The 57,306-nt window shown below is 42.1% G+C and overlaps 3 protein-coding genes across 4 annotated transcripts; 2 read left to right on the forward strand and 1 right to left on the reverse strand.

Moving 5' to 3' along the window:
• Positions 1–4,862: 4,862 nt before the first annotated feature.
• Positions 4,863–10,144, forward strand: LOC111978994 (putative uncharacterized protein DDB_G0290521). 2 transcript variants are annotated; one of them, XM_024009257.2, is made up of 5 exons: positions 4,863–5,212; positions 5,824–6,153; positions 7,327–7,641; positions 7,756–7,913; positions 8,035–10,144. In XM_024009257.2, the coding sequence occupies exons 1-5, from the start codon at positions 5,146–5,148 to the stop codon at positions 8,101–8,103; spliced, it is 939 nt and encodes a 312-aa protein (XP_023865025.1). In that variant the 5' UTR covers positions 4,863–5,145; the 3' UTR covers positions 8,104–10,144. The 2 variants fall into 2 exon arrangements, with proteins under 2 accessions (XP_023865025.1, XP_023865026.1); XM_024009258.2 differs by having other exon boundaries at positions 4,865–5,212; positions 8,053–10,144.
• Positions 10,145–10,529: 385 nt separating this feature from the next.
• On the reverse strand, positions 10,530–12,927 carry LOC111979654 (glutathione S-transferase 3, mitochondrial). Its single transcript, XM_024010270.2, has 5 exons — positions 12,811–12,927; positions 12,546–12,619; positions 11,966–12,023; positions 11,143–11,215; positions 10,530–11,042 (listed from the first exon to the last, which is right to left on the reverse strand). The coding sequence occupies exons 1-5, from the start codon at positions 12,925–12,927 to the stop codon at positions 10,879–10,881; spliced, it is 486 nt and encodes a 161-aa protein (XP_023866038.1). The 3' UTR covers positions 10,530–10,878.
• A 5,760-nt stretch (positions 12,928–18,687) lies between these two features.
• On the forward strand, positions 18,688–29,114 carry LOC111979592 (leucine-rich repeat-containing protein 52). Its single transcript, XM_024010187.2, has 2 exons — positions 18,688–19,708; positions 26,368–29,114. The coding sequence occupies exons 1-2, from the start codon at positions 19,060–19,062 to the stop codon at positions 26,712–26,714; spliced, it is 996 nt and encodes a 331-aa protein (XP_023865955.1). The 5' UTR covers positions 18,688–19,059; the 3' UTR covers positions 26,715–29,114.
• The last annotated feature ends 28,192 nt before the right edge of the window (positions 29,115–57,306 follow it).

The raw sequence follows: 57,306 nt of genomic DNA on the forward strand, positions 1-57,306 counted from the left end.
AACAGGGTTGAAGAGACAAATATGGCTTCCATATAAATTGGTTTTGTTTACTCTCATATTCACTCCAAGATTTACTATAAACATTGTATTTCATAGATATAACTATGAAAATGAGGACAATAGATATCTATTTGAATTAAACTGAGTTTAACTAGCCCAACTCCAGTAAAAAACGAAAACATAGCAGACAATAACATTGAATAGGTCATCAGAACAGGTCATCTTATGGCACATTTTCACTGCAGGACCATGAAGGGCCGTGAATATCACGGTTCCTATTTCATTTCCATTTGCCCATGGCCCGCTTGATTATTTGGAACCAAGCGGGATATTCAGCCTCATTTGATATTTGGTACTGACCTCGAACCAAGTAAGCCGGTGGGTGGGGTCACAAATGGTCGTACTCAATGATTGGTCTCGCAGAATGATGTCACAGTGTCGCGTATGTTGTGAATACTCATGCATGAGTCACTGACGCTATTTTTATAAGAGAGGGTAAATCTCACTACGAACGGCACAGCTACACTAACGGTAAACTCTGTGCTTTTGTGTGTGCGGACATGGAGACACTCAGGGGAACCATGGAGCATGTCTCACAGGTAGATAGATACTTTGGGTGGGTGTGTGCATGCCTCTTGCTTCATGCCGTTCTTCCTGAAAGGCTGGCCCACACCCCTTTCAAGATCTTTACGTGGCGGGATGTCACAGACTGTGGGGGTGGAATGGTTTCAAGGACATCAATAAACGAGTACCAGTGAATGTCATCACGAGCAGGGCAGAAGAATCTGTTTGATCCAACGCGATCCATCCACTTTACATGGACATGCTTTTCATCTGTGTTCAGGATGATGCCTGGACATATAGTAGATCTTCATCGTATCTCAGCATACACCACTTCCCAAGCACCCCTTAACCACTTCCCACTGGATTTCCTTCACTGGCTGTAGTTGTGGCTTTCCTTCACTGGCTGGCTGTGGCCCAGCAGTTGGCACCTTGCTGAAACTGAAATGCTGTGTGTTGAATCACTTGCAGTCGAGTAGCTTCTGTGTTGAGCAGCTGACATCACGATACTGTATATCAGATGGAATATCCACATATATAAAGATTTCCATTGCAATTTACTTCAGACTGAGATGTGAAGATCTAAGCAGAAATGTTGATTAACAGGAATGGAATGCTCTCTCCAGTGACGTCACTAATAGGCTTATACACTGGACTACTGTATATATTCTTGACATGGACAACATTACAGTCAACATATGCATGTGGTTAGAAGAATGAAGTAAAACATGTATAATTTCAATAATTGGATAACTTGACAAACAAAGTGAGTTAACTCGGCAAATAGCACTGCTGGATGATTTAAAAAGTAACAGTCAATCGATCAATAATATAATAATACTCAACAGCAAAAAATATATATCTTTAATTAGCCTATCAGAATAGAAAGGTTCAGACGTTTTTTGAAACATCACAGCACAGTGTAAAAATATATAGCAAATAGAAATCAAAACTGGATGGTGTTCAGAGGTAGATGGGAAGGGTTGTGTGGAGATGAAGGATGGGACTAAAAACAAACATAAGATAATTATTGTAAAATATACTGTGTCCATAAAATGTATATAGTATGTATAAGCTGGAAGTAGAAGCCTAAGTGTTGTAGTCCATTAGTTCACTCCAATTAGGGGAGGGATGGTAGGGTTAGGGGAAATAATGAAGGAAAATAATTTAAATATACAGAGCATTCAGAAAGTATTCAGACCCCTTGACTTTTTACACATTTTGTTATGTTACAGCCTTATTCTAAAATTGATTAAATAGTTTTTCCCCCTCATGAATCTACAAACAATACCCCATAATGACAAAGCAAAAACTGGTTATTAGACATTTTTGTAAATGTATTAAAAATAAAAAACTGATATCACATTTACATAAGCATTTCGCTACACTCGCGATAACATCTGCTAACCATGTGTATGTGACCAATAACATCTGATTTGATTTGTCTTCAAACCCTTTACTCAGTACTTTGTTGAAGCACCTTTGGCAGCAATTACAGCCTAGAGTCTTCTTGGGTATGATGCTACAAGCTTGGCACACCTGTATTCGGGGAGTTTCTCCCATTCTTCTATGCAGATCCTCTCAAGCTCTGTCAGGTTGGATGGGGAGCGTCGATGCACAGCTATTTTTAGGTCTCCCCAGAGATGTTCGATCGGGTTCAAGTCCGGGCTCTGGCTGGGCCACTCAAGGACATTCAGAGATGCTGCAACCATCATGCTTCACTGTAGGGATGGTGCCAGGTGTCCTCCAGACGTGACACTTGGCATTCAGGCCAAAGAGTTCAATCTTGGTTTCATCAGACCAGATAATCTTGTTTCTCATGGTCTGAGAGTCTTTAGTTGCCTTTTGGCAAACTCCAAGCAGGATGTCATGTGCCTTTTACTGAGGAATGGCTTCCGTCTGGCCACTGTACCATAAAGGCCTGATTGGTGGAGTGATGCAGAGATGGTTGTCCTTCTGGAAGGTTCTCCCATCTCCACAGAGGAACTTTGAAGCTTGACCATCGGGTTCTTGGTCACCTCCCTGACCAAGGCCCTTCTTCCCCGATTGCTCAGTTTGGCCGGGCGGCCAGCTCTAGGTTAGAGTCTTGGTGGTTCCAAACTTATTCTATTTAAGAATGATGGAGGCCACTGTGTTCTTGGGGAACTTCAATGCTGCAGAATTTTTTCGGGTACCGTTCCCCAGATCTGTGCCTCGACACAATTCTGTCTCGGAGCTCTACAGACAATTCCTTCGACCTCATAGCTTGGTTTTTGCTCTGACATGCACTGTCAGCTGTGGGACCTCCAAATCATGTCCAATCAATTGAATTTACCACTGCTGGACTCCAATCAAGTCGTAAAAACATCTCAAGGATGATCAATGGAAACAAGGATAAACCAGAGCTCATTTTGAGTCTCATATCAAAGGGTCTGAATACTTATGTAAATACGGTATTTTTGTTTTCATTTTTGCAAAGGGTCTGCATACTTATGTAAATAAGGTATTTTTGTTTTTATTTTTAATACATTTGCAGAAATGTCTAAACCTGTTTTCACTTTGTCAGTATAGGGTCATGTGTGTGTAGATTGAGGACTTTTAAAAAAAATCCCATTTTAGAATAAGGCTGTAACGTAACAAAATGTGGAAAAATTCAAGGTGTCTGAATACTTTCTGAATGCACTGTATATTTACAAAAAAAATATGTGGGATTGGAAATTACGCAGACAATTACATTGATGGAAGCCACCATCCATCTGCAATATAAAAGCTGATATACCCCCCCAAATATAAAATATATAAATAAATAAAACTAAGTGACAAACTCAACCCTGTCAGTCTCACAACCCTGTTATGATCAAACAACGAACAGGGTTGAGTGTGACAGGTTTAGTTTTTTGGCTCAATATGTCCACTGCTCCTCATGTGGTGAAGAACAGGAGACCACATGGCATGCATACAATGAAAAAATTGCACATATTTTTGCAATAAAAAATATAGCTTCCTTCCTTCTATACCCCATTGAACTAGTTTACTGCATACGAACTGCCCATTGCCTGTGAAAATTTTATTCAAACAGGCTATTCTGTATTTGTTAAAGGTCAAAATTCCATTGTAATTAGTCTGTACATTTTCCAACTGTAAACCAATAGGCTTTCATTTGTGTAATTAGGCTATTTGGTAAATAATATCATTGTCACATAGCATATAACCACAATGTTGCTGAGATATTTATAAAGCCTGGGAGAGACACAAATATTTGTTCTACAGCTGCACAGACTGAGATGAACAAGTTGCTTTCAGACTGAATGAGAGCTGTGTTTTGGTACTGCATCAAACCACTTCTCTGTTGTGCACTGTATGAGTTTGACAACTTACCCTCTCAACGTTCTCCACGGTGGCCCACAGTGGGCTTTAAAAAGTCTCCCTCTATCAGTCAATGCTGTTGATGACACAGAGGTGGCCCCTGCCAATAGGCTAGCCTACTCAAATCAAATCAAATCAAGTTTATTTTATATAGCCCTTCGTACATCAGCTAATATCTCGAAGTGCTGTACAGAAACCCAGCCTAAAACCCCAAACAGCAAGCAATGCAGGTGTAGAAGCACGGTGGCTAGGAAAAACTCCCTAGAAAGGCCAAAACCTAGGAAGAAACCTAGAGAGGAACCAGGCTATGAGGGGTGGCCAGTCCTCTTCTGGCTGTGCCGGGTGTACTTCTGGCTGTACTCCAGGTCAAGGTCAAAAGTGAGTTGTCGGGAAAGGTTTTCAGCATTCATTGTCCTGTTGTGATTTACACGTGCTAACCATGGTACTGACCACAAACCAACAGGTCCAGCAGCGCATGACAGGATCATGTTGAAACACTGACCTCTGTTGGTAGATTAGGCGAACGTTAAATGTTTAAGAGGAAATGCTGGTCTATCCAACAGTCTATCACAGGGGGCTGCTGAGAGGAGGACGGCTCATAATAACAGCCGTAAAGGAGCAAATGGAATGGCATCAAACACCTGTTTGATGTGTTTGATACCATTCCACTAATTCCGCTCCAGGCATTACCACAAGCCCATCAACCCCAACTAAAGTGCCACCAACCTTCTGTGTCAGGTCTATATCATTTTCTTACAAGCGTTTAAACATAGTGAATCTTTACAACAGATCTATAACTCTACCTGTGTAGGGCCTATCAGTATTTCTGATTAAGGAATGCCCAGAAATGAGTGTTTTACCCCGCGTGCACGGAGCAGAGGGCACGCGGTGCAGCAGTGACAGCTGGGGGGTGGCACGCCCCCTCAACGTTAAGGGGGGCCACGGGCATGGCGGTGAGACGGTGACACATTCAGAACACACTGTGAGCTTTGAGTTCCATCGACAGACGTCGTCCTGACGGAGCTGGGCAAAACATTTGAGACTGACATTGCGCGACGCGCTTCACATATCAACCACACCCCTTCTCTCCAATGCCAGACCCCTGTATGTATTTTTAGCAGTGATGTTCACTGTCAACTAATCTAACGGAAAGAACAGAAAAGAACACGCTCCAGCAAAGAAGAAGATAACTGGCGTTAAGGCCGTTGAACGTTTAGTCCACGGAAAGCATCAAGTGAAATGAATATTGAAAATAATCTACTGCTTTGCGCGTTGGTGATCTTTACCAGTTCATCGGAGATAAAGGGTAGGCCTAGGTGTCAACAGTGTGTCTGATGTGTTTAGAGTAGACAGCCCGCTGAGCAGAGCAATATTTTGTGCTCCACATTCAGTCTACCTTGTCATCGCAGTATGTTCTGATGACAGTAGGACAATCTGTCATCAGATGATCTGACAATCTAATGTAGGTTACATTTAGATGTAGCCTAATGTTACCTATTTTATTTGGCAGTGTTTATTGATTGGTTATACACTAGGACTGCATGTCAGTGCGGGTTATTATCAGTTTATTATAGTGAAGGAAGTTTCTATTGACATAATGGGCCTGTAGGAATACTCTTAGAATTTCTCAAACATATAATCAAGCATTATGTGTAGAACATAATGTGTGACCAGAGGTCACTCATCCCAAATTGTGTTGTTGACATTAATTACAGAACAACTTTCACTTCTGTTCATCAGCTGCATGTGTCACACAGTTACCCTGGAAACACATGCTGTAGGCCTAATGATATGATTTTCCTACTTATTTCCCAGTCATGTTTTTGTAATGTCTATTAGCTTCTTCATCTATTCACAACAAAATGAAACACCAGAACATTCTATTCCTACAGTGACATCATCATTCTTTTCTTGCAGGTCAGAGCATTTCTTTGCCCCATGTTGTCACCCCAGGCGCCCTCCAGCATGAGGGCGTGTCCACTGCATCCCCAGTCCTCCCATTGGTCAATGAAGATGAGGAGGAGCCAGAGCCAAGTCCTGCCAAACAGACCTCTCCAGACCAAGCGAATGGAGCCCCAACCAAACCAGCTTTTATTGACGGCGACAGGCTGCTTCAATCAGAGTCTGTTACAGATGCTGGTGACTGGGATGACATGGCTGTGACCAATCAGATGACCACGTCTCTGCCTGCACCTGCATACACAGTCAACACCGTTACCGCCACCCAAGACAACGCCACTCTCGCAGGTACAGTAACCCAAAGGATATTTGACTTCTATCAGAGACATTAAGCCTACCTATATTCCCCATGGTTACCCAGAGGTAGCTGGTACCAGTGGACTGTGTACAGTCTGAAAATAGAGAGCCCCAGTCTGCTAAAGCTGCTTGTTTGCAAACACAGAAGCTTGCCTCAGGCTCCAACCCACCGCCAGGCAGCATACCAGTGGTATAGAAAGTTGAGGGGTGTAGAGTGGGATGTGGCAACGTGATGTAGGAACTATCGCTTTACTGGACGGACAAATATAACTCTCTCTGTCGATGCTGAGCGTGTCTTCTGTGTCTGACACCTCTTCTGCCTGACACTGAAAAAACACACAATGTTACATAACAGCATCCACATTTCAGTCTCGCTCTATCCCACTCTCTCTCTCTTGCTCACATACTTGCTTTCTTTGTCTAATTCCTCTCCTTTTGATTTCAAATAATAAGTCGAGCCTCATTTAGGAGAATCAGGAATGATGGTACATGAAAAAAGGCTTGGCATTGCAGAACCTTTCTCTGTATCTTCCTTAGAGATGCTGTATGTGTACACTATGTAATACAGTTTATATACATAGTGTACAAAACATTAAGAACAGCTTCCTAATATTGGGTTCCGACCCACCTGCTTTGGCCATCAAAACAGCCTCAATTCGTAGAGGCATGTACTCTACAAGATGTCGAAAGCGTTCCACAGGGATGCTGGCCCTTGTTGACTCCAATGCTTCACACAGTTTTGTCAAGTTGGCTGGATGTCATTTTGGTGGTAGACCATTCTTGATACACACCGGAAACTGTTGAGCGTGAAAAACCCAGCAACGTTGCAGTTCTTGACACAAACCGGTGCACCCGGCACCTACTACCATTTCCCGTTCAAAGGTACTTAAATCTTTTGTCTTGCCCATTCAACCTCTGAATGGCACACATACACAATCCATATCACAATTCTCTCAAGGCTTACAAATCCTCCTTAACCTGTCTCCTCTTCCTTCATCTACACCGATTGACGTGGATTTAACAAGTGTCATCAATAAGTGATCTTAGCTTTCACCTGTATTCACCTGGTCAGTCTATGTCTTGCAAAGAGCAGGTGCTCTTCATGTTTAGTACACTCAACGTATAATACTGTTGTAATTCTATTTCTCTGGGACTTTCTCTCAGACAGTTCCTCCTCCTCGTCCCCTGTAAAGAGCACCTCCCCTGCAGGACTGCCCTCCACCCTAGGGGACACAACCTACCCTGTCCCTGCTGGAGGCCACCTCACCACCTCTACTCCTCCTGTTTTAGATACCACCCCACCTCCATCCCATCTTTTAACACCAATCCAGTCCTCTGTCCAACCCAGCACCCCAGCACTGACCCCTGCCCCAACCCAAACCCTCACCACGGAGCACCCCAAGACCTCCGCCCCAGTACATGTCCCTGCCGGCCCGCCTCACCAGGAGGTTCCATCAGAGCTCACCGTTGGAGATGAGGGTAAGGTGATAATTGACCAATTAACCGATCAACTAATTCACTGATTATCCAGATAGCAAATGACACAACAAATTAGCCAATGAATCAATCAAAGCATTTGACATTTTGTTTCAGACAAAGGGCCACACATCCACTCTTCTCTGGATCCTTTGCTGGCTAGCCTGGTCTCTATATTTATCATCACCACAGCCATAGTCTCTGTTGTCCTCTTCCTCAAATTCCGCCAACGGACCGACCATCCTGACTTCCACCGGCTGCAGGATCTGCCCATGGTGAGCATCCTCTACTGGACATGTTAGAGTCAGGTCTTCTATGGCATGTCATTTGATGTGGGATATATGATTTCGATGAATTTGAAGTGATATAGTGTTTTTCAACATTAACTCGTCCTAGTCTTGTCTTCCTGTCCAGGATGACTTGATGGAAGGCACACCACTTTCCAGATACACTTACACCTACTGATGACGGAAACCTCTCATCATCAACAGTCAACTTTACTTCTAGCCCAGCTACACAGCACACCCAATCGGCCACCGTTTAGGATCCTGGCAAAGCTTTTGACTGGACTGGAGGCCCTCGGCCAGCGCCCATGTTGTCTCACTATGATTCCCCCTGCTGAGCAGTTTCCAATTTGATTGTATTATGTTAACAATTAGAAGGCATTCAATACCCAATCAGGGGTTGCAGTATTAGGACATCAGAGGCTCAGTTTCGACATTAGGCCAATACCATCATTATTCCCTTTGAAGCTTTCAGACGTTTCATCTGCACAGAGGTCTGTTTTGTTCTTTGTAATGTACCCCCCCTCCCCTCCTTATACAGGTCATACACAGCACAGACCACTTTATTGTGTATTAGAAACCGTCACAGTGCCCTCTAGGGGATATCAGTGGAAGTGGAGTTCCCAAATGAGTTGGTAATGTATGAAGAAAATACAATGCCACATTTGATGTTGTTGCCAAGGACCATGATAGAGGGAAAATAGACAGGGAGTGAAAGATGCTTACTGTAGAGGGACCTTAGGTGATTTAAATGTTCACCAGTCTCCATGTTATGGGACTATTCTAATCCATGAACTGGCAAAACATTTTTTTAAATTTATCTAGGCAAGTCAGTTAAGAACAAATTCTTATTTACAATGACAGCCTAGGGTTAACTGCCTTGTTCAGGGGCAGAACGACAGATTTTTACCTTGTCAGAAAAGGAATTAGCTCCAGCAACCTTTCGGTTACTGGCCCAACGCTCTAACCACTAGGCTACCTGCCGCCCCATGAGTGAAGTATTCTTTCAAACCAGAATGCCTAGTGGGTTGTCTTAACAAGGGATTGAGTTTCTTGAAAAACACCCATCCTTGGTCTTACTTGCATGAGAGCCGGTAAAGATTCTGTAATTGTAACCCCAAAAAGGCAGGGTAGTCTAGTGGTTAGAGCGTTGGACTAGTAACCGAAAGGTTACAAGATTGAGGTAAAATCATCATTGAAAATAAGAATTTGTTCTTAACTGACTTGCCTAGTTAAATAAAGGTAAAATAAAAAAACATTTAACCAATGTACAGAAAGAAGTACATTTTTTAGGGGGTAGTGACAGAAAGGGGGTCCCCTCCAATAAGGGTGACTTGATTAAAAATCATATCTAGGCCTCCTGGGTGGGGCAGCGGTTTAATGCACTGCATCACAGTGCTAGAGGCATCACTACAGACCTGGGTTCGATCCCAGGCTGGATCTCAACCAGCTGTAATCAGGAGTCCCATAGGGCAGTGCACAATTGGCCCAGCGTTGTCTGGGTTGGGGGAGGGTTTGGCCAGGGGGGGCTTTACTTGGCTCCTTGTAGCAGGCTGGTCGCCTGCCGGTAGACTTCATCATCAGTTGAATGGTGTTTCCTCTGACACGTTGGTGTGGCTGGCTTTTGAGTAAAGCAGGCAGGTGTTAAGAAGCGCGGTTTGGCAGGTCATGTTTCGGAGGACGCATGACTCGACCTTCTCCCGAAATTGGGGTAAAAATATCTAAAGATAAAACATATCTACAAGGTTTGATCCAATTTCAAGACTTTACTTTGAGGTGAAATGTTGGGTTCACCAACAGTGCTCACACAATGGTGCTTTCACGTGAAAGTGATTGGTTAAGGAACTTTGTGAAACACAAATTATGAAAAATGTTAGTATTATCAAAATGTGAATGCAAAATGTACACTTACATATTTATTAACTATTCAGTTGATAGTTATGTCTCACAAAATGATCCTTTAGATTTGTAAATTGGAAATACTAAAATGCAGAAACAGAGCAATGTATGTCTCAGAACTATGAGGTTTTAAATGACATCTAGATTGAAAATGACATGTTTTGTCTTGCACTGCAACAAATCATATTTACAGTGTTTAAGTGTTTCACTTGTGATTTACCTGTAAGCGCCTAAAGTGATATAGGATGATATACAGTTGCAGAGTTAACTGTAAGAAATATGTTTTAAGGACTTTGTTTGATAATAAAACTGAAACCCTTGTAGCTGTGTGCTTTCGACTCTTCAGCAGATGAGTGATTCACAAGTTCAGAGAGTTATTGTATTGTTACTTAGTACAGTCCCCAGCCTTAATCCAAAGCTATTCAACAAATCAAGGACAGAAATTGCCTAATGGCTAAGGTAATAAAAGTGTGTTTTTTGTGCCTGCATGTAGACTTAGAGGTGGTGTGTGAACTTTGGACAACTTTGTAGCTCAAAACAATGAGGACAAACACATCCCTCACACACATTATTAACCTCTTGGCAACCTTTTTCTAATACACCTACACACATCTCACACACGCCCATAGATACCAGCATTAAAACACACATTTCACACATGGCCATGGATACCAGCATTAAAGTCCACGATAGAACCAAATAAAAATATTTAATATTTCCCATGGTCATTTTATTCATTATTATTTCATTAAGGATACAGTTTTGGCAAATATATGTATTAAAACATCACGCTCACAAAGAATAGGTTAATCAGCGTGGTGAAGCATGTGCCGCCTCTGTCGTTTGTTGCAGAAGGTTCTCTGGGCATGTCAGTGTTCAGTAGTGGGTCAGGGAGGAGTTGAGGTGGTGTAGTTATGGAATGAGGCACAAACAGCAGTGGTTGTCTGTTTCCACGTTTACTGAACTCTGTCTTTCTACATATGCCATACACATGTATGGATGCCCACAAGGGACATTCTACTACTATTAGATTGGGGTCAGATGGGGTTGCAGTACCTTACTGGGTAGCAGGAAGGGGAGCTGAGAACCTCATCCCCGGTCTCATCCCAGACCACACCCAGTCACCACAGCCCAACAGGGTTCTGCCAAAGTTGGCTACGATCAGCATCATGCCCAGCAGAGCAATGTTCCCGAACGCCCCGTGCATCCTTTTCTTAGGATCTGGAAGTATAACATAGAACAAAACCCTTGAGTAATGGCTGCCATATTGTTTTGTTTTAATCAACTATTGTATTATAAGCATATCTATCAGTTGTCTTACCTCCAGTGGAGTATCCGTATGCGTAGATCTCCCTGCTTATAACCCATGTCATTCCAAGACCACTGACTAGGCGCTGTAACACACAAGGCTCCCTGTTAGTATACTACAGAAGACTCTTAATGCCTTAAAACCCCCTCAAGTCGATGTCCGCGCCCCCGAGGAAATCTAGTTAGTATAATAATAAAAATCTCAATCAAAATGTGTCTGTTTAAGCATGGGCTGTATCTCAATCCAGCGCATTCGCCAATGGTGGTCTTCCACATCTGTGGTGGAAGGTAGCCGAGCTACAGCGGTGTTTGTTTGTCAGTCCATGAAACATCCCAAAAATCGGTCTTCTCACAAAAACATCTGTAGCGCCCCGAGGTTTGGCTAAAAAAAGTGTTAAATATAGGTGAAAACATTTTTACATCATTTTCTAATCTTTCTTATATCGCTCAGATATAGGACAGACACTTTAAAACTAACTTCTTTTTGATTACTTTTTTACTACTTGTTTTTACATGTATGAATTTGTATTCAATGTGTTTCTATGGGCTAATAGCAGTAAGGCCAAATTCAATGTTTCATCAAATGATCGTATTTTATGTTCTATTTTATACCTAAAGGGGTCCTAAAATTCCAAATCAAATAGCTAAATGACCCTTGGTATGACCATCGGAAAACCCCACTTTAGAGTCTTAAGGATTAATGAATGGGAATCAAATTTTGCAGAGACACAGATGAATGTGCTTCCGAATATACTTTGACTAATCAGCTGTACAGTCTGGCATGCACGGTATGTGAATCTAACATAGAGTAAATTAATAAATGGAAGTCAAATTACAGGACTATGCAGGCCACCGATGGTGAGACAGAAGAGGAAGGCAGGGTAGATCTCCAGGCTGTAAAGAAATAATAACTATTAGTGGACCTAATATCACAACAAGAAATGTTAACTTTGTGTGTGAAAACATCTCGTGTTCTCTCTGCTGACTCTGTCAGCTACTTACTACATGTACATACTGTAATGAAACAGCAGGGAGCAGGTCTCGAACCCGAGGTCCGGCGCGCTACCGACTGTGCCGCAAAAGCATGCTCGTGCGGCAGTCGATTTCCTCGCTTAGGTCGTTACACTACTCCCTCCTTTCAAAGAGCACGTCCTCGCGCTAGCTTGCAACTCTACGTCTTACAGGAACGCGCTCACCGGCCAAGCACACGCACTGTCGTGGATGCAAGTTCCGATCACTTCTGATGTAATGAATGAAATGTAATGAAACAGGCAGGGAAACAGGCAGGGAGCAGGTCTCGAACCCTCGACCTTATAGCCCGAGATCCGGCGCGCTATCGACTGTGCCGCAAAAGCAGAGTCGATTTCCGCGCTTATAAACCCGGGGTCGTTACAATACTATAGTATTACTACATACGTGTGCTGATGGGCCCGCTGGATGCAATTGAAGATATTTCCGGTTTCTGGGTCATCGCTGTACATCTGAGGGTACTGTCCAACAGAGAAGAGAAGATTAGGTAAACCATCCAGAGAGGTTTTCTTAGCAAACACACAGTAGGCCTACTAGTGAGGTTAGGATAACTGGGTCCTTCTTTAAGGCTGTAACTTGAGCCCAAATTGTTTCCTGGTCAGAGGAAGTCACATGGTAAGCCGTATCCATTTAGCTGTCCTGGGCCACTCACTTTGATCATGTACTTCTTGCGGGCTTTGCCAACTTTCACGGCGAGGTGGCCGATCATGACTATGCTGGCAACCCCAGTGAGAACGACAAACCCATATTCTTTAGACAGCACAACCATCCTGGCACTGATCTGCAAGAGGAAAATACATAGGTGAGTTGGTCTATCCCACTTTCACTGTAGATAAGATACTGGTTGAAAGTTCAATCCAATCAGGTAACAGATTAGTTAGTAGGCCCTATGTTTTAAAGGACATTACATGAAAGCTATTACACTGCCATGGAGCATAGGCTTCTATGCAAATATGAAATGTACTTATTCTGTATATTTGTAGCCTAATTTACGGCGTAACTAGGCTACTAAAAACCCTTTACCCATACCAAAGTTTTACCCCTTGATTCAACCTGGACGCAGGGGTAGACATAGTAAACATACATTCATAAAACAGATTAACCACCCAACTTTTTGCCTTAAGTAACTATACCAAACATAACATATCATACTATTTAAGAGTCCCAGATTTACGTTTACTATGTTACGTAGTATATGAGACCAGGCTGCTTGATTCGAAATATCGTCGATGTATGTGTAGTACATAAAAGTTACCAGGGAAAACATTAAATGCGCATATCGACGCATTTTCAACCGGGTAAATGCAGTTAAACTCGGTGCGCTAAAATCTCCCAAAATAAGGTCAAGCCAATGGAGAACTAGGAGTGCAGCATAATATCCAGCAACAACACATCATTTTGAATACTACTTAGCATTATATCCAGCAACAACACATCATTTTGAATACTACTTGTTAAATAAATTGTATTTACCTGTAAATGATGATCTGAATAATGCTCGCAAGTATTATTCCTGTCAGTAATCCTGTCTCGTCTGCTCCTGCATAGATGAGTCACATATTAACACACAGGAGAGGCGTGGCGCTTTCACTTAGTGGGGTAGAGTTCATGGACCATACCATAATATAGGTGGGGGAGTGTGAAACTTCCTAATGAGTTTAAACAGGGCTATATTTCAATCACAACCATAGAGATCCTATTAAAATACTAGAGAGGCTGGCATAAACCMTCAACGTTCCAGAATAGTATGAAAAGGGCAGCCTTTGTGGTAAGGGAGAAATCCAAATCAGTCTAAATGTTAGTAGAGGCATAGGTGATGAATTTACTGCTTTTAAGTAAGGAATGTGATATATCAGAAATTGTGTAATAGAATTTTAACCTACAACATCGYCATATAATTATGAATACAGTTTATATATGTTTTATTCACAAGTTCTGTATAAATATGCAGTACCAGTCAAAAGTTTGGACACACCTACTCATTCAAGGTTTTTATTTATTTTATTTTTTACTATTTTCTACATTGTACAATAATAGTGGACATCAAAACTATGAAATAACACATATGGAATCATGTAGTAACCAAACAAGTGTTAAAAAATCTAAATACATTTTATATTTTAGATTATTCAAAGTAAGCACACTCTTGGCATTCTCTCAACCAGCTTCATGAGGTAGTCACCTGGAATGCATTTCAATTAACAGGTGTGCCTTGTTAAAAGTAMATTTGTGGAATTTCTTTCCTTCTTAATGCGTTTGAGCCATCAGTTGTGTTGTGACAAGGTAGGRGTGGTATACAGAAGATAGCCCTATTTRGAAAATGTCCATTATGGCAAGAACACATCAAATAAGCAAACACAAATGACAGTCCATCATTACTTTAAAACATGAAGGTCAGTCAGTCTTGAAAATTTCAAGAACTTTGAAAGTTTCTACAAGTGCAGTCGCAAAAACCATCAAGTGCTATGATGAAACTGGCTCTCATGAGGACCGCCACAGGAAAGGAAGACCCAGAGTTACCTCTGCTGCAGAAGATACGTTCATTAGAGTTTTACCAGCCTCAGAAACTGCAGCCCAAATAAATGCTTCACAGTGTTCAAGTAACAGACACATTTCAACATCAACTGTTCAGAGGAGACTGCGTGAATCAGGCCTTCATGGTCAATTGCTGCAAAGAAACCACTACTAAAGGACACCAATAATAAGAAGAGACTTACTTGGGCCAAGAAACACGAGCAATGGACATTAGACCGGTGGAAATGTGTCCTTTGGTCAGTCCAAATTTGAGATTTTTGGTTCTAATCACTGTCTTTGTGAGATGCAGAGTAGGTGAACGGATGATCTCTGCATGTGTGGTTCCCACTGTGAAGCATGGAGGAGGAGTGTTGATGGTGTGGGGTGCTTTGCTGGGGACACGTGTCTGTGATTTATTTAGAATTTCAAGGCACACTAAACCAGCATGGCTTCCACATGCTGGCATCCCTCTGGCTTCCCATCTTGTTTTCAACAGGACAATGATCCAACACCTCCAGGCTGTGTAAGGGCTATGTAAGGGCTACCAAGAAAGAGTGATGGAGTGCTGCCTCAGATGACCTGGCCTCCACAATCACCCGACCTCAACCCAATTGAGATGGTTTGGGATGAGTTGGACCGCGGAGTGAAGGAAAAGCAGCCAACAAGTTCTCAGCATATGTGGGAACTCATTCAAGACTGTTGGAAAAGCATTTCATGAAGCTGGTTGAGAGAATGCCAAGAGTGTGCAAAGCTGTCATTAATTTGTTTAACACTTTTTTGCTACTACATGATTCTATATGTGTTATTTCATTTCTACATGTAGAAAATAGGTACAAATAAAGAAAACCCTTGAATGAGTAGGTGTGTCCAAACTTCTGACTGGTACTGATTGTCTGCATTGTTTATATGGAATGTTGACATATTGGCATTTAATTTGAAAAATKTCCACTTAAACTGGCTACCTATCTAGCTAATCAACATAGCCTACTGTGCAGATCATCTTAAAATTCTTTGTTTTACACAATATCTCATCACACCACTGGGTGACCATGGATGACCAACTCTCTGACCAAAATGCTGACATGTTATACTGTGATAAGACCTTTCATGTCCATTTTAGTATTCTAATTCCTAATTTTATGCTTAATTATTCTCAATATAAAATGTAAACAACTGAATGCATACATTCAATGTGCATTCTATCTGTTGATCAAAGGAAATGGAATCCTGTTTTACAAGAGGTAGTGATTTAACAATACTACCACACTAGATGGCACTATATTCTCAGTAAACAGCAGCCAAAGTACACTTTCTGAACGGCAGAAGCTTTGAGACTGGTCTCAAAGAAAGGATTGTGACTATCCCCTTATGAGAAGTGTGAATAAATACACAAATATTTTTGATGCCTCTTTGTTCTTTTTGAAGCAGGGACATACACTACCGTTGAAAAGTTTGGGGTCACTTAGAAATGTCCTTGTTTTTGAAAGAAAAGCTAATTTTTTTGTCCATTAAAATCACATCAAATTGATCAGAAATACAGTGTAGACATTGTTAATGTTGTAAATGACTATTGTAGCTGTAAACGGCTGATTTTTAATGGAATATCTACATAGGCATACAGAGGCCCATTATCAGCAWCCATCACCCCTGTGTTGCAATGGCACGTTGTGTTAGCTAATCCAAGTTCATCATTTTTATCAAGGCTAATTGATCATTAGAAAACCCTTTTGCAATTATGTTAGCACAACTTTCAACAAAACGATTTTGTGGTAAGTTGATGTATTTTATTATTAAAAAAAAAAAGTTGTAGATATATTCCAATGAAGTTAGATCTATATATGTTTTTAAAATATACAAGTAGGAAAGCCTTAAGATAAATAATCCACTTGTTTAGACAAAAACATGTAGATACTTTTTGAGTAAAGTAATAATATGTTGCATGAGTGTTTTGTGGGCAACTCGCCCCCCTACTAGGCCCCTGGGGGCTAGTTACCCCTTTATGGTTATGAATGTGTTTCTATTTGTCATTTAGACAATGACGGGCACCGTTAGCGCTAGTTAATGCTTACTTGCTAGCTAGCAACTTCACTAGCAGTAAATGCTAGCCAGCTAGCTAGTTAGCATAARCTGCTAGGAGGGCTAGCTAGCAACCTTATTACCAGATTGTCTGAGGTAAAATACATTAAAAAGATAACATAACTTAATTGCAGTTGTAAATGTTTCCACTAGTGACTGATAGCTTCACAGTTAATGTTACTTTATAGCCTTTTAGCTATTTTACACAGCATTTTATGTCATATAGCTAGATTACTAGCTACGTTTTTAAGAAAGAGCTTTTCAATTGGCTTCTCTCAGGTGGGGACTAGATTAGGTGTGAGCAGTGGAGGTGGGCCCCAATTTTACTGGGGATGGTTTTATTTGTGAAGTATTTACAAATTAGAATTGTGCAATAGCAGAGCATAAGAGAGTTGCCACATCAATGTTACACTGAATTCATTAGTTAAGTCATTGTTATTAAATGTTATATTCCATTCCAATGAATAGWTTTTTTTCTTCCTTTAACTAGGCAAGTCAGTTAAGAACAAATTCTTATTTACAATGACGGCCTATACCGGACGGCGCAGGGCCAATTGTGCGACTCCCTATGGGACTCCCAATCACGGCCAGTTGTTATACAGCCTGGATTCGAACCAGGGTGTCTGTAGGGACACCTCTAGCACTGAGGTGCGGTGCCTTAGAAAGCTGTGCCACTCAGGAGCCCAAATATAAACAACTATTGAAAACCTTTTGCTTCTGAATGTTATTTTAAAGACCGCTGGGATTTAAAATCTTGCATTACTCAAATAATATTTAGTGCAATTGTACATAATTGATTGTATAGAAAAGGAACAACAAAGAAAATGAATGTGCAGGTGAGTTAAAAAGAGGGACTTTACATCAAATCTCCTCATAGTGCGGATATTAATGGTGACATGTGCAACACCATTTCCCCCCATATTTTATTTAAATAATTAAAACAAGACAAATAGACTTAGCTTTTAAGTATGACTTACTAAAGAATTTCTAAATAAAACAGATGAAATGGATTTGAACCCTATGCCATAACCTTAAACCCTATGCCATTTACCCCACGGGGGGTTATAGTTACCCCAGTACTTTAAAAAACGCCCCGTTTCTAAAAACAACATTTCATGAAATAACTAAAGGGTCAACTGTAGCCATTTATTTCCCTTTATAGTTTATTCACCTGAGAATGACCTTCATCCACATACCAATTTTTTCCAAATGTTGCTTTTTTGTGTCAGCAATTAGACATTGCGCTTAGAAGGGCTAGTTACCCCCAGAAACCTATTTTTTTTGTTGCGCTTTGACTCTGAGAAAAGCGCTTTACAAATGTAATGAATTATTATTATTATTACACTGAGATAAGTAGAGTATTATGTTGGGTCATTATAGTGTCACAATTGACTACAACTTGGGCATTTTATTTCTAGAAAGCTTTGTGTACATTGGTAGAATTAGGTAACCTCTTCTAGTTTGTGTGACAGCTTGACTCCAGTTGTTTATTCTTTCTTGAGCTCCTCTCTCTCCCCACACACTCAATGCAACGCGTGAGCAGTGAGCACACCAAACCGACCACCTTCTCATTCGTGGCTCAGTTTCAGAGAAGGCAGTCACTCCATCCACCACGCTTGCAGGATACCAAAATACCATTATAACACTTGGCTACGACGCGCCAATGAACTCTCCTGCATAGTGAGTTCAAATGGCAGTTTGTTACGCAAAAATGATTGATACTGGAGGAAAAATGTTCTAATCGACCAAATCGAATACCAGAGAATTGGAACTGAGAGGAGAGCTCGGGCGTCTTGAGTCCTGCATACCCACTATAATGAATACGCGCGAAAACCCAAACGTGAGGCGACTCTCAGAATGAACTACAATGACAACTTGCGAGGACAAGTGGCCAACAACAAACCTCAATATCAGGTAACTATAATTGGATAATTTTAAATAGGCCTGGTTAATAGCATTAACATTAACTGATAACTGTCAGAGGACATATGCTATCAATGAATAATGCGACGGCGTGCCCACTGGGCAAAAACTGGTTGAATCAACGTTGTTTCCATGTCATTTCAACCATAAAATTATATGTGATAACTTTGAATCAACGTGGGAAACKTATTGGATTTGCCAAAAGTCATCAACACAAGGGGATTTCGTATTTTTTTCATCCAACTTTTAACCTTAATCGAATGACATGGTGACATTTTTGTGGATTTCAATTACCAAACAAATGTAAATCAAAACTAGACGTTGAACTGACGTCTGTCCCCAGTGGGTGGTTTGTACAAACGGAATTGATGAAGCCCTTGGCGTTGTCATGCGTCTTGCCCTGCAGCCCAGTGCGCAATCCTTGCGGCTCATCATTCTGCTGATCCTCGTCATGGGGGTGGCCCCGTCCCCGGCTCTGACGGCGGGATGCCCGGCCCGCTGCGTGTGCGATGACCAGCTGGTGGTCCAGTGCGCCGGGCAGCACCTCACCACCTTCCCCACCGAAATGCCGCTCTCCACGCGGCAGCTCATCATCTCCAACAACCGCATCMTTGAGCTACCACCGCTTCAGCTCAACTACCTGTCGGACTTGGTGTATTTGGACTGTAGCAACAATTCACTGACGGAGATTTCGGAGTCCACATTCGGTAACCTGCGGAAACTTGCTTACCTGGATTTGTCCTTCAACACCTTGACGCGGATAGAGGACAGGACGTTCGGGCCGCTGTCCAGCCTCGTGATGCTGAGGATGACGGACAACCCCGGCCTGTCGGACATTCACCCAGACGGTTTCGCGGAGACCTCGGCGCTGCAGGTGCTGGACGTGAGTAGAAACAACCTGACGGTGCTCAACATCAGCTCTCTCATCGGGCTGCCCACCCTGCGCTCTGTCGGCCTCAGCGGGAACCCCTGGAGCTGCGACTGCGACAATGAAGACCTCTGTCTTTGGATCCACATTGAGGGATTCAAGTTTCAAGGTAAAACTGTATGCACTTTCAGAGAGAAATACACATCCATAKAGAATATGGAACTATAACATTTTATCTGTTCTTTGTGGTTACATATTTGACCAACATTGACATTGTGCATGTTCATTTATACAGTAATTATTTTTCAACTTGTCCTTTCCTGGGATTTGAACTCACAACTCACAAGCCAATCTTCCTGCTACACGCCCATGCCTGTGTCAGTTATCAGTTAATCTGACTATTCTCTCATCATTGATTTGATTGACTTATTTACTTATTTTAGGGTGTTCACACTCCTGAAGTGCTCACTGAAAGCATTTCACTTTGACAACCACACGGCTGTGTTGTAAGCTATGAGCTCAGTCCCTTTGATCGTCACTATCAGCCGTCTGGACCTCATCTGTTTTGAGAGGCACCATCTGTCGTTGTCTCAGCAGTTTAGAAAATAAGCTGCTGATTTATGGAAAAAGCTCAGGTTCTTCAGTGAGTTTGAAAGAGGGGTCTCAAGTGAGCATAGGGGGGTTTTAAAGTGTGTGTGTGCCTCAGTCACCAGATCTCAACCCAATTTAACACTTGTGGGAGATTCTGGAGTGGTGCCTGAGACAGCATTTTCCACCACCATCAACAAAACACCAAATGATGGAATTTCTTGGGGAAGAATGGTGTTGCATCCCTCCAGTAGAGTTTGCAGACACTTGTAGAATCTATGCCAAGGCACATGGAAGCTGTTCTGGCTCGTGGTGGACCAACACCCTATTAAGACACTTTATCTGGGTGTTTCCTTTATTTTGACAGTTACATGTATTCCTTTACTGCATACATTTAATGCGCGGTTGCCTGCATCATGGGGCCTAGGATAAGTTTTGAAACAGGTGATAGTGGAGGCTAAACCTAACAGCAATTGTCGACGATCAAATAACACACGACCGAAATGAGAGACGTACTGAGGAACCTTTCTCTTATTCCTTCATTCACGCATGCAATTAAGGCCTAATCCAAAAACCCACAGTGTCTAGACGTGAATTGACCAGTGAATCTCCACCTGTGTCCACCTGCACATGCCCCACCAACCGGAAACACTTCAATCAACAAACTACACGGAGTATACAAAACATGAACACCTGCTCTTTCCATGACATAGACTGACCAGATGAATCCAGGAGAAAGCTACGATCCCTTATTGATGTCACTTGTTCAATCCACTTCAATCAGTGTAGATGAAGGGGACGATACAGGTTAAAGAAGGATTTTTAAGCCTTGAGACAATTGAGACATGGATTGTGTGTGTGTGCCATACAGCGGGTGAATGGTTAAGCCAAAAAATGTAAGTGCCTTTGAACGGGTTATGGTAKTAGGTGCCAGGCGCACCGGTTTGTGTCAAGAACTGCAATGCTGCTGGGTTTTTCCACACTCAACAGTTTCCTGTGTGTATCAAGAATGGTCCACCACCCAAATGACATCCAGCCAACTTGACACAACTGTGGAAAGCATTGGAGTCAACACGGGCCAGCATCCCTGTGGAACGCTTTCGACACCTTGTAGAGTCCATGCCCCGTCCAGTTGAGGCTGTTCTGAGGGCAAAAGGGGGAGGTGCAACTCAATATTATGAAGTGTTCTTAATGTTTGGAATACTCAGTGTATATGCCTATATGTAACGAACGTGCCTCAGGGAACCACGCTCATGTGATCAGTAACCTTGCCTTAGACACTAACACCTCAGTTAGTGCCTTAGGCCTTTAGCTCAGTGGCCTAACAGTCTTGTTGTGCGCTGTGTGGGTTCTTGTTGTGTGGGTTCAAATCCAGTCGGTTACCTATGCAACAACATTTATTTTGAATAAGGATTGATTCTTTTTCTGTTGTATTCTTGTATCTTGACAGATTAATGTACTGTACATCCGCTTTTGGCTTTGTTCAGTTTGGAGTGGTATTCCCTGCTTTTTTGGGATGTGTCAATACACAAAAGGGTAGCTACAGTTGAAGTCGGAAGTTTATATACACCTTAGCCAAATACATTTAACTCAGTTTTTCACAATTCCTGACATTTAGTCCAAGTAAAAATGCTTAGGTCTTAGGTCAGTTAGGATCACCACTTTATTTTAAGAATGTGAAATGTCAGAATAATAGTAGAGAGAATTATTTATTTCAGCTTTTATTTCTTTCATCACATTCCCAGTGTCAGAAGTTTACATACACAATAGTATTTGGTAGCATTGCCATTAAATTGTTTAACTTGGGTCAAACGTTTCGGGTAGCCTTCCACAAGCTTCTCACAATAAGTTGGGTGAATTTAGACCCATTCCTTTTGACAGAGCTGGTAACTGAGTCAGGTTTGTAGGCCTCCTTGCTCGCACACGCTTTTTCAGTTCTGCCCACACATTTTCTATAGGATTGAGGTCAAGGCTTTGTGGATGGCCACTCCAATACCTAGACTTTGTTGTCCTCAAGCCATTTTGCCACAACTTTTGAAGTTATGCTTGGGTCCATTGTCCATTTGGAAGACCCATTTGCAACCAAGCTTAACTTCCTGCTCTGATGTCTTTAGATGTTGCTTCAATATATCCACATATCCTGCCTCATGATGCCATCTATTTTGTGAACTGCACCAGTCCCTCCTGCAGCAAAGCACCCCCACAACATGATGCTGCCACCCCCGGGCTTTACGGTTGGTATGGTGTTCTTCGCTTGCAGGCCTCCCCTTTTTCCCAAACATAACGATGGTCAGCATGACCAAACAGTTCTATTTGTGTATCATCAGACCAGAGGACATTTCTCCAAAAAGTACGATCTTTGTCCAATGTCAGTTGCAAACCGTAGTCTGCTTTTTTATGGCGGTTTTGGGCAGTGGCTTCTTCCTTGCTGAGTGGCCTTTCAGGTTATGTCGAAAAAGGACTCGTTTTACTGTGGATATAGATACTTTTGTACCTGTTTCCTACCGCATTCTTCACAAGGTCCTTTGCTGTGGTTCTGGGATTGATTTGCACTTTTCGCACCAAAGTACGTTCATCTCTAGGAGACAGAACGCGTTACCTTCCTGAGCGGTATATGACGGCTGCGTGTCCCATGGTTTTATACTTGCTTACTATTGTTTGTACAGATGAACTTGGTACCTTCAAGCGTTTCGAAAATTGCTCCCAAGGATGACCCAGACTTGTGAAGTCCAATTTTTCCTGAGGTCTTGGCTGATTTTTTTGGGATTATCCCTTTGATGTCAAGCAAAGAGCACTGAGTTTGAAGCGTAGGCTTGAAATACTCCACAGGTACACCTCCAATTGACTCAAATGATGTCAATTAGCCTATCAGAAACTTCTAAAGCCATGACATAATTTTCTGGAATTTATCAAGCTGTTTAAAGGCACAGTCAACTTAGCGTATGTAAACTTCTGACCCACTGGAATTGTGAYACAGTGAATTATAAGTGAAATAATCTGTCTGTAAACAATTGTTGGAAAAATAGCTTGTGCCATGCACAAAGTAGATGTCAAAACCGACTTCCCAAAACTATAGTTTCTTAACAAGAAATTTGTGGAGTGGTTGAAAAACRAGTTTTAATGACTCCAACCTAAGTGTATGTAAACTTCCGACTTCAACTGTATTTATAGTGCATCTCGCTGAGCAAGAGCCTGTCACACCATGATACACTTACTAACAGGCATCCCCCATCAAACGCGCACACAGACCAGCTCGTCATCCTCTCCTCTGCAGCTCAGGCAGAATCCTAAACTAGTCCTGTAAGAGCTCTTCTACTTCCTGCTGCTTATTGCCTTTGTCTGCTTTCATTTGGAGCGGAGTCCCTTCCAGTCACAGCTTCCAGAAAGGGAGAACACACACATGCACGCACACAGGGGACTCGCTCCGGGGGKGGAGTACTGTATAAAGCAGAAGGACAGAAGGTGTATAGAGATGCCGTGTTTTTGATCGTCACCATCAGCCGTCTGGATCTCACCTGTCCTGAGAGGCACCGCCTGTCGTTCTCTCAGCAGCTTAGAAATAATGCTTCCATGCCTTGGGGAGAGAAGGAACTCTAGCTAAGTAGAGGAAGTGGAAGGAGTACTTCATGTTCACTGGGAAGAGGAGGGTAGCGTGTTGTATTATTGAAAGGAGTGCTACTGTAGTGGTGCCAGGAGGTCTGAGGCTAGCTAGGTCAGAGGACAGTTCCAAGTGTAGTGCTGTGTGTGTCACACATCTGTGCTGCTAAATTCGTTTCTAAACTCYCATGGCATCTGAAGACAAAATGGAATGTCTTTGGAGGCAACAGGAAATCTAGGCCTGTCTCTGTTGTTATCCCTTATCCCTAACTCCATTAGTAGTTATGTACCCCCTTATTTACTGGGTAATGCATCTGCCCTGCCTTTAATTAAATAATCAAAGACGGAGAGGAAAGGGTCAGTTGTGATGTAGGCTAAGACAAATCAAGAATATATGGTGTGGATTTCTACAATGGAACACTAAGTATTAATTTGATGTAAATCGGATATATTATGGACCTTCCCTTGTGCTATTCTGTTTCAGTACATATCATTGTCTGTAGCTGTCAYGTTCCTGACCTTATTTTCCTTTGTTTAGTCTTTATTTAGTTGGTCAGGACGTGAGCTGGGTGGGTATAGTCTATGTTCTGTGTTTCTATGTTTAGGTTTGTCATATTGGCCTGATATGGTTCTCAATCAGAGGCAGGTGTTTTGCGTTGTCTCTGATTGGGAACCATATTTAGGTAGCCTGTTTTGTGTTGGGGTTTGTGGGTGGTTGTCTTCTGTCTTTGTGTCTATGCACCAGATAGGACTGTTTCGGTTTTTCACATTTGTTGTTTTCGTATTTTGTAGTGTTCACGTTTATTGTCTTAATTAAAGTCATGATGAACACTAACCACGCTGCGCTTTGGTCCGATCCCTGCTACACCTCCTCTTCAGACGAAGAGGAGGAAATCTGCCGTTACAGTAGCTCCATTCAGATTTGTACTTAAGGATTTGAAATGTCTCTAAAGTGAAACTAGCACAACATACTGTATGTCTCCATTTCCTCAAAAAGTCCATACATGCACAATGTCTGGACAAAGCCTGCCTGCACAGGTTCTGTTGGGCAAAATAAGCCAGAGCAAAGTCTGCTGGCATGAAACACAGAACACAGAACAGAGCAGAGCCAGCCGGTCAGTCAGCCAGTCAGCCAGTCAGGCAGCCAGGCAGCCAGGCATAAAAAGCTAAAGTCGTTTGATCTCATCCCGAGAGAGATCCCCCCCAACACAAAAAGCTGCGAAAACAAAAGCAAATTAAAGCGTGTCCTTTGAAATTCTCCAACACGACGGGTATTGCAAGCACATTCCAGGCTTTTTTCTTCTTACGAAATATTACCCCTAACAAACGGGGACTTTTACATGATACCCAGGCAGCCACACACACAGTATTAGCATCATTAGATCGATAGCATCTGTTATTAGACCAACGTACTAAATCAAACTATTTGCATCCCAAAACACATTTCCTCTTCCCCCGCACAATAGGTGTCACCTGTCAGTCAGGTGTTTGAAGCTACAGAACAGCAGTTCCCTGTTCTGACATTCAAAACAAACATCCCCTTTTCTATTGAGATTCACGAATTCTGAGTGAGTGAGGGGCTTAGTTTTATGATCCAACTAGGGGCCTGTTGGAGCCAGGCAGCTTAGAAGATGAAAAGCCATGCTAACTGTACCGTACCAGTCAGACACAAAAGACAGAGTTACCCAGTGAAATCCAGAGGGGCTGAAATCGTCTTGAATTATTCAAAAGCCTTGAACTTGGTGTAATGTAATATCAACGTAACAACACACCAGCAGGCTGTCACTCCTATTCGGTTATTTTCTGATAAGGGAAACAAATCAACGTTTATTGGTCGCATACACAGTTTTGCAGATGCTATCGCAGGGGCAGCGAAATGCTTATGCTTCTATGTCCAACAGTGGAGCAATATCTAGCAATAAAAAATGATTTAGCAGGTACTGTTTTCTTACATGGTCGTTTTTATTATAGCTGCAAATGGAAATATATTTCAGTAGGGAGTGTGTGTGTGTGTGTTATCCATCTCTCATGAAGGTTATGTAAAACTATATAATGTAATGTGTATGAATTATTCAACAGGCCAGAGATCTCTATTTGATGAAATATAATATTGATATCACCTTCCCTGGGTGGGTAACCTACGCGCTCCCCAACACTGGCAACACTTCAAAGAACATTTCCAACATTATTATGTGTACACAGTGTGCTGACTAATGCATCTGACTTAGAATATTTCCCACATCAGCTTTTATAGAGAAAAACAAACTACTACTGTTGTCTTAACCTTAGCAGGCCTAGTCCTAAGAGTAATGCTCAAGTTAGGGTTAGGGAATTGATCATAATAATGGTGTCAGTTAGTTGTTCTTGTTCTGGTAATACTGTATAGGCTCAGTACTAATTGCAATGACTACTAGGGCCCGCACTCTTTCCTGGTCATGTGACCTGACCAGGAAAAACAGTCTGCACTAGTGTAGCCTATAACTAGGACCCAGAGTTTTTACTGGTCACGTGACATGCTGAAGAAAACCTCTAATCATTACAGCTAGTGATAGGCTTTTACTGCTGTGTCACCAATGCAAGTTCTAGTATGACTTACGTAAGTAATGTCATTAACCCCCACCTGTGCTGTGTTCTCTTTTCCAGACGAGGGCCAGACGGTGTGCGGGGGTCCTCCTGACCTGCGGGGGCAGCGTCTGGGTGAGCTGGGGCTGCAGCTGCGGTCGCGGTGCCACCAGGGCCTGGGATCGTGGGACTACCTGTTCTTCGTCGCCATCGGCTTCATCATCTTCGCGGCGGGCACGGTGTCTGCGTGGGCCATCGGGGTGGTCATGGTGCTGTACGAACGCTACGTCAAGAAGAAGAGCGAGCAGATGGACCCCGAGGACGAGGTGGAGCAGGGCGCAGGACCTGGCACAGGGAGTGGGGGTCGTCACGATGCAAATCCACATGGCAATGGAGGTTTGAAAAACACTAGTCACATGGTGGTTTGACTCCTCCCTGTAGCCCCCCCCCTTCCGGCTGTGCCTCGGAACCCACAGAACTACAAAACCTGTGATGTCATAGGATGGCAGAGATTAAGAAGAAACTTCAAAGTAGAGCACACTGGGATTTCTATTGACTCCCTTGTAAAAGACAAACGAGAGACAACACAGAGATGTGCCTGACTGTCATTGAGATTGAGAGTTGAATGGTCATAGTCATATACACTGAATGTACAAAACATTAGGAACACCTTCCTGATATTGAGTTGCACCCCCTTTGGCCCTCAGAACAGCCTCAGTTCGTCGGGACATGGACTCTACAAGGTGTCGAAAGCGTTCCACAGTGATGCTGGCCCGTGTTGACTCCAATGCTTTCCACAGTTGTGTCAAGTTGCCTGGATGTCCTTTGGGTGGTAGACCATTATTGATACACACGGGAAACTGTTGAGCGTGAAAAACCCAGCAGCGTTGCAGTTCTTGACACAAACCGGTGCGCCTGGCACCTACTATCATACCCCGTTCAAAGGCACTTAATGTGTATGTGTGCCATGTGTAAGTTTGCCATTCAAGCTCTGAATGGCACACATACACAATCCGTCTCAATGGTTCAAGTCTTAAAAATCCTTCCTTAACCTGTCTCCTCCCCTTCATCTACACTGATCGAAGTGGATTTAACAAGTGACATCAATAAGGGATCATAGCTTTCACCTGGATTCACCTGGTCAGTCTGTGTCATGGAAAGAGCAGGTGTTCCTAATTGTTTTATTATATAGGCCTAATCATAATCATATTGCAGGACATCTCTCCTTTTCTGACATGACTGGTTTATGTCATGACTGGTTTATGTCATGACTGGTTTATGTCATGACTGGTTTATGACCGCCACACAACAAATATTAGCTACACAACAAATACCATTTATCAGGAGTGCGACATCACAGCCTATTTCATCTGAGAGCCTTTGCCAAAGCAGGAGATAGAAACAGAATCATGTATTGATGAACAAAATATTGAACAACAAATCGTCTTTTGCATAAAAGTGTGGGCTGTAGCATTTACTTTTAAATTGTTCGAATAGACATTCAATCTTACAGAATGCGCGGCCAGTGTTTGGCACTCGCTATAGGCGCATGCAATTTTAGTTTGAAAAAGTCACTGCAAAAGATTAATACATTCTGCCCACACCTCTACAGAAATGTGATTACATTTGCCATTGCACTTTCTTTTAGAAACTATCATGGCCCAGTTCCAACATCTCCAAATCATACAGCAAAGGCATTTTTGTTATCATAAAAGGTGAATGGAGGGCGTTTTCCAGACAGGGTTGTAACGCTCGTTCACAAGAATACAAATATACAGTGTTGTATGCCTTTGATTTATTTAGTGAGACATTAACTCACGATTGATACATGAGGCCCCTGTTCCTCTCTGGTCCCGTGTGAGTGTGAGTGTGTGTGTGTGTTGGGAGTTTGACCCTTTACTATTACCCAAGTAGAGCCCTGTCTGCTGATGGACTTGGCTTTAACCCAGCATGCTGTTGGAGCTTTTCTGGCTGGCCTCTCAGTGGGGCCAGGTAAACACAGAATGTGATAATTGATTCCCAGTGTTCCTGCTGTCCCTGGTTAGTACAATGCACAGAGTCCCATCCACCCTAACTGTCTCCACATGCACTGACTGCACCAAAAGCCTTATTGAAGTACGGAACTATTTCTACAGCAATAGCACAAAACACTACTGTGAATCAGAATGATTATTATGAAGCACAGCACTAGGCCTACTTTGGCACAGTTGCTTTAATCTAATCCAAACCCCTCAGAATACTACTGACCATCTATCATTCACTGGCTTCTTTTTAAAGCTAAATTCAGATCACATGGATCAACACTCACTGCACTCCCTATCTGTCCTGTCGGTCTTCCGGCTTCACTCTGACGGTGATCCTGACTCTTGACTGTTATAAACTTAGGTGAGTCTCCCCATTCATCCCAACAACAACAGCTGCCCTAAGGAAAGGCTGCGGCTGGATTACACTGGCTCTGAGGGGCTGTCAGAGGACATATCCATTACACATTACACAAAGGATTGATCAGCTGGAGTGGGGGTGTGAGAGGGAATAAAGTTATATGACTGACAGAGAARCCAATATGAGACATACTTGGTGCACCTAAGTCAGTTTGTCACCCCTACCACACAYACACACACACACTAGGAGGTGATGCACATGGGTGTTACAGAGATAGACTAGGGTCCAAGGTGCCCCCAAGGTTAATGCACTACATTAATGTACAGCCAGTATTTATGTCATAACTTCTGTTCTGATGTATCTAACCGACTGGGAGCATSTTCTCTAGGAATAGGAGAGGTAGCGTTGACTGTTGGGCTGGTGTCCTGATCAAAGCAGAGATGTTATTACAGTTAAATTACCTTTATAGCTGTCTCTTATACACATCTAGATGTGTATAAGAGACAGGGTCCAAGGTGCCCCCAAGGTTAATGCACTACATTAATGTACAGCCAGTATTTATGCCATAACTTCTGTTCTGATGTATCTAACCGACTGGGAGCATCTTCTCTAGGAATAGGAGAGGTAGCGTTGACTGTTGGGCTGGTGTCCTGATCAAAGCAGAGATGTTATTACAGTTAAATTACYTTTATAGTGACACTGTCTATGACACTCTGTTTCAAGTCAGCACCAGGCAAGTCTGAGCCAAGAGATACACTGCAAAAGTATGTGGACACCCCTTCAAATTAGTCGATTCGGCTAGATCAGCCACACCCATTGCTGACAGGTGTATACAACCAAGCACACAGCCATGCAATCTCCATATATAGATAAACATCTGACATAATTCGTTATTTACCATTATTTTCTATTGGGCACAAAATTATCTGAAACAAACCAAAACAAACAGCAGATACATCCAACAAGTTTGTAGAGTCACATGCTTGACGTAATCATTGCGTGCTAGGAATATGTGACCAAATACTACACTTTTGACAACTTTAATACACATATAAGTGGACTCGTCCCAATACTTTTGGTCCCCTCAAATTGGGGGACTATATATAAAAAAGGCTGTAATTTCAAAACAGTTCACCTGATATGGATTTTTTTACCTTTATTTAACTAGGGAAGTCAGTTAAGAACAATTTCTTACTTTCAATGACTGCCTAGGAASAGTGGGTTAACTGCCTTGTTCAGGGGCAGAACAACAGATTTTTACCTTGTCAGCTCAGGGATTCGATCTTGCAAACTTCTCAGTTACAAGTCCAACGCTCTAACCACTAGGCTACCTGCCATGAGGGTATGAGAATACCCTCAAATGAAAGCTGACAGTCTGCACGTTAACCTCGTATTCATTGTATCATTTCAGATCCAAACGGCTGGAGCACAGAGCCAAAACAACACAAAATGTGTCAATGTCCCAATATAGTCCAGTTTGTAACATTCTCTATAAAATGGGCATTTAAATTATGTTTGATTCAATGTGGTGAGCTTTGAAATTATGGATGTATGTCCATTTAAAGCGGTTACAATTCGGGACATTTTGATGACGGTAATATGATATGATACTTTTTGAAAATATTAAAGGGACCAATACCCAAAAAATGACATTTTAGCCTGTGTGGTGCCTGGCCTTCATTTAATAATCACCCACACAGGGTCTGTGTGCCAACAGACTACAGAATAGTGTCAGTCTGTCTAGGTTAGAGGTTGCTCATGTACATACAATACATACTCTACCCTGCTATGCTTGGATGTCTCAATGCACATTTTCAACCACAGGTTGCTGGTTGCTATTATACTTGCATGTCATACAACAGCCATAGTATGTGGTTACAGTACCTATCTGCATGGTCCCTACAGTACAGTGTATATGATATACAGTCACTATGCATGTTCAGTCTAAGGTCTGTGTATGAACTTTAAACCACATACCAGTCAGTATATCCCAGATACTCACCACAGTATGAGTACATCACATTCTGGTAAGGTATCTGGTTAGGCAATAGGGCGCGCAGGCACGAGGTGCTCTGGAGAGGGGAAGGGTAGGGCGGGGTGCTGCAACAGGATACCTTTCTCTAACCCTAACTCATGTCTCCACGGCGACCCAGCAGGAATGTGAAGGAATGACCACATGTCTGTTCCTGTCTTAATAAACCACGGAACGACCCCGCTCCCCTTTTAACCACTTTCCCTCCAACACGCACACAAACACACACACACTCTCCGACCCCAATCCAGCTACATACTATCTTTACCATTCATTGGACAGGTATTTGTGACTCTTCCAAGATAGCTTCGAGGTAAGTTTATGTTGGCTCTGAATATTGCTCTCACATTAAAGATGGGTCCTGTTTGTGACTTCATTGATTGGGTGGGTGAGGAGTTGGGCAGCATGTGATCCAGGAAGGAGCAGGCTGACCTGGGTTTGTTAGACACAGTCACAGCTGTCTCTCTGAGCTAGCTAGTCACATGGGCTGCGACGATATGACAGGCGATATGACACAAACGCACGTGTTTGTGTTCTTATATGGGGCCAGCAAGGTCCAAGAGTCACCTTTACACTGCCTTACACTCAGCTTTACCCCCCCCCCCACACACACACACACACAGACAACCATACAGACTAACCAACTAAGTATTGGGTACTTACTATACAATCATTTCATCGTACCAAGTCCTTGGATAGAATTAAGTCACACTTTACTATAGATTTACCGTAAACTGGGGTCGAGACATAAGAAAACTACTGTAGCTTATATTAAGTGAACATCTCTAGTGTTTTTTTTTTTTTTTTACAATTGTAAACTTAAACGACGGTATACATTGAGTGTTCTGTACCTGTTTTGTACCTTTCTGAAGTTGTTTTTGTCGTTGCTAACTAACCTATTTATTCTGACAGCACAAAACAATGGGAATCTGAGAAGCACAGGTTGATGAATCAAATTAAATGAATGACTTATGTACAGTATGACTGATTGGTTGGCTCCTCTGTGTGGTTTAACTGCACAACAGCCTGAGAGGGCTTGCCAACTCTGTACCCTTCCAAAGCAATAAAAGGTCATTGGATCCGAGAGGAGTTGTGGTGTCCTTTTGTGCATCACAGAATAGCCCGGAGAGGCGTCCTGCTTTGTCTTGTGTGTCCTCTGTCTTCTTTCTGTAACTCCCACTCTATCTGTCTCTCTGACTGTCCTCTGTAGAGGGACACTGGCAGCTTCATTAACATCTAAATAACTTACACACATCTTTGACCCAGGGTATACACATACACATACGCATGCACACAAACACACACATATACACACTCTCTATCCCTCTCTGTCAGTGTATTATGGAATATTGGATAGAGTATTCTGGGTGTCCAGACTGATCCACAATTATGTTAATCCAATAGTGTTGTCTGGGAGAGTGAGATAACGAGATGCTAAGCTCCCACAGAGGAGCGAGCAGGACAATGATATTGCAGACTCGAACAGACAGGCAATCTGCAAATTGCTCTGTGGTATTTCTGTGTGTTATGGCTGGTCGAGGGCCTGAAACATATTTGCGTAGTCTTTCAATTCTTTTTCCGCACTTTGTCTGTTCTGTCTGTCCCAGTTTATCTCCAATCTGTCTCTCTCCTTTATCGTTCTCACACTCTTTACTCCTTTCTCTTCTTGTGATTTTTCTGGCTCGGGGCCACCRACACCGCTTTTTCAYCAGTCACTTTCCCTCCTTTTTTTTWATGTCTCTCTCTCTTGCTCTCTCACCATATGTCCTTGTGTATCTTGCTCCCACGTCTATCAGTAAGTTCCCTCACTTACTGTCCTCCTCTTTACCGCCCTTCTGTTTTTCTCTCTCCCTCCCTGGGAACATGACCTTTGACCCCACAAGACTGTCACACCAGGGTCCCGATGACCTCTTGGCACGTTAACTCTATACTACACTACTCCAGAAGGTCACATTTCAAGGTACTGTATATTCCGATCCATTTTTTTCCACTAAGCGGCATCAAGGGAATTTAAACTTTTAGTTCTGAACCCAGCGAGACATTTCCAATATTAATGTGATCTATTTTAATCTACTTTTTACTCAATGAATTATTAATAGACCATCTTGGAATAAACGGCAGTCTCTCTTGCAGGTTGGGCTATGTAAAGCCGGAATACATTTACAATGTAGATTAGATGCCTTTCCTAATTGAAGGAAGAGTGTGTGTGTGGTACAGTACATGAGTATATTCAAGGTAAAGATTTTGTGGCTTAATGAGGTAAGAAAGTAATTTAGCTTATATATAATGCAAGTTTGAACTGGGATATAACAAATTACCTGCTTAGCTTGTSAAAGTTCCATATATCAAATTTAAGTAAGGCTCCTGAGTGGCGCAGCGGTCTAAGGCACTGCATCTCAGTGCTAGACGTGTGTCATGACGTTGCCTGTTTGGGTACATCAAGCCCCATCCCCCTCTCCCTGCCACTCCCTGCCTCCCCCTTTCCTCCTTCAACCCATGCTGTGGTCACAGAGAGACGTCRTAAATTCCTGAGAATCTCCTCATGGCCAAACAGTATTAGAGAGAGGGTAAACTTTCAGGACAAAGGGATTTCTTCCACCTCACAGAACTTGAGGTACGAACAGATTTCATGTTCCGGAAAAAGTATAAAAGATCGGTGAAGATTCCAGCTATTAACTGGTCCGTTTGTCACAACTTGGGAAACTCATGGGAGACTGTGTGGCTACATTACYATACCRCTGTTTATATAATARCCTCAGATATGAGGTTTACATCTAATTGTTGTATAAAATGAATGAGTGAGTATGATACTGTTTGTATAATTATGTAATATGATGTTGGACTGTTTAATTAAGAAAAATACAATTCCTTTTGATTTGAACTAAATCCGAGCTGTCTCTTATACACATCTAGATGTGTATAAGAGACAGTTGCAATTGTTCCCGAATGAGTGAGCGTTCATGTGTAAAGGATTAGCATGTCAATTGTTATAATTATGAACTCTGTAGTGACTTCTTAGTCGACCCCCAATTTTCCCTTTGTCTAACAAGCCGCCATGCCGGTTCAGCCCACTAGGGCATATTTCTCCTATCATTTCATGTAACCATTTTAAGTTTGTTTGTTTGTTTATGCATTTCTGTGAATTACTTAGTTAGTAATAAATAAATGATTTAAGACAATTGATGTATGGATGACTCATAGTGAAGACTGGGTTCGTGCAGATAAGCAACAATTTACGACGTTTGGAATGAGACTAACGTGAGGTAAAAATAAATAAATCATTAATCAGAAGACTATTGATCAGATATGAAAATATCTGAAAGGTTATATTGGGAAATTATAACTTTGTAATCTGAACACTTTCCCTGGTGCCCCAAATTCATAGTTAATTAGTTATGTTATTAATCAGTTGATCGCGTAATCCCTAATTACAGGAATCTTTGATAAAAACTAAGTCTTCAATTTAATGATAGCAAAGACACGACACGTGTCACTACAGACCCTGGTTCGATTCAAGGCTGTATCACAACCGGCTGTGATTGGGAGTCCCATAACGTGGCGCACAATTGGCCCAGCGTCGTCTGGGTTTGGCTGAGGTAGGCTGTCATTGTAAATAAGAATTTGTTCTTAACTGACTTGCCTTGTCACGTTCCTGACCTGTTTTCTCTTGTTTTGTATGTCTTTATTGGTCAGGGCGTGAGTGTTGGGTGGGCAGTCTATGTTTTGTATTTCTATGTTGGGTTTTGTGTTCGGCCTGGTATGATTCTCAATTAGAGACAGGTGTGTATCGTTTGTCTCTGATTGAGAGTCATACTAAGGTAGCCAGGGTTTCACTGGTGTTTTGTGGGTGTTTGTTTCCTGTGTTAGCGTTTGGGCCACACAGGACTGTTGCAGGTTAGTCACGTTTGTTGTTTTGTTTATTTGTAGTGTTTGTTGGTTTGCCATTAAAATCATGAATACCTCCTACTCCGCATCTTGGTCCGATCCATGCTCCTCCTCGTCTGAGGAGGAGAACGACATTGACAGCCGTTACATGCCTACTTAAATAAAGGTTAAATAAATACAATTCTGAGTGGAGACTGGTATAGATGCAGCACCTCAGAGCCCTCTGGTGATGATGTTTGGATTTAATCCCCAGACACACAGTAGAATGTTTGTTGTTGCATTCCTTTTGAATTAGGAATGCTCATTATCCTAGTCTCTTTGAAAATTGTTTTCATTGCCTCAGCTAAAACTATATCTGCTTTTCTTTTTAACAGCAGCAACTGTGTTATCTAGGTCACTTATTTCTGGAATCCCACTGGGCACACACTGGTTGAATCAATGTTGTTTCCATGTCATTTCAATGAAATTACGTTGAATCAACGTGGAATAGACATTGAATTGACGTCTGTACCCTGTACAGTCTGACGTTAAAAAAAAGTATTTCTGTGCAATAATGAAATATATTTTGAAACATGTATTTATTTATTAACCTAAGTCCCACCAACAAAACTAATATAAATGAAAATCCTCTTTATATTTAAACACACCGTTTCCTAAAACAACATTTATTTAATTTTTGAATAATCCTCCTCCCACCTGTGACTAAGTGGTCAAGGGTCACAGATCCACCATGACCTCCCATGATGCCCCTGTTCTGGGTGTGTTTTCATGGGTCGCTTGTGGTCTGTTGGCGCTCCAACATACCCAGGATGCTCTCTGCCATCCCTCTGACGTCGCTGTGGGTGTCAAGGTCAGAGGTCAAGGTCTTCAGGAGGTCCACTGCCCCCTCCTCCTGGAGTATACGGCAGTACTGCACACGTGAGATCAAATAGAATCACCCTTGATTTACAAAACATAAAACACCTCAATAATATACACACAATGAACTAGTAAGAGAACGCCTCCTCAGACCACAGAACACCATGCATCATCAATCGATAAATTGATGATTTATGGTTGTGGTTGTGTACACGTGTTCAATTGAATATTGCCCAGGTTTATGTTTACTGGCTCAAACAAAGAACACACTCACATCTACAACATGTTGAAACAGAAAGACCCAGCAGAAGACTTAGAAGTTTCTGCTGTATAAAAGATTCATTGAATGGTTCAACTACACTGAACAAAAATATAAACGCAACATGTAAAAGTGTTTGTCCCATGTTTCATGAGCTGAAATAAAAACAAATTTGTTTGCATCCCTGTTAGTGAGCATTTCTCCTTTGCCAAGATAATCCATCCACCTGATAGGTGTGGCATATCAAGAAGCTGATTATACAGCATGACCATTACACAGGTGTACCTTGTGCTGGGGACAATAAAAGGTCACTCTAAAATGTGCAGTTTTGTAACACAATGCAATGCCACAGATGTCTCAAGTTTTGAGGGAGCATGTTGGCATGCTGACTGCAGGAATGTCCACCAGAGCTCATGCCAGAGATTTGAATAATAATTTCTCTACCATAAGCCGCTTCCAACGTCATTTCAGAGAATTGTCTGTACGTCCAACTGGCCTCACAACCGCATACCATGTGTATGGCGTCGTGTGGGCAAGTGGATTGCTGATGTCAACATTGTAAAGAGAGTGCCCCATGATGGCGGTGGGATTATGGTATGGACAGGCATGAACTATAAGTGTGTGTTTATTCTCCTACCTGCAGCACTTCCTTGTACAGCTGCATGCCCTGACACTGGAGGAAGTTACGCATGAGTCAGGTTCCACAGAGCACTCAGGGCAAACTTCAGAGTGAAGTCCACTACTCCTGCCATTGCCTTCTGCTGCATTATACCCAGCAGCTTTTGTTAGGGGGGAGAGAGGTAAGGTGAGGTGAGGGAGGAGAGGATAGGGTTGAGAGGGAGGTGAAAGGGAGGAGAGAGGAATAGAGAGATGAGGTGGGGGGGTGAAGAGGGAGATATGAGGTGAGGGGAGAGAGAGAGAGGAGGAGATAGAAGAGAGGTGAGAGGGAGAGGAGGAGGGTGAGAGGGAGAGATGAGGAGAGATAGAGGTGAGGTTAGGGATGGAGTGATAGAGAGGAACAGAAGAATAGAGTGTAGAGTGTAAGGAGGAATGAAGAGAGAGAGAGAGTGATAAGAAAATGGAGGGATATGGATATCCTACCTTCATAATAAAGATATCAGCCCCCAGCTGTGTGGTCTGCTCTGTGGACAGCTGCAGAGAGACAAACCGTTTCAACAAATGAAGTGGCTGCTAATCAGACTTTTCTGGACCCTCTTTCTGACAGCTAAAGGACCTGAAGCTTCCACGCATGTGCGTGATTCTCAACGTTACGATTCTCAATGTTCTACTCGTAGAGAACAGATTTTCAAACAAAAATCTAATTTTATTGATCGCATACACATATTTAGCAGATGTTAATACGGGTGTAGCGAAATGCTTGTGCTCCTAGCTCCATCAGTGCAGTAGTATCTAACAATTCACAACAATACACACAGATCTAAAATAAAAATTATGGAATTAAGAAATCTATAAATATTAGGACGAGAAATGTCGGAGTCCGGAGTATAAATATATACAGTGGGGAGAACAAGTATTTGATACACTGCCGATTTTGCAGGTTTTCCTACTTACAAAGCATGTAGAGGTCTGTAATTTTTATCATAGGTACACTTCAACTGTGAGAGACGGAATCTAAAACAAAAAGCACAGCTCTCTGGTCTGGCCATTGTGGAGAGGTTGGAGTCTGTTTGATTGAGTGTGTGGACAGGTGTCTTTTATACAGGTAACGAGTTCAAACAGGTGCAGTTAATACAGGTAATGAGTGCAGAACCAGGAGGGCTTCTTAAAGAAAAACTAACAGGTCTGTGAGAGCCGGAATTCTTACTGGTTGGTAGGTTGTCTCTTATACACATCTAGATGTGTATAAGAGACAGGTACAGATCCTTCAGGTTTCGGGGCTGTCGCTGGGCAATACGGACTTTCAGCTCCCTCCAAAGATTTTCTATTGGGTTCAGGTCTGGAGACTGGCTAGGCCACTCCAGGACCTTGAGATGCTTCTTACGGAGCCACTCCTTAGTTGCCCTGGCTGTGTGTTTCGGGTCGTTGTCATGGTGGAAGACCCAGCCACGACCCATCTTCAATGCTCTTACTGAGGGAAGGAGGTTGTTGGCCAAGATCTCGCGATACATGGCCCCATCCATCCCCCCTCAATACGGTGCAGTCGTCCTGTCCCCTTTGCAGAAAAGCATCCCCAAAGAATGATGTTTCCACYTCCATGCTTCACGGTTGGGATAGTGTTCTTGGGGTTGTACTCATCCTTCTTCTTCCTCCAAACACGGCGAGTGGAGTTTAGACCAAAAAGCTCTATTTTTGTCTCATCAGACCACATGACCTTCTCCCATTCCTCCTCTGGATCATCCAGATGGTCATTGGCAAACTTCAGACGGGCCTGGACATGCGCTGGCTTGAGCAGGGGGACCTTGCGTGCGCTGCAGGATTTTAATCCATGACGGCGGAGTGTGTTACTAATGGTTTTCTTTGAGACTGTGGTCCCAGCTCTCTTCAGGTCATTGACCAGGTCCTGCCGTGTAGTTATGGGCTGATCCCTCACCTTCCTCATGATCATTGATGCTCCACGAGGTGAGATCTTGCATGGAGCCCCAGACCGAGGGTGATTGACCGTCATCTTGAACTTCTTCCATTTTCTAATAATTGCGCCAACAGTTGTTGCCTTCTCACCAAGCTGCTTGCCTATTGTCCTGTAGCCCATCCCAGCCTTGTGCAGGTCTACAATTTTATCCCTGATGTCTTTACACAGCTCTCTGGTCTTGGCCATTGTGGAGAGGTTGGAGTCTGTTTGATTGAGTGTGTGGACAGGTGTCTTTTATACAGGTAACGAGTTCAAACAGGTGCAGTTAATACAGGTAATGAGTGCAGAACCAGGAGGGCTTCTTAAAGAAAAACTAACAGGTCTGTGAGAGCCGGAATTCTTACTGGTTGGTAGGTGATCAAATACTTATGTCATGCAAATTAATTACTTAAAAATCATACAATGTGATCTTCTGGATTTTTTTAGATTCCGTCTCTCACAGTTGAAATGTACCTATGATAAAAATTACAGACCTCTACATGCTTTGTAAGTAGGAAAACTGCAAAATCGGCAGTGTATCAAATATTTGTTCTCCCCACTGTATATATATATATATATATATGTGATGGGATGTATAGACATTATAGAGAGTAAGTGGATATAATATTTAGTTTGTCTGTAGAATTCGTAGGATAAAATAGTATATACTGTATACAGCAATGGTTGAGTAGGATGGCTATTCGAACCCCACATTACAGCCATATTCTAAAAWWWWTTTTTTTTAAAACAACATTTTCTTTATTAATATACAAACAATGCCCAATAATGACAAAACGAAAACAGGTTTTTGAATTTTCTACACATTTATTAAATATAACAATGGAAATATTACATTTACATAAGTATTCAGACCATTTACTCAGTACTTTGTTGAAGCGCCTTTGGCATTGATTACAGCCATGAGTCTTCTTGGATATGACGCTACAAGCTTAGCACACCTGTATTTGGAGAGTATCTTACATTCTTCTCTGCAGATCCTCCCAAGCTCTGTCAGGTTGGATGGYGAGTGTYGCTGCACAGCTATTTTCAGGTCTCTCCAGAGATGTTCGATYGGGTTTAAGTCCGGGCTCTGGCTGGGCCACTCAAGGACATTCAGAGACTTATCCCGAAGCCACTCCTGAGTTGTCTTGGCTGTGTGCTTAGGGTCGTTGTCCTGTTGGAAGGTGAACCTTTGCCCCAGTCTGAGGTCCTGAGTGCTCTGGAGCAGGTTTTCATCAAGGATCTCTCTGTACTTTGCTCTGTTCATCTTTCCCTCGATGCTGACTAGTCTCCCAGTCCCTGCTGCTGAAAATAAAAATCTGCCACTAGCATGCTTCACCGTAGGGATGGTGCCAGGTTTCCTCCAGACGTGACGATTGGCATTCAGGCCAAAGAATTCAACCTTGGTTTCATCAGACCAGAGAATCTTGTTTCTCATGGTGTGAGAGTTCTTTAGGTGCCCTTTGGCAAACTCAAAGCTGGCTATCATGTGTTTATTTGTATTTGTGTATTTATTACGGATCCCCATTAGATGCTGCCAATGCAGCAGTTACTCTGCCTGGGGTCCAGCAAAATTAAGGTAGTTATATAATTTTAAAAACATTACAATACAATCAAAACAGATTTCACAACACATTAACTGAGGAGTGGCTTCTGTCTGGCCACTCTGCCATAAAGGCCTGATTGGTGGAATGCTGCAGAGACGGTTGTCCTTCTGGAAGGTTCTCCCATCTCCACAGAGGAACGTCGGAGCTCTGTCAGAGTGACCATCGGGTTCTTGGTCAACTCCCTGACCAATGCCCTTCTCCCCCGATTGCTCAGTTTGGCTGGGCGGCCAGCTCTAGGAAGAGTCTTGGTGGTTCCAAACTTCTTCCGTTTAAGAATGATATAGGCCACTGTGTTCTTGGGGAACTTCAATGCTGCAGAAATGTGTTGGTTTAGAATGTTTTAATATTACCTGTCCCTTAACAAATACATTTTAGATATTATAATTATTTAAATCGTTTTTCTTTAGATCAAATCAGAGGTGCCACCAAAGTGGGGTGAGCCTGAGCCGCCACCGCGGAATAGATGCCCACCCAGACCCTCCCCTATAGGTTCAGGTCTCTATTTGGTTTGGTCAGGGTGTGATTTGGGTCTCTCTCTCTCTCTCTCTCTCTCTCTCTCTCTCTCTCTCTACCTCTCTCTCTCTCTCTACCTCTACCTCTCTACCTCCTCAGAAACTCACATGTCTGCCTCTCATTGGCCTCGCCGGTTACCTGGAACACAAGAACATGCTTTACTGCTTTACATCGTCACAGATGTCTCAGATCCACCAAGGCAATCAATGACAGCAGAAAGGATGAGACAATGTTTTGTAATATATAATAATGTCACCTCACCTTTAAGTTGCCCCAAAAACACCAGCCCACTCCTCCTCGAAGACCTTCCTTCCAGAAACATCCAGAGACACAAGCAGTGGGAGAATCACAGAACTGTGGCTGTGGGAGAGTACAGAGGTCCTCCAGGAAGGGGTCTGTGAGGTCTGTGTATGCCAGGTTTAGTGTCCTCAGGCCCAGCAGAGAGCTGAAGCCCAACTGGGCCCCTTCCTAAACCTCCAGGGACTCCCAGCCCATCTGGTCCCCACCCAGAGTGAGCCTCTGCAGGCTGACTCTGCACTCCGATTTGGAGGCCAGGCCTGATAGGATGTGGGCACCAATGAGGACCCCAGGGACCCAGGAAGCGTACAGCTCCTGCTGCCGGTGAAGGCAGAGGGCCAGGCAGAAGGCCACCTGAAAGAGGGGGTTGGAGTGGATACACCCTCGGCGCAGACGGAGTTGTTCACAGCTGCGGAAGTGGCAGACCATTCGGTCGTTGTAAGGTAAAGCTGAAATGTGGATGAGAACGGTGATGACCAGGATGCAGACCTAGCTTTAAGCAGCAAGATCTATTTCTAAAAATGACCTAAAAGCAACCTATTGAATAGAAATTCGCTTTTTTAAACCCATAGAATGTTTGTTAACCATTACATTTATTTAATTCCATTTGTGTGTGTCTGTTGAACGTTCTCTGGCGCCCTCCCTCCCTCCCTCCTACTCACCCTGGGCATCCATCTTGTGCAGTATCTGATTAGCCATCTCCCGTGGGAGCGGTGGGGCCCAGCTGAGCCTCCGGGACACATCTTGTTGCATGCTGCAGAAGGAGTCCAGGCTGAGACACACCTGGGCCAGACAAAGCTTCCGACAGGGCCACGAGACAGGACTCCTCAGCCTGCAGTCAGACACACAGCTGGCTTTGGTTCTGCAGTGCATGACATTGCAGCTGATGCAACCACATTTGACATGAATGCACACTTGGTATGTGTAATTTCATTACAGCAGGGACATGAGCATTTTATGCTCAGGCAGCCTGAATTTGCCACTCTGTATTTTAAGTATTTGGAATAAACGTTTTCCTTTATTGATGACACAAAACTTGTACAACTGGTAAGCAATGTACATTAGCGGACGGCATCGCGTGGTGACACACTGCTTCCCATTAATTTTCAATGTAAGGAACGAGGTGAGGAGCGGAGTGGGAGGCAGTGACAAAACATTTTCAGCATTTACCAACTTTATGCAAATGTTCTGAGAGCTAACACTGGAGACTTTCTTCAGCAAAGATGGCTGACAAAAATACTAGGATTGAAGCAAATGTAAGTAATTATAACCTCTCAACGAATCATCCCAAAAAAATTACAGTTGAGAGGAATATGTTAGTTAATGTAGAGACAAATAATTATGCATATTTGTTTTGTCATAAAGTTAATTTAGCAAGCTAGCTGAGTAGCTTTATGGGTGTTTTGACATGAGTTTGACATTTTAATTAGTGTGTTTAATATTTTAGGGACTCCTGAGAAAACCATCAAACCAGGCTGTCATCTTGTGAAACATTAGTTTTAACGAATCTAGCTAGCTAAAGCATTTACTGCAAATTTGAATGTACAGTTTTGTAAGCTTACCTTGCCGATATTTGCCATGCAATGCAGCTGAAGTAACTTAGCTATCTAACTCTTCTTGCTGATTATGTAGTGGAGGATAAAAATCCTTGTATGCCTATGGATGTGTAGCTAGCTATGTAGACGATCTGTGTATGGACCGTTTGAAGCGTTTRGTATGAATATTAGTTCAGAGCAGTGGTTTTAATTATTTGCACCAGTTAATCATGAATCCCCAAGAAATTGCAGAAAATTACATAACAATGTCAATATCAGCTAGCTAGCTTTGATCCTAGCTATGAACCTCAGCTATCATAGCCAGTTGTATTGACTTCAAGACACTTTAAATGGCATCAATGAAGCCTCTGGATTAAGTAGAATATAATCTAACTTTAAGTCGTGTATATATATGTAGTTATTACCAAGCATGAGTTTCCCACATTGTAGCCTGTACATTGAATATATTCACTGATCATGTACAGTACTCTACCTTGACAAATAAAGGTACGGCTCAGGTATGAATGTCTGTTAGACATTCTTTTTCAGTCATATCCAATTGTAGGAGTATCAAACTCCAGTCTTTAAGTGATACTGTGTCTGCATGKATGTATTACAATTATACACTTCAACAGTGTTTACCAATCCTGGTCTTGGGACATCAGTAGATGAGAACACATTATTCAACTAGTTAAAGGCTGATTTGWAATTCAGGACCAGAAATGTAAAAAACTGTACACACACTACACCTCCTTTGTATCATGTAAACACTCTAAAACAGGTTCATCTCACCATATCATTTCCTTCATCTGCACTGATCTGAGGACACAGGATAGGTGTATTATTTCATCAAATGAGACTTAATTTCAACCAGTAGAGAATGTGAAAAGCTTTATTGAAAGTTAATTATCCAAGTGTTATAAATATATAATACATGCATTATAAATATGATAGTTAGAGTTTTAAACATGTATTTTTCCATATATAGACATATATATGTGTTCTAATAAAATCAACTACATGCATTGAGCTTGTCTGATGCTTTAAGTTTATGGTTTGATGCCTCATGAGGGCGCCAGAGATCTGGAAAACCAGAAGAAAAAAAACCTAACCCAACAATTTTCCTCCCGCTCCTGCTGGCTTTCGCAGATTCTGCCATTACTCTCCTGAAGTTGATGGTAATAGGCTACATGTGGAGTCGGCAACCTTTCTCATGTGGAATGACAATTTAACTTACCATTTCTACCGATCTCTGTGCCAGTTATGGTTTTCATATGCAAATGTTTGTGAAACAATTTAATTTAATTTATAATGTCTTCATATCTCAAAATCGGTGTCATGTGGTTAATCAAAATTCTAACCAGATCTAAATGAAAATTATACAAACCTAAAAAGTAACTTCTATTGCCATTGCCAACTATGTAAATAGCCTACATAAAGCCAACAATTAAAAACATTGCATATCCTGATAAAAGTAAATATTATATAAATCACATTGGCTGCACATGGCCTGTCTGCAATGAACTTGAAACACTGTATCAACTATTAACTTGGGTCAGACCCGAAGCTTGTGCTAGTGTAACGGCTCTCATATGGCTCATTGACAAAGGACACAGCGCTGTTCTCTTTCAAGGTTTATTCAGCAAATACATACTGTACCCAACACTGTGTAAACTTCAGAACTGCAAACCCACCAAGCAATCTCCATCAAAGTTGAATAACTCTTTAGCTGGATCTGTAATAGTTTTAGAAAAGTTCAAATGTATATTCATAATATACAGTAAGAGTCAAAAGTTTGGACACACCTCATTTAAGGGTTTTTCTTTATTTTTTTACTATTTTCTATATTGTAGAATAATGAAAACTATGAAATAACACATATGGAATCATGTAGTAACCAAAAAAGTGTTTAAGCAAAATATATTTTATATTTGAGATTCTTCAAAGTAGCCATTCTTCACCTTGATGACAGCTTTGCACTCTCTCAACCAGCATCATGAGGTAGTCACCTGGAATGCTTTCAATTAACAGGTGTGCCTTCTTAAAAGTTAATTTGTGGAATTTATTTCCTTCTTAATGCGTTTGAGCCAATCAGTTGTGCTTTGACAAGGTAGGGGTGGTATACAGAAGATACTGCTATTTGGTAAAAGACCAAGTCCATATTATGGCAAGAACATCTCAAATAAGCAAAGAGGAACAGTCCATCATTACTTAAAGGTCAGTCAACGCGGAAAATGTCAAGAACTTTGAAAGTGGTAGGGGTGGCATCAAGCGCTATGATGAAACTGGCTCTCAGGAATGGAAGACCCAGAGTTACCTCTGCTGCAGAGGATAAGTTCATTAGTTACCAGCCTCAGAAATTGCAGCCCAAATAAATGCGTCGCAGAGTTCAAGTAACAGACATATCTCAACATCAACTGTTCAGAGGAGACTGTGTGAATCAGGTCTTCATGGTCAAATTGCTGCAAAGAAACCACTAAAGGACATCAATAATAAAGAAGAGACTTGCTTAGGCCAAGAAACACGAGCATAGGACATTAGACCGGTGGAAATCTGTTCTTTGGTCTGAGTCCAAATGTGAAATTTTTGGATCTATCCGCCGTGTCTTTGTGACGCAGAGTAGTTGAACGGTTGATCTCTGCATGTGTGGTTCCCACCATGAAGCATGGAAGAGGTGGTGTAATGGTGTTGGTGACACGGTCTGGGATTTATTTAGAATTCAAGGCACACTTAACCGGCATGGCTACCACAGCGTTCTGCAGCGATATGCCATCCCATCTGGTATATATATCTCAGTCAAAAGTTTAGACACACCTGCTCATTTTCTTTATTTTTACAATTTTCTATATTGTAGAATAATAGTAGAGACATCAAAACTATGAAATAACACAAATGGAATCATGTAGTTCCCACATATGCTGAGCACTTGTTGGCTGCTTTTCCTTCACTCTGCGGTCCAACTCATCCCAAATATCTCAATTGGGTTGAGGTCAGGTGATTGTGGAGGCCAGGTCATCTGATGTAGCACTCCATCACTATATACAGTGGGGAGAACAAGTATTTGATACACTGCCGATTTTGCAGGTTTTCCTACTTACAAAGCATGTAGAGGTCTGTAATTTTTATCATAGGTACACTTCAACTATGAGAGACGGAATCTAAAACAAAAATCCAGAAAATCACATTGTATGATTTTTAAGTAATTAATTTGCATTTTATTGCATGACATAAGTATTTGATACATCAGAAAAGCAGAACTTAATATTTGGTACAGAAACCTTTGTTTGCAATTACAGAGATCATGCGTTTCCTGTAGTTCTTGACTAGGTTTGCACACACTGCAGCAGGGATTTTGGCCCACTCCTCCCTACAGATCTTCTCCAGATCCTTCAGGTTTCGGGCTGTCGCTGGGCAATACGGACTTTCAGCTCCCTCCAAAGATTTTCTATTGGGTTCAGGTCTGGAGACTGGCTAGGCCACTCCAGGACCTTGAGATGCTTCTTACGGAGCCACTCCTTAGTTGCCATGGCTGTGTGCTTCGTGTCGTTGTCATGCTGGAAGACCCAGCCACGACCCATCTTCATGCTCTTACTGAGGGAAGGAGGTTGTTGGCCAAGATCTCGCGATACATGGCCCCATCCATCCTCCCCTCAATACGGTGCAGTCATCCTGTCCCCTTTGCAGAAAAGCATCCCCAAAGAATGATGTTTCCACCTCCATGCTTCACGGTTGGGATGGTGTTCTTGGGGTTGTACTCATACTTCTTCTTCCTCCAAACACGGCGAGTGGAGTTAGACCAAAAAGCTCTATTTTTGTCTCATCAGACCACATGACCTTCTCCCATTCCTCCTCTGGATCATCCAGATGGTCATTGGCAAACTTCAGACAGGCCTGGACATGCACTGGCTTAAGCGGGGACCTTGCGTGCGCTGCAGGATTTTAATCCATGACGGCGTAGTGTTACTAATGGTTTTCTTTGAGACTGTGGTCCAGCTCTCTTCAGGTCATTGACCAGGTCCTGCCGTGTAGTTCTGGGCTGATCCCTCACCTTCCTCATGATCATTGATGCCCACGAGGTGAAATCTTGCATGGAGCCCAGACCGAGGGTGATTGACCGTCATCTTGAACTTCTTCCATTTTCTAAATTGCGCCAACAGTTGTTTCCTTCTCACCAAGCTGCTTGCCTATTGTCCTGTAGCCCATCCCAGCCTTGTGCAGGTCTACAATTTTATCCTGATGTCCTTACACAGCTCTCTGGTCTTGGCCATTGTGGAGAGGTTGGAATCTGTTTGATTGAGTGTGTGGACAGGTGTCTTTTATACAGGTAACGAGTTCAAACCGGTGCAGTTAATACAGGTAATGAGTGGAGAACAGGAGGGCTTCTTAAGAAAAACTACAGGTCTGTGAGAGCCGGAATTCTTACTGGTTGGTAGGTGATCAAATACTTATGTCATGCAATAAAATGCAAATTAATTATTTAAAAATCATACAATGTGATTTTCTGGATTTTTGTTTTAGATTCCGTCTCTCACAGTTGAAGTGTACCTATGATAAAATTACAGACCTCTACATGCTTTGTAAGTAGGAAAACCTGCAAAATCGGCAGTGTATCAAATACTTGTTCTCCACTGTATATATATATATATCACACACACACACACTTTTGTTTCTGCTCGACTTAGACAATCTCGGTCGACCAACAGTCCAACGACCAAACAATCGACCAGTCAACTAATTGGGGTCAACCCTTCTCTCAGGTCATCACAATTATATAGTGTCCCTAGCCATGTCTTCTAACCAGCCTTGGGCCCCAAATTGGGCCGAGGTTATCTTCGAGGGGGCGATGGCGGTACTGGGGGTTGGCATCCTCTCTCACATCAAAACATACCTGCAGACGAGAGAGATGGCATGATTAAACCTTGTGTCTTTTTAATTCTAACACTATGTCAGTCATCATAGTCATCAGGGGTTAAATACAAAACTGACCTTGGTTCATTATGTGGGTGCCGTCTTTCGGATGGGACGTTAAACGGGTGTCCTGACTCTCTGAGGTCATTAAAGATCCCATGGCACTTATCGTAAGAGTAGGGGTGTTAACCCGCTGGTCCGTGCTGGCTAAATTCTCAATCTGGCCCTCAAACCATCTTGGTCACCTAATAATCCCCAGTTTAATATTGGCTCATTCATCCCCCTCCTCTCCCCTGTAACTATTCCCCAGGTCGTTGCTGCAAATGAGAACGTGTTCTCAGTCAACTTACCTGGTAAAATAACGGTAAAATAAAATTAAAAAAAATAAAATTAACTCTGGGACTACTACATCTCCATTTCAATGTAAAGCATCTCTTTAATAATACTTCCTGTTGACCCGACCAAGTGACCTCTCACCTCTGATCATGCTGTGCACTCCATTTCAGGCAGTTCAGAAGCGGTTCACTGACACAGCTGATATAACCTAGAGGATTTAGGGGGGGGGGGGTAGTGGGTGGGATAGTAGAGTACAATTGGAGGTTTACTTAGTAGAAATGCAAATATCATGGTACAGCTACACTCCCGTTCAAAAGTTTGGATCACTTAGAAATGTCCTTGTTTTTGAAAGAAAAGCATATTTTTTCCCCATTAAATAACATCCAATTGATCAGAAATAAAGTGTAGACATTGTTAATGTTGTAAATGACTATTGTAGCTGGAAACAGCTGATTTTTTAAATGGAATATCTACATAGGCGTACAGAGGCCCATTGTCAGTAACCATCATCCTGTGTTCCAATGGCACGTTGTGTTCGCTGTAATATTTGTCTTGTGGGAGAAATGACCAGGCAGGAGACGGGTAGTTAGTTTTTCGTTTAGTCAAAACCTCTCGTGCTCTACAGTTCCCGGCACACTAGTGCGCATGTGCATTTCCTATTAGGTGTAGTAACGTAACACTGTCGTAATACATCACCGCTTAGTAACAGTATAGTAACTAATATAAACAGATGTAGATCCCAGATACTACATTCGCTAATCCAAGTTCTTCATTTTAAAAGGCTAATTGATCATTAAAACCTTTCTGCAATTATGTTAGCACAGGCTGAAAACTGTTATTCTGATTAAAGAAGCAATACAACTGGCCTTCTTTAGACTAGTTGAGTATCTGGAGCATCAGCATTTGTGGGTTTGATTACAGGCTCAAAATGGCCAGAAACAAAGCACTTTCTTCTGAAACTCTACAGTCTATTCTTATTCTGAGAAATGAAGGCTATTCCATGCGAGAAATTGCCAAGAAACTGAAGATCTCGTACAACGCTGTGTACTACTCCCTTCATAGAACAGCGCAAACTGTCTCTAACCAGAATAGAAAGAGGAGTGGGAGGCCCCGGTGCACAACTGAGCAAGAGGACATGTATTAGTGTCTAGTTTGAGAAACAGACGCCTCACAAGTCCTCAACTAGCAGTTTCCCTAAATAGTACTCGCAAAACACCACTCTCAACATCAACAGTGAAGAGGCGACTCCGGGATGCTGGCCTTGGAGCAGTGGCTTCTTCCTTGCTGAGCGGCCTTTCAGGTTATGTCGATATAGGACTTGTTTTACTGTGGATATAGATACTTTTGTACCTGTATCCTCCAGCATCTTCACAAGGTCCTTTGCTGTTGTTCTAGGATTGAGTTGCACTTTTCGCACCAAAGTACWTTCATCTCTAGGAGACAGAACGCGTCTCTTTCCTGAGCGGTATGGCGGCTGCGTGGTCCCATGGTGTTTATACTTGCATACTATTGTTTGTTCAGATGAATGTGGTACTTTCAGGCGTTTGTAAATTGCTCCCAAGGATGAACCAGACTTGTGGAGGTCTACAATATTTTTTTCTGAGGTCTTAGCTGATTTCTTTTGATTTTCCCATGATGTCAAGCAAAGATGCACTGATTTTGAAGGTAGGCCTTGAAATACATCCACAGGTACACCTCCAATTGACTCAAATTATGTCAATTAGCCTATCAGAAGCTTCTAAAGCCATGACATCATTTTCAGGAATTTTCCAAGCTGTTTAAAGGCACAGTCAAGTTAGTGTATGTCAACTTCTGACCCACTGGACTTGTGATACAGTGAATTCTAAGTCAAATAATCTGTTTGTAAACAATTGTTGGAGAATTACTTGTGTCATGCACAAAGTAGATGTCCTAATTGACTTGCCAAAACTATAGTTTGTTAACAAGAAATGTGTGGAGTGGTTGAAAAATAAGTTTTAAGTGTATGTAAGTGCATGTAAACTTCTGACTTCAACTGTATATATATACAAAAATATATATGGGGGATTGGAAATTATGCAGACAATTACATTGATGGAATCTACAATCTATATGACCTATTAAGATGATCTATCCCCTAATTAAAAATAATAATAATAATAAAAGGTTATCCCAGCCATGTGGATGATTGGAGACAGGGCAACAAAGTTTATTTGTCAACAGAGTGGTTTAGAGCGTTTTACCACTTACCTGTGTATAAATTAATTAAACAGAGAATGGATTAAACTATTTACCCATTTAATAACCAGACCTTCATACAAACTTGCTATGCTGAATTCTTGATGCACAATCGAACGTGGTGCTATATGCTGCTATATGCTGTGGAGCCTCTGGATGCATGCAGAGGCCAAATCGAGCTCTGTACTGCATCACCGCGCACCTCTCAGATTTTGTAACAATGCAGAGCCCCGTAGTTCCGCATTGACATGATTCGTTGACGGTAGGTTGGGGCAGTACATCCTGTATAAACACAATCTCACTTCCTTGACAACTTCCTTCACAATATCTCGGCTCTGCCCCACTGAGCGCAAGAACTATGAAAGCCCTGACGTCTGCGGAGACTGCATCGCAGTAAATGCTGTACGGTCACTTCAGATTGACCTTTTACTCAAGGCATAACAACGTGTGCATCATTCATAGTCACACAGTGACAGAGTGGGTGCCATAGGATCTGCGACATTAACCACAACAGACAAGGCACATTTATATTCCTTTTAAATCACATTCTAATCCTACAGATGTCTTTAACAAAGCGGACAAAAGCAAGGCGCTTGCTAATGTACTATTGACAGGGACAGTATGGTAATACGTCATTGATTTTGGTGGGGTAATAACCCACTCAACGTTTTTAATTGCAAGACTGTCTTTTGTCTTGGATATGCACATGAATATTCTGTTCATTTCCCGTCTGTTGACAGAAGTAGAACTCAGTTACAAAGTATATACTGATAATCAAATGACTGTTGAGTGTTGATACAGTGGCAGGAGTAGATCCACCACGAGCTGTCTTACCGCTTAGTAATAGGTCAGCAGGAGTCAAACGTCATCCAATGGCAACCTCACTTCAAAGCAGGTGGGATACACAAATCATTTCCTGTCCTACAACATTACAGATTGTCGTTTTATTTGCATTCGATAATAGAATGCAGAATGATTTATTCATTGGGCTTTAGTACCATTTGCTCAGTAGCCTATCTGATGTAGGCCTATGTAATGTTTTTTAAGAAGGCAAGTAACTCGTTTTGCCACAAGGAGGGGCCACTGGCTTCAGGGAAAATATTATCGGTAGAGTACTGTTTATACATTCTTCATGACCATTACTTCAGCTGTTTGGACTTAGCTAGGCCATAAAAACAGCTGAGCAATAAGCAGGAGGGCAGTATTGGCTCTATTACCAGGGGCCAGACAGACATACAGGCATCAAGCCCCAAATGTGATTCTTATTATGTCACACAGTAAGAAGTCACATTAGGGGCAAGCTGACACATAGGCCACTGCCAAGTGACAAAGCTGTCTGCCCAACTGAATCAAGATCAAACTTCTGTTTAAACTATTGATGTTCTCCGGGTTTCATGGTTTGGGGAATAACATTTTGTTAAAGAAATATATGAAAATGTGTTGTTTTATCTATCATCATCTACAATTGCATGCCATGCTCTGGCTGTTGAGAGAGCTAACATAATATATCTGTTTAAGTATAGGGACTGTGGAAAGCTCTTGCTGACAACTGATATGCCTTGAAGGACAGCTAATAGACGTCTAATGGACTAAATACCTTCTAAACGGCAGCCGAAACTTGGCTTGAAGAGACGAGTAACGCTCTTTTCATGGCTCAAGGCTCTCTTTTATTTGTTGTCCTTGGATACGTTTTTCTGTGCTTGGATTTGCTCTTGTGTGCTGTTAAAATAAATGTAATTGAGCCTTGGCAAAGGCTCCTGTGTTTCACGTCTCACTGAAATATCATACCACATTTGAAAGTTATTTGAGTGAGAGGCAAACTCCTCCAGCCAGCTGCCTTTAAATTAAACTTCCCAGCTCTCACTGGATGACTATGAATCTAAAATCTGTATGTCTTAGTGGAGGAGTTGCTCAGTCCAGACTCCAGACAGAAATATGCTCTGTTAGCTAATTGGTTATATTTTTATACAGGGATATTTTCTGTCAATCGGTATGGTTTTGCATCCCAGCTCAATATCATTAGCTGATTGTGGGTGTGCTGCCTGTGACAAGTTTGAGAACAACTGGGCCGGGATGGATAAATGGATCTCTATGGAGATTCCCAACTGTCACCGGGAACCTGTTGGTTGAAGGTTCCACAATTATTTTCCGAAAGTCTTCCGAGCTTAGCACTGTCATGGTGGTCAAAGACTCTTTTCACCTCTGAAAGCACTGATGGTTTCACGGAACACCACAAGCCGTCTCCAAGGCCTGGCTGTAGCCAGTGCCTGAGTGTGGTCTCCTCACAGGGCCAAGGATCTCACCTTTTCCCTTCAGGCTCCTGACAGCAGTGGCTCTCTGGCAGAGGGTGGCAGGTGTGTGGCTAACTGACTATGTAAAGTTTGAGGGTTTATGGTGAGAGTGACGGGAAGACTCAGGGTGGATGTGTTTAACAAACGGTGGACGTGAGCACACACACACACACACACACACACACACACACACACACACACACACACACACACACACACACACACACACACACACACACACACACACACACACACACACACACACACACAAAGAAAGCGTACAGTACAGTGTAAAGCTGTGGAATCTGAGCATGTTAACAGCTGCAGAAAGAGCTCAATGTGGTCGGTCCATCTCTCTCCGCCAGCCTCATTCATACACACACACACACCTTTAGGAGAGGCCCCAGCGCCATCCAATGCAAATATTAGAGAGTCTGTAAATAAAATGTACAGTACCTCAGGCCTCCGGTGGAAATCTCTTTCTCTCTTCCCCACTGTACCATACCACTGCACACAGCGCACACAGAGACTCAAGCAACCCATGCAAATCAGTTGAAGGAGAGAAGGTCTCAGAATGTAGATCACGGTAATGCTCAATCTGCTGAAATACATATAGAACTGAACTGTTCTCACATAAAGAGAATAACCTTGGATGACCTCTCTTAGTCGTCCACTCCCTTGTTGTCTTAAGCTGCCATATTTTGGGGGTTTTGCCCATTAGAAGCAAAGTGTCCCAAGTCAACTGTTCCAATGGGCTTCTAAAGGGCCAATCTGCAGTTGAAACAATAACAAAGTAGACACCCACCTCTTTTTTGGGGGGGGACACCCAGCCCTCAGCTCTCTATCTCTTTTTTGGAAGCTGGGGATGGGAGTGGAGAAATGATATCACTCGGAAGTTCATAGACAGGGCTAAGGATGCAAGAATTGGCCATCCGTTATATCAAAATTCAAGTTTTAACTATGTTTTGAAGCTATACCGTGTTTGTTTACATTTGCAATGTTTACAAACATTGGAGTAAAACAAGTTTATATTTTGGGTTCTGACTGGGTGTGACAGTTGAACTAACCTCATGAGGCATTTATAAAACATGTTCTTCAAGAATCAATGGGTATATCATTCATTTTCAAAAATGGATGTAGAATATAAGGGGCGGCGGGTAATCTAGTGGTTAAACTTCTAGTTGCACACAATCCCGGATCCGGGAGCACCCCCATCAGTAAAAAAGCTGACTAGCATAGCCTAGCATAGCGTCACAAGTAAATACTAGCATCTAAAATCTCATTAATCACAAGCCAAAACACCAGATGAAAGATACACATCTTGTGAATCCAGCATTAATTTTCTGATTTTTAAAATGTTTTACAGGAGACAACAATATGATAAATCTATTAGCGTAACCCACGATAGCAAAAGACACAATTTTTTTTCCCCACCATTTTTTCCTGCATAGTAGTCATCAACAATTTCGACCAAATAAAGATATAAATAGCCAACTAACCAAGACACAACTTCATTCAGATGAAGCAGTCTGATAACATATTTATTGTATAGCATATGTTTTGTTAGAAAAATGTGCATATTTTCAAGGTATAAAAATACAAGTTCTACATTGCAGCTGCAATTCGTGAAATAGTGCCGGAAGGCAGCGCAGAATAATTACAGAGATCGCAACGTCAAATACCTAAATACTCATCATAAAACATTTCTGAAAAATACACAGCGTACAGCAAATGAAAGACCAACATCTTGTGAATCCAGCCAATATTTCAGATTTTTTAAGTGTTTTACAGCGAAAACACAAWATAGCATTATATTAGCTTACCACAATAGCCAGAAACACAAGCCGTTTACCAGCAGCAAAGGTTAGCGATCCTAACAAACCAGCAAAAGATATATAATTTTTGACTAACCTTCATATACTTCATCAGATGACAGTCCTGTAACATCATATTACACAATGCATATAGGATTTGTTCAAAAATTTGCATATTTAGCGGCACAAATTGTGGTTATACAATGTGAATTGTAGCCAAACTTGAAGCAATCTGTCCGGCGCCATCTTAGAGAGGCACCTAATCTAATCGATAACTAATCGTAAACTTGACTAAAAAATACAGGTTGGACAGCAAATGAAAGATACATTAGTTCTTAATGCAACCGCTGTGTTAGAWTTTTAAAATTAACGTTACTCGACATACAGCGTGCGTTACAGCGAGACCATGCCGAAATTAATGGCGGACTAATAATTTTACATTTTTCCACAGAAATACGAATTAACATCATAAATAGCTCTTACTTTTTGATGAGCTTCCATCAGAATCTTGGGCAAGTGGTCCTTTGTCCAGAACAATCGTCTTTTGGTTGAAAGATGTCCTCTACTCCTGTAGAATTAGCTGCTAACGCCAGCGATGTACCGGAGAGGTGCCCAACTCGCGATAACGCCTGACAAAGAAACTCCAGAAAATCGCAATAAACTGATATAAGTCGGTTTAAATTAACTACCTGTTGAAGTTTTTAAGACAAAAAACAAATTAAATCAGAGCCGGAGATATAGAACTGCTAAACCAAAAGCTTTTCAGGACGCCTGCTGGTGTCCCTCCTGCGCCAGGCCCCGCGTCGAAAAGGTCGGTCCTTACGTTCCAAGAGGCTTTATACTCCCCCAGATGGTGCTATCCACTCCATTCAAAGTCTCACCGCTTACTGACATCTAGGGGAAGGCGTATGCAGTGCATGTAGCCCCATAGCTTACATGGCAATTTATAAACTGACCCTGGAACAGAGACCTCGATTTCAGAAATCTCACTTCTTGACAGGAAGTGTGCTGCAGAATGAGTTCTGTTTCACTCAGAGAAATAATTCAAACGGTTTTAGAAACTAGAGAGTGTTTTCTATCCAATAGTAATAATAATATGCATATTGTACGAGCAAGAATTGAGTACGAGGCAGTTTAATTTGGGAACGAATTTTTTACAAAGTGCAAATAGCACCCCCTATTGACAAAAGGTTTTAAGAGTGTTGGGCCAGTAACCCAAAAGTTGCTGGTTCGAATCCCTGAGCTGACAACTCTGTCAATGTGCTCCTGAGCTAGACACTTACTCCTAATTGTTCCTGTAAGTCACTCTGGATAAGAGCGTCTAGTAAATGTAAAACATTGTTGTAATAGTTTGTGAGTAAGTTTTGTTGTGGCAGAATTGGGGTGAGCTGTTTTAACTTCTCAAGGGTTATGTTCTGCTCTGTGTTGGACTGTGATATTATGCATTTCATAGACTCCTGTTATCTCTGCACCCTAACACAAGGCCATTGTGTTCTGGAACTGTTGCTTGTATAAAATAACTGTTGTGTAAACACTATGTATTATCACCTCCCACTATGTAAGGGACATTGAAGGGGTTAAACCAAGGCCTTATACTTTTTAAAGGGTTAATAAATTGTGTTATGATAAACTGTAAGGTCTCCTCTTTAGGAGACCTCTGTGTGTGTGTGTGTGTGTGTGTGTGTGTGTGTGTGTGTGTGTGTGTGTGTGTGTGTGTGTGTGTGTGTGTGTGTGTGTGTGGAAACACCTGTTTTGAGTGTTGTGCCTTCAGACACTATCCGAAGGCGGAAACCACCTACGCTCATATTCCTCCTGTCTGGGCCCACCGTGGCTATCTGAGATTCTGAGAATAGGACTGGTTTCCTGAGAACACAGGCTGCCGCAGGCCTGGTGAAAAACAGCCACCTGTTCAGAAGATGCTTAGACTCGTTCACCTTGTTATGACCCTATACTTTGTGATGAAGATCAAGTTTTGGTCAAACCCACTTCTGAGCTTTTAATTGCTGACAAGATGGTTGCTGCTGTCAGGGGAGGTAGATGTATTAAAATGTTGTTGCCAGGGAAACTCACGCAAGTAGGACTGGGAGGCTATATGAGTTACAGGATGTCTCAGACACTTTGCAGAACCTGGGGAGAACTATCATATACTGTACTCTGTACCAACTTCTGCCTACAATTGTATTACTAAAGGAGAAGTTTAATACTTAAACAAAGAGTCTGTTTCCATTCTACTACTAATATACAGTTGAAGTTGGAAGTTTACATACACCTTAGCCAAATACATTTAAACTCAGTTTTTCACAATTCCTGACATTTAATCCTAGTAAAAATTCACTGTCTTAGGTCAGTTAGGATCAACACTTATTTTAAGAACGTGAAATGTCAGAATAATAGTAGAGAGAATTATTTATTTCAGCTTTATTTATTTCATCACATTCCAATGGGTCAGAAGTTTCCATACACTCAATTAGTATTTGGTAGCATTGCCTTTAAATTGTTTAACTACACTTAGGTTGGAGAATTTAAGTTTATGTAAACTTCCGACTTCAATTGTATATAAGTTTGATAATTATTAGATCTGATCATCTGTGTAAGAAATTGACCAACAACATGTAACCAGTATCTTAGAGCTCCTTCCCTGACTGAGATCAGAGAGGGATCTATCTTCCAGCTCCTTCCCTGACTGAGATCAGAGAGGATCTACCTTCCAGCCTCTTCCCTGACTGAGATCAGAGAGGGATCTACCTTCCAGTTCCTTCCCTGACTGAGATCAGAGAGGGATCTACCTTCCAGTTCCTTCCTGACTGAGATCAGAGAGGGATCTACCTTCCAGCTCCTTCCCTGACTGAGATCAGAGAGAGATCTACCCTTCCAGCTCCTTCCCTGACTGAGATCAGAGAGGGATCTACCTTCCAGCTCCTTCCCTGACTGAGATCAGAGAGGGATCTACCTTCCAGCTGCTTGCATTTAAATATTCACTATTATACTTTAAATTATTCTCTGCCTTAATCTTTGGATTGAGTATTCCACACAGCATGTTTAACTGAGTTTTTGTACGTCTGTAAACATGTCTATAAAACAGTACAAAGAGCCTGTTGGTTCATTCTGACTGGTTTATATTCAAGTTTGGTGACTTAAACTTGAATATTACTCTTCATCTTGTGTCCATGTGTGACAAATATAACAGCAAAGCTCATTATAATCGTATGTTTTGTTGAAGTTTATGGATGTCTCTTTCCCATTGACTTTAATGTGTGATACCGTATGTCTTTTGTAGTGTGCCGTGTGCTGCAGACCCATCAGCCAGAGGAACCCGCTGGTCTCTCCTTTGGGGTCAGTTTCCCTCCAGATCTAGCCAGTTCTACCGGTGATTACGGACCACAGGGAGTCGTGACTTTTCAAATGAAAATATTTTTTAAAACTACAGCCCAAGCACTTTTGTATGGAAAGAATGTAAATTTTTCTGTATTTTAAAGGAAAAAAAGATCACTTGAAAATGTGGGCAAGAATCATCCCA

The sequence above is a fragment of the Salvelinus sp. IW2-2015 genome, linkage group LG19 (assembly GCF_002910315.2).
Source record: "Salvelinus sp. IW2-2015 linkage group LG19, ASM291031v2, whole genome shotgun sequence".
NCBI classification, from domain to species: domain Eukaryota; kingdom Metazoa; phylum Chordata; class Actinopteri; order Salmoniformes; family Salmonidae; genus Salvelinus; species Salvelinus sp. IW2-2015.

What these genes read in the sequence shown, in the direction of transcription:
- LOC111979654 (XM_024010270.2), bottom strand. Translation starts at nt 12,927, where the DNA reads ATGGTTGTGCTGTCTAAAGAATATGGGTTTGTCGTTCTCACTGGGGTT. An exon ending in GCAAGAAGTACATGATCAAA is followed by an intron (nt 12,620 to 12,810) that starts GTGAGTGGCCCA and finishes TCTGTTGGACAG; the next exon opens with TACCCTCAGATGTACAGCGA. An exon ending in ATACGGATACTCCACTGGAG is followed by an intron (nt 11,043 to 11,142) that starts GTAAGACAACTG and finishes TTATACTTCCAG; the next exon opens with ATCCTAAGAAAAGGATGCAC.
- LOC111978994 (XM_024009257.2), top strand. Translation starts at nt 5,146, where the DNA reads ATGAATATTGAAAATAATCTACTGCTTTGCGCGTTGGTGATCTTTACC. An exon ending in CAGTTCATCGGAGATAAAGG is followed by an intron (nt 5,213 to 5,823) that starts GTAGGCCTAGGT and finishes CTTTTCTTGCAG; the next exon opens with GTCAGAGCATTTCTTTGCCC. An exon ending in GCTCACCGTTGGAGATGAGG is followed by an intron (nt 7,642 to 7,755) that starts GTAAGGTGATAA and finishes ATTTTGTTTCAG; the next exon opens with ACAAAGGGCCACACATCCAC.